At 38.0% G+C, this 72,089-nt stretch overlaps 1 pseudogene; it reads right to left on the bottom strand.

Moving 5' to 3' along the window:
- Window positions 1-24,481: 24,481 nt before the first annotated feature.
- Window positions 24,482-24,864, bottom strand: LOC136320400 (small nuclear ribonucleoprotein G pseudogene; annotated as a pseudogene).
- Window positions 24,865-72,089: the final 47,225 nt, after the last annotated feature.

Raw genomic sequence — 72,089 nt, 5'->3', positions numbered from 1 at the left:
TGGCACAGCCACAGCGGCAAGGCCTGGGACTGGACAACTTCTCACATGCTCTTTCGGCACAGACTAGGCGGGATGGCTTTCCTCACTGACCGTGTTCCTGAAAGCCTGGTGGAACCTCTGAACCCTGCCTGAAGCACCATCTAACCAAGCCTTTGAATGTCCCCTTTGTTCTCTTCTCCAGTGCCACTTCTGTCTCTGTGGTGACAGGTCTTCCCCAGCCACCCATGGGGATTTGAGAAATTCTGGATTCTTTTAATGGAGGATCATAGAGACTTGGGTTCAACTTGCAGGGCCGTCTATCCAGACCCCTTTCTGCCCTTGCAGCTCTCTCTTCTGTACTAGACAGTATGAAGCAAGGAGGTGTGCCAGCTTGAAAATGACAGTTCCCCAGATTTTTTTCCCAACACTGTGTCCCTTCTGTGAACTCCCAGGAGTCACCCGCCTCTCATCTTTTCCACCCATCTCTCTCTCTCCCATACAAAAACAAAAGTTTTCTGACTCCTTCCTGTCAGGTGGGAACTTTTCCTTTTTTCATATTGTCTTTCCTTTTAAAAGTAATATTTATAAAACTCAATGAGCCAAATTTTGTGTTTAAATATATAAAAAGGAGCCTTTCTCTCTTGACATGGCCTATCTATCAAGACTTGGAGATCACTATGAATTGAGGAAATTAAATTTGCAACCAAAGCTGAGCATCACTGTTTCTGTTTTAAGCTATACAGAAAGCAAGAAGTGTCCTTGGGTCAATCAATGGCTGCAGTTCCCAAAATGCAAGGAGACTAAAATAATACAGGAGTTTGATATATAAAAAATGAACAGAATCAGCTAACCATTTAGGATTATAGTTGTAATCTGTCATATAACATTATACATCGCAAGCACATGGAAATTTATAGAGAATTGAAGGGTTGAAATGGTGGGTAAATTTGGTTCCATCTCTATAGATTTTTGGAATCCCCCTTATAGTTTTGATGTTAATAACACCAGTATTGCATATTTTATTTAAATGTAAATCTCTTTCTTTTTCTATTGTATCCCAGCAAATGAATCAGTTTTTGCTTTGCTCTCCAGGTCACATGAAATGGAGATGAAGGAATTAACATTACATTCTGATATTGCCTGACACTGAGCTCTCCCTTTGGTTATGAAAAAACAAAGTTACAGAAGAAAAAGCAGTGTATCTTGCAAGGTATTAAATTAAAACATTTATTTAATTCAATGGGAAAAGTGTTGCTGCATTTAGAAAAAAAAAGCATTCACTTAAAAAATACTTTTCTTTTAGTTCTTTTTATTTTTTATTTAAATTTATTGGAGTAACATTGGTTAATAACATTATATACATTTAAGGTGTGGTGTGCACAAAATCCTCACTTATTTCAAAATTTTGATGTAAAGGCTGGTATGCTTGACAAGAAGTGTGTATTTCTCCTTTTCAAGTTGCCATTCATATGACACACAAACCAGCAGCCCAGGGGAGACAAGACTGGTAATACACGATACCAGATTCTGGAAACATTAGCATTGAGATATTATTCCTCCTCCCTCCTACTTTAAAGTTTTTTCTTGTTGACATTTAATGATTGTGTATATTTACTAGTCCTTCTGTGACTCCAGAATTCAATCAAATTGAATTTAAACACTTAAATTAACATACATCTGAATGAACACAGCTAAATGGGTGGAGGAAGGTCATTTAATTTTGGAAGAATTAAGGTGTCCTAGAGTATTAAACATTATTATTGTAAAGACTCTGGAAGGCTGTCCACTTAATCTTTGTGATTCTGACATAAGCTAGCCAAGGCATCCAATTTCTGAATGCTTGCTGAGAAAGGTGCCATGAAGGGAAAAGTCCTTGTGGCTCAGAGTAGGGCCTCTGACGGCTCAGAAAGGAACAAAGAAAGACATTGGAATCTTCATTTGAGTTGTCTGTTGAGCATGGAGCTGTCCGAGGGCTTAGTTAGCAGTGATAAAAGATATTTTCTCCTGGCATGCTTGCCTAAGGAAAAGATCGCCTACTCTAATTATCCTTTCATTGGCTTATCTAAAAAAAGACATTATTTTCATCTGTGTAACATGATGAAACGAAATAACTTGTCCTCAAATTATTTCTTAAACAAAGGTAGATTTTCAAGATTCAGGAAATCTTACCATTTAAAACCAGTGTTCATAGGAAGGACATAAAATAATAAGAAGGCAAGTTTTAACAGAAGACTTTGATGAGCTGCTATAGTGAGCCACTTAGTATAGAACTATACAGAAGCATTATTGAAATCACGTTCCTAAGATTACCTTGGGATAATAAAGTTATTTTTTCTGCAGGTTAAAACACATATATTTCTAAATATAGGGAACAGTCCATTGCACTGTGGGAGACTAAGAGATGAATGCCAACTCTGAAGCAGTTGGTTGAAGCAATTGTCAAAATTGCTTTACTCAAGCATTACTTTTTCTAGGTCTGTGAGTTAATAAAAATATCAGCAAAATATCAGCACTACATCAGATAACATGGCAATGAGAGTGGATTGGAGAGAGGGTTGGCTGTCTTTCTTCCTTCTTTGCCATGTTTCAGCCATGGCAGCCTCTGTTGGATGATCCACTTCAATAGGCAGGGGTGGCAGCAGCTCACACGATGAAGGATGCCATGATGCCATGATATTCAGCAAGAAAGCAACACTTGAAGTCCACCCAGTTTCACAGATGGGAATGTATTCAGTTGTTGCTGGCTCTCACTTGAATGGTTTTTTCATATGTAGACAGGTATGACAGCCCAATTAATTATGTTTGGATCCTAGTAGTAACTCATCATTTTAAACTAGTTGAAAGGGAGGAAATATTTTCAAATTCCTAAATGCATTAAGCAATTGAGGAACATTGTTATGTTAAACATAGGAATTTTCTAATATATGCATGAACTTTTCAAAATTACTAGTATCTTGGAGTTCTACTACATTCGTGACACCATGTTTCATCCACTTTTAGAAAGTAAAAGTACCCCTTTAAGCACAATGGAAAAAACTGTCCCAGTATGAAGAAAGTAATAGAGATTTAGGGGCCAGGAGAGCAGCAGAGAAGATGATGGGATTGAGAACATGTTTTTTGGACAGTTCTGATTTGCAGGCTTTAGTTGCTAATTAATTAGAAGTCCTGTGGAGATTGAAAACAGTGTCTGATATACTATTAAAGCTAATTTGTTTATGTTAGGGAAATAAAAAATAATTATAGACAAAGCTAATAGAAACAGCCATTATCTGATTAATTAAATGCTTCTTGTGACATTTTGCAATTTATTTTTCAATTGGCTCTGTGGTGATTAGAGTGCCTTGTGTGATCTGTTGACCTTTGCATTGTTCCTTCCTGTTTTTGGAGTTATCATGTTAATACATAATCCTAGTAAAAGATATACTTTATTCTGAAGGAGAAGTCCATGAATTCCCTTCCTTACTAGTTCTCCTTTCTATCTAAATAATCATATAGATGTCATATTCTTCCCCATATTCTCTCAGGTTGGGAAACATCTTTCACTATAGGAGCTGGGTTATTTATCAAATATGTTCACTTGGTCCCCTTTCTCATCATTTTAATACTATAAATACGCTGAGTCAATTAAACTGTGCTAGACCATAATGATCAGAGGCTCTTCAAGTTGTATCCACTAATTACTGTATTCCCCATGTATAAGACGCACCTTAATTTTGGGGCCCGAAATTTGAAAAACAGTGTATTACATAAAGTTATTGAGCTCAAGTTTTATTCATCATAAAATTCATACAACTCCTCAAGCAGGAAATGCAAGTAAAACATAATCTACAACCACTATATAAGATGCACCCAGTTTTTAGACCCCAAATTTTTCGGAAAAAGGTGCGTCTTATACATGGCCTCTGGTTTACTTGTGGTTTCTATTGCTAATGGTTTCTGTGTGCACTGACCTCTATAAATATATATTTGAGATATGCCAACGGTCACCAACTTCTGATTACCTGTAAAGTAGTTTGCACATTCTAAACCCTCAACATATGAGATGTTATTGGGTGAGTTAGATACTTTTGACCCTTTTTGGCAAATCTGTCATGAGAGTTCACTTCCAATGCTACTGATTGCCTGGGGAAAGTCATATGGCTTCTGTTCTCTTCTCTGGCTAAGATGGCTGGGTCACGTGGTCAGTCTGCCTTTTCAGGAGCTTTTTTATTTTCTTTTTTTTTGAGATAGAGTCAGAGAAAGGGAAAAACAGGAAGGGAGAGAGATGAGAAGCATCAGTTCTTTGTGGCAGCACCTTAGTTGTTCATTGATTGCTTTCTCATATGTGCCTTGATGCGGAGCGGGGGGGGGGGGGACTATAGCAGAGCAAGTGACTCCTTGCTCAAGTCGGTGACCATGGGCTTCAAGCTCGTGACCTTTGGGCTCAAGCTGGTGACCAGGGATCAGCTGGGTTGATCCCAGCTCAAGCCAGTGACCCTGCACTCAAGCTGGTGAGTTCCTGCTCAAGCCAGATGAGCAGTGCTCAAGCCGGCAACCTCTGGGTTTTGAACTCAGGTCCTCCATGTCCCAGTCCAATGCTGTATCCACTGTGCCACCGCCTGGTCAGGCAGGAACTTTAAAAATGCACATAAAGCATAACAGACTCTAAATAGACGTTTTCTTGATATGCACAGAAATGTAAAATCCTGAATTATATAAATAACAGTTGACATGATTGAATGCTTGCTATATTTTAGATCCTGAACTGAGTGCATCATCCATCTTGAAACATAAAACAGTTTAGGACAAAGTATTAAAAACAATGAATGCCTGGCTATTTGGCTCCATGGTAGAGCGTTGACCTGGCTTGTGGAAGTCTCGGGTTGAATTCCTGGCCAGGGCACACAGGAGGAGCATCCATCTGCTTCTCCATCCTTCCCTCTTTTTTCCTCTCTGTCTCTCTCTTCCCCTCCTGCAGCCAAGGCTTCATTGGAGCAAAGTTGGCCCAGGCACTGAGGATGGCTCCATGGCCTCTGCCTCAGGTGCTGAAATGGCTCTGGTTGCAATGGAGCAATGACCCAGATGGGCAGAGCATCACCCCCTGGTGGGCTTGCCGGGTGGATCCCAGTCAGGTCCATGCAGGAGTTTGTCTCTCTGCCTCCCTGCTTCTCACTTCAGAAAATTTTTTTTTTTTTTAAAAAAAGGAAGTTTAGCCTCAAAAAAGGTTAAATAATATGCCCAATGGTATAATTCAGCATGTCATAGTCAGGACTTGAACTACATTCTAAGTAATTGTAATATTAATTTCCTTGCATACTGTACTATACTGTACTTGGGGTTATGGGAAGATTGTGCTGTGATCAATGATACTATTCTTTAAAAAAGAACTTGTATAAAAATTGAATGAGAGATTTGCATTAAACTCCTTATACAGTTCTTGGCACAAAAAGACCCTCATTATATTGTTGAGTTGCTAATCTTCTACCTACAGGTAAAATTCCATGATAGATAGATTAGTCACTTTTCAAAGGCAAAACACAAATGTGATCATTCCTATTAAAAGTCTCTTGTTTTCCAACCAAAAAGCCCATCAATAGATGACTGGATAAAGAAGATGTGGCACATATACACTATGGAATACTACTCAGCCATAAGAAATGATGACATCGGATCATTTACAGCAAAATGGTGGGATCTTGATAACATTATACGAAGTGAAATAAGTAAATCAGAAAAAAACAGGAACTGCATTATTCCATACGTAGGTGGGACATAAAAGTGAAACTAAGATATTGATAAGAGTGTGGTGGTTACGGGGGGAGGAGGGAGAGGGAGTGGGAGAGGGAAAGGAGGATGGGAAGGGGCACAAAGAAAACTAGATAGAAGGTGACAGAGGACAATCTGACTTTGGGTGATGGGTATGCAACATAAGTGAATGACAAGATAACCTGGACTTGTTATCTTTGAATATATGTATCCTGGGTGACGTCACGGAAATGGCGCTGTGAGAAGCGCGTCCGACAGCTCTCCCCTAAATCACAACAAATTTATCAACTAGAAACAGAAAAATTTATCCTCGGAGCATTCCGGAGTTCCACACAAACTGAAAGCAAAAGGACTGTTATCACTTGAATCTGAGAGACGAGGGTGTGCAGGAAGCTACCGCAGCGACGCTCATCCAAGCCGCCAGGGAGTGCGCCCGCGGTGAGTCAGCCCATATACTTGGGAACCGCGAGCCGCCGCGAACCCCCGCGAACCGCCACCGCGAGCTGCCGCGAGCCCCCGCGAATCGCCACCGCGAGCGGCCGCCACGAGCCGCCGCGCGCGCCCGGTCCGGTTGAGCACTGCTGACGTTCCCAGCGGCCCGCACACTGCGAGTGGGGGTCGCCGGCCACCAGTGCCCTGAGCGCCCCATTCGCGCGCATGCCTTGGGCATTCCACGCGCCCAGGGCGCCCTACTGGCCCGCACACCCAGGGGGCTCCATTATCCTGCGCCTGGTGCGGTCCAGCCGCCAGTGGCGGGGCGATCGGGAGAGGCTTGGGAGATTCTCTCCGTGGGCGGGGCACCTCACCCAGCCATTCAAGCTAACAATCAAGCGTTGGGGGAGGGGTGCGCGCAGGCAGCCTAAAATACCTTCGGAAACACAGCTGCGACCCAATCACTGAAATTAGCTTAACCCATGAAATCTGCGCACCCTCGGTTCTAATTGATAAGATCTCTCTCAGTTCAGCGATCCAAGACAAGAGGCGTGATATTTTTTAGTGCCTCTCGCTAAAAGGGCGGGGGCAACTTCTGATTGATAGAGCCTCCATATTCAGGGATAAACGCTAACAAGAAGGACTTGGCAGATAATAAGGTCTATACTACACTAGTCGTAAGCAGAGACTAGTGCCTCTTCTTCCCTGCAAAAACAGGCTACAAAGTGTGGAAAGCCTGGGTTGAGAGGTCCAACTAAATGATAGGCGCTGAACAGTCACCTTGACAACAATTGACTCCCACCCCCGCCTGATTACACTGGAGGCCCTGACTGTCAGAGCCTTTCCCAAAGCCTTGCACTGAGTGGGGATAGAGTGGGGATTTCCCAGCTCTTTGAGCCTCTTACTCCCCAGGCAGAAGCAGTTGCAGCCTTATAGCTGGATCACCAGGCTGCTAATTCAGAAAGGGGGGACTAGGAGAGAGAATCCAGGAAAGCAAACTCTCTCATCGTTGGACCCTGCAAACGCCAACAAGCCTTTACTTCCAGCAAGACTAAAGCCAATTATATGACATTGCCATAGAATCCCATCAACTGCAAATCCCTACCTAAGAGTGGCACAGGGGCAGAGCCTGGGGTACAGAGTCACCGACTAGGAAGAGGGAGAGAAAAGAAAAAGGAAGAAGTTAACCTCTCAAAATCAAGAAAAACCCACAGACTTTACAACTTGATCCACTAATTTTTTTTGTTGTTGTTGTTGTTGTTGCTTGTTTCTTCTATCTTTTTGCCTTTATTTCCTCCACCTCGGTCCTTCTATTCTCTGCCCATCTTATGCTTCCCCTTTCTTGAACTACACTACCCATGAGTGTTGCATTTTATTTTTCTTCTTCATCCTCACCCTCCTTTAAGGTTATACTCCAAAACACTTAACTCTCACTCTCTCCTCTTTTGGTTTTTTTTTTTTGTCTTGCTTTATTTTGTTTTTTTCTCCTCCTATTTTATTTCTTCCTTCGTTTTTCTCTTTTTCTTATTTTTTCCTTTCTATTCGTTTTTTCTTTTCTCATTTTACTTTCCTCCCATATAATCCTCAATCACGAAGAAATTAGTTAATTTGGGACTCAAGGCTTTTTTTTGGTTTTATTTCTCTTTTTTGCTTTTGTTTTTATTTTTTTTTTCTCTTGTTTGTTTATTTTTATGGCATTTTGGGTCCTCCCAACCCAAGGTCTCCATTGTATTTAGTCTTCGCTCCACTTAATACAACAGATTTTTACTTATTATTTTTATTTTTTCTTCTTTATTATTCTTTTTTGGTCCTTTTTTCTGATTCCCTCTTATCCCTCTCATTATATCTCTTAGTTGACCATCACTTACAAGCAAATCATCTTATGCTTGTCTAAGATTTTCTTCCTTTTTTTTTTTTTTTTTTTTTTGCATTTAGTAGGTCCCTACTCCCTTTTTTTGCCCCTTGAACTCTTCACCCCAAATCAGGCCCTCCATTATAGGCACGATATTTCCCTGAGGAGGGGAGAGGAGGGAAAGAGAAGAGAGAAAAAAGGGGGAAATAATAAATTATTACTGTTTTTTTTTGTGGGGTGTTTTACCCCTTTTTTTTTTTCTTTTTACTCTTTATTAATTCTAATTAGTGCTATCAATAAGACCACCCTCAGATGCCGATAAGAAAGAGGAAATCGAATATTATGGATACAAAAGAAAGAGAGGTAACACAAATAGATGTGGAAAAATCTATGGAGAAAAGACTTACATATTGGAAGCCTTGGAGCTAAATGACAGAGAATTTAAAATAGAAATCTTAAAAATACTCAGAGATATACAAGAAAACACAGAAAGGCAATATAGGGAGATCAGAAAACAACTCAATGAACACAAAGAATATATTACCAAGGAAATTGAAACTATAAAAACAAATCAAACAGAAATGAAAAACTCAATTCACGAGCTGAAAAACGAGGTAACAAGCTTAGCTAACAGAACAGCCCAGATTGAAGATAGGATTAGTGAAATAGAAGACAAACAACTTGAGGCACAACAGAGAGAAGAAGAAAGAGACTCAAAAATAATAAAAAATGAGAAAGCCCTACAGGAATTGTCTGACTCCATCAGAAAGAATAACATAAGAATAATAGGTATATCAGAGGGAGAAGAGAAAGAAAATGGAATGGAGAATATACTCAAACAAATAATAGACGAGAACTTCCCAAGCCTGTGGAAGGAACTAAAGCCTCAAATTCAAGAAGCAAACAGAACACCAAGTTTTCTTAACCCCAACAAACCCACTCCAAGGCACATCATAATAAAGATGACACAAACCAATGACAAAGAAAAAATTCTCAAGGCAGCCAGGGAAAAGAAGAGTACAACATATAAAGGAAGGCCTATTAGATTATCATCAGATTTCTCAGCAGAAACTCTACAAGCTAGAAGAGAGTGGACCCCAATATTTAAAGCCCTGAAAGAGAGGAACTTTCAGCCAAGAATACTATACCCATCAAAGCTATCCTTCAAGTATGAAGGAGATATAAAAACATTCACAAATACAGAAAAGATGAGAGAATTTATCAACAGAAAGCCCCCACTCCAGGAAATACTAAGGGGGGTTTTCCAACCAGATTCAAAGAACAAAAGAAAACAACACCACAAGTAACAGCTCCACCAAGAACACAATAAAACCAAACTTAAACTGTGACAACAAAGGAAAAAAAGGGGGGAGAGGATGGAGATTAACAGTAGCAAAGGATGATGAAGTGCAGAAATACTTATAAGATAGGGTACTACAATGAATATGGTAGGTACCCTTTTCATTACTTAATGGTAACCACCCTTAAAAAAACCACCACAAAAACACTTGACTTAAAAAAGGTAGCAACAGAGGAAAGAAGTATGGAACACAAACAAACAAAAACAAATGATAGAAAAACAAAAGAGAAGAATCAAACTAGATACAAAACTAACAGAAAGCAATTTATAAAATGGCAGTAGGGAACCCACAAGTGTCAATAATTACACTAAATGTAAATGGATTAAACTTACCAATAAAAAGACACAGAGTAGCAGAATGGATTAAAAAAGAAAATCCAACTGTATGCTGCCTACAAGAAACACATCTAAGCAACAAGGATAAAAACAACTTCAAAGTGAAAGGCTGGAAAACAATACTCCAAGCAAACAACACCCCAAAAAAAGCAGGTGTAGCAATACTCATATCTAATAATGCTGACTACAAGACAGAAAAAGTACTCAGAAACAAAAATGGTCATTTCATAATGATTAAGGGGAAGTTGAATCAAGAAGACATAACAATCCTTAATATATATGCACCAAACCAAGGAGCACCAAAATATATAAGACAGCTACTTATTGACCTTAAAACAAAAACTAACAAAAATACAATCATACTTGGAGACCTCAATACACCGCTGACGGCTCTAGATCGGTCATCCAAACAGAGAATCAATAAAGATATAGTGGCCTTAAACGAAATACTACAACACCTGGATATGATAGACATCTACAGGACACTTCATCCCAAAGCGACAGAGTATACATTTTTCTCTAGTGTACATGGAACATTCTCAAGAATTGACCATATGTTGGGCCACAAAGACAATATCAGCAAATTTAGAAAAATTGAAATTGTACCAAGCATATTTTCTGATCATAAAGCCTTGAAACTAGAATTCAACTGCAAAAAAGAGGGGGAAAAACCCACAAAAATGTGGAAACTAAACAACATACTTCTAAAAAATGAATGGGTCAAAGAAGAAATAAGTGCAGAAATCAAAAGATATATACAGACAAATGAAAATGAAAATACGACATATCAGAATCTCTGGGATGCAGCAAAAGCAGTAATAAGAGGAAAGTTCATATCACTTCAGGCCTATATGAACAAACAAGAGAGAGCCGAAGTAAACCACTTAACTTCCCACCTTAAGGAACTAGAAAAAGAAGAACAAAGACAACCCAAAACCAGCCGAAGAAAGGAGATAATAAAAATCAGAGCAGAAATAAATGAAATAGAGAACAGAAAAACTATAGAAAAAATCAATAAAACAAGGAGCTGGTTCTTTGAAAAGATCAACAAAATTGACAAACCCTTGGCAAGACTTACCAAGGAAAAAAGACACAGGACTCAAATAAAATCCAAAATGAAAGAGGAGAGATCACCACAGACATCATAGAAATACAAAGAATTATTGTAGAATACTATGAAAAATTATATGCCACCAAATACAACAACCTAGAAGAAATGGATAAATTCCTAGAACAATACAACCTTCCTAGACTGAGTCATGAAGAAGCAGAAAGCCTAAACAGACCAATCAGCAGGGAGGAAATAGAAAAAACTATTAAAAACCTCCCCAAAAATAAAAGTCCAGGCCCAGATGGTTATACTAGTGAATTCTATCAAACATTCAAAGAAGACTTGGTTCCTATTCTACTCAAAGTCTTCCAAAAAATTGAAGAAGAAGCAATACTTCCAAACACATTTTATGAGGCCAACATAACCCTCATACCAAAACCTGGCAAGGATGGCACAAAGAAAGAAAACTACAGACCAATATTTCTAATGAATACAGATGCTAAAATACTAAACAAAATACTGGCAAACCGAATACAACAACATATTAAAAAAATAATACATCATGATCAAGTGGGATTCATCCCAGAATCTCAAGGATGGTTCAACATACGCAAAACGGTTAACGTAATACACCATATCAACAAAACAAAGAACAAAAACCACATGATCCTATCAATAGATGCAGAAAAGGCTTTTGATAAAATACAACACAATTTTATGTTTAAGACTCTCAACAAAATGGGTATAGAAGGAAAATATCTCAACATGATAAAGGCCATATATGATAAACCATCAGCCAACATCCTATTAAACGGCATAAAACTGAGGACTTTCTACCTTAAATCAGGAACAAGACAGGGTTGTCCACTCTCTCCACTCTTATTCAACGTGGTGCTAGAAGTTCTGGCCAGAGCAATCAGACAAGACAAAGAAATAAAAGGCATCCATATCGGAAAAGAAGAAGTAAAGCTATCACTTTTTGCTGATGATATGATCCTATACATTGAAAACCCGAAGGACTCCACAAAAAGATTATTAGAAACAATAAACCAATACAGTAAGGTCGCAGGATACAAAATTAACATACAAAAGTCCATAGCCTTTCTATATGCCAACAATGAAATATTAGAAAACGAACTCAAAAAAATAATCCCCTTCACGACTGCAACAAAAAAAATAAAATACCTAGGAATAAACATAACAAAGAACGTAAAGGACCTATATAATGAAAATTACAAAGCATTGTTAAGGCAAATCGAAAAAGATACAATGAGATGGAAAAATATTCCTTGTTCTTGGATAGGAAGAATAAATATAATCAAAATGGCCATATTACCCAAAGCAATATACAAATTTAATGCAATTCCCATCAAAATCCCTATGAGATTTTTTAAAGAAATGGAACAAAAAATCATCAGATTTATATGGAACTATAAAAAACCCCGAATAGCCAAAACAATCCTAAGGAAAAAGAATGAAGCTGGGGGCATTACAATACCTGACTTTAAACTGTATTATAGGGCCACGATAATCAAAACAGCATGGTATTGGCAGAAAAATAGACACTCAGACCAATGGAACAGAATAGAAAGCCCAGAAATAAAACCACATATATATGGTCAAATAATCTTTGATAAAGGGGCCAACAACACACAATGGAGAAAAGAAAGCCTCTTCAACAAATGGTGTTGGGAAAACTGGAAAGCCACATGCAAAAGAATGAAACTCGACTACAGCCTGTCCCCGTGTACTAAAATTAATTCAAAATGGATCAAAGACCTAAATATAAGACCTGAAACAATAAAGTACATAGAAGAAGACATAGGTACTAAAATCATGGACCTGGGTTTTAAAGAACATTTTATGAACTTGACTCCAATGGCAAGAGAAGTGAAGGCAAAGATAAATGAATGGGACTACATCAGAATTAAAAGTTTTTGCTCAGCAAGAGAAACTGATATCAAAATAAACAGACAGCCAACTATATGGGAACTGATATTTTCAAACAACAGCTCAGATAAGGGCCTAATATCCAAAATTTACAAAGAACTCATAAAACTCAACAACAAACAAACAAGCAATCCAATAAAAAAATGGGAAGAGGACATGAACAGACACTTCTCCCAGGAAGAGATACAAATGGCCAACAGATATATGAAAAGATGCTCAGCTTCATTAGTTATTAGAGAAATGCATATCAAAACTACAATGAGATACCACCTCACCCCTGTTAGATTAGCTATTATCAACAAGACGGGTAATAGCAAATGTTGGAGAGGCTGTGGAGAAAAAGGAACCCTCATTCACTGTTGGTGGGACTGTAAAGTAGTACAACCATTATGGAGGAAAGTATGGTGGTTCCTCAAAAAACTGCAAATAGAACTACCTTATGACCCAGCAATCCCTCTACTGGGTATATACCCCAAAACCTCAGAAACATTGATACGTGAAGACACATGTAGCCCCATGTTCATTGCAGCACTGTTCACAGTGGCCAAGACATGGAAACAACCAAAAAGCCCTTCAATAGAAGACTGGATAAAGAAGATGTGGCACATATACACTATGGAATACTACTCAGCCATAAGAAATGATGACATCAGATCATTTACAGCAAAATGGTGGGATCTTGATAACATTATAAGGAGTGAAATAAGCAAATCAGAAAAAAACAAGAACTACATGATTCCATACATTGGTGGAACATAAAAATGAGACTAAGAGACATGGACAAGAGTGTGGTGGTTACCAAGGGTGGGGGGGCAGGGAGGACATGGGAGAGAGTTAGGGGGAGGGGGAGGGGCACAGAGAACTAGATAGAGGGTGACGGAGGACAATCTGACTTTGGGCGAGGGGTTTGCAACATAATTTGATGACAAAATAACCTAGACATGTTTTCTTTGAATATATGTACCCTGATTTATTAATGTCATCCCATTACCATTAATAAAAATTTATTAAAAAAAAAAAAAAAAAGAATATATGTATCCTGATTTATTGATGTCGCCACATTAAAAATAAAATTATAAAAAAAAGTCTCTTGTTTCCAATGGCTTATTATTGTTACTTTATCATTATTTCTCTTAGCTCTTTTCTAGGCAGGTCCTTTAGTTGTTTGGCACTCCCTATAATGGCATATTACTGGGGTACAGAAGAAGGGACTCTATAAGTGCTTGTTGGAATAAATGACTTTTATTTTTAAGAATATCCTCAAATAGAAATGGCAAAACAAGCTGATTTTGTCACATAGAAATAAATCATTAACTTCATTCTTCCAACCAGTGTTGATTAAGATATTTGCCATGAGCTAGATGCTGGAGTCACATTAAGACACATGTGTAATCCATGAAATCATCCTCAGTTTACCTTAAAAAATAAGCTGACTTTCAGGCTATTACTTCTAGCTCATTGTTATTATGCATTGTCCCTACTCAGACTCATCATTAGTGATTAACAAATTGAAAATTCCACAAGCTGTAGTATATACTGTGGGTGATTTGTAGCAGCTTTCCCCATCAGCCACAAGAAAACATTGTGAGTAGTAAATTTGTTCTCATGAAAAAAAGAAAGTATATAATATAAAAAATAAGAGCCATGCACAGCAAATGCTGACTTGGGTATTTTTGCATTTTGAGGACAACATAATTCATATAAATGGTCATGTTTTTATTCTAATTACTTTTGCTTCCAGTTTCAAGAGGTTAGTCTTTTTAAAAAGGGACATAATTAAAGCCTAAGGAACTAGTGAACATATTTATCCAAGCATTATAAGGCTTTAGAATATGTTAAGAATCAGCACATTTCAACTTGAAGGTACTTAAAATATGAACTTTATTATTATTTTTTAATATGCCGAGGGAAACATTTTTTTCTGAAAGCAGTTCTGCTTCTCTGCAAAAGTGCATTTGGGTTTGATATCAAGGTTTGAACAAGTTGTTTTAAAATAGAAAACATTCAAATCTTGATTTGTGTCAAATAATCCCGTATGTTCCATGTAGGTAGGACTGAGACATCATGAGAACACTTTGAAAAGGGTGGTTTTGATTAGACCCTAAGAGGAAAAGCCCTGTAGGGCTGAGTGTGTGTTCATATCTATACTTCAATTTGCACTTGTATTAAAATTCATCAGCTCCCTGTTCTTTCTCCTTAAAATGCAAGAGATTCCATAATCATGGGAGTTCTCTTTTTATGTAGGAATTAGAAGCAGATAGTCAAGGTACAGCCACTTTTAAGTTCAGGCACTCATTTTGGAGCTCTGGACAGGTGAATGGAGAGGGAAAAATAAAATGCCATTATCTCCAGCCACACACAACACTCTGTGTTCTTGGCTCCCACAGAGGACAAAAGGGTAGAGGAATTCCCTGTATAACAGAGATTGTTTCTCCCTTCCCTATCTGTCGAAAAGCCTTATATTTATGCCCAGCAGTTGTGCTCATCAATGAAAGGAGACAGGTTTTTTGTTTGTTTTTTTGCTTAAAGCAATCATCCCTAAATTGTTCAACAAAATAACTACCATACAGAAGATGTTATATAGACAAATGGGCTCTGAACTCATGAAACTTATAGGTTAGCTAAGAAGATGGGTTAGGCTGATATTAATTACAAATAGTATATGCTAATTAATGAATAGTTTGCTTTGGCCAGTGGGTCCTGATTTTAACTGCTGTCAGATGTCAGAGGCATCAGAAAAGGTTCTTCTCCCTCTCTTCTTTCCTTTAGAAAACTTTAAATACAGATTTTTACCTAGATGGTGATTGGATTAAGGGAACCAATCCGTGTTTTGTAAAACCTCACAAGGTGACTTGATAGTCAGCACTAGTCTATGGCAGTGGTCCCCAACCTTTTTTGGGCCATGGACCAGTTTAATGTCAGAAAATATTTTCACGGACCGGCCTTTAGGGTGGGACAGATAAGTGTATCACGTGACCGAGACAAGAGTCAAGAGTGAGTCTTAGATGATGTAACAGGGAATCTGGTCATTTTAAAAAAATAAAACATCATTCAGACTTAAATATAAATAAAATGGAAATAATGTAAGTTATTTATTCTTCTCTGCAGACTGGTACCAAATGGCCCACAGACCGGTATCGGTCTGTGGCCCGGGGGTTGGGGACCACTCGTCTATGGCAATAGGAAGCATAGGAGGACTCACTGTCAAAAGGAGTGGTTAGAAAAGCCATCCTTTGGAAAATAGCACTTGAAATTCCCCATGAAGCATAAATAGATATAGTTAACTAGGCTGCAAGAATGGAGGAAATGTTTTAGGATTGGGAAAAAGAAGAGGGAAAGACAAAAGGTAGGCTGAAGGGATGGGAGTTATACCTGGAACAACTGGACCAATTTAACTGGGGCAGAGAAATCTAAGTACAGCACTAGCTGAATATTAACAAAAAAAGTAGGTAGGGCAAGATCTTAAACAGTTTTGGATACTAGGTTAACAAGTTTGAAACTTCTTTATTAAAATATCTTCCTTTCCTTTTTAACTCTTGTACTATATTGACAATTCACAAAATGTTTTAGGTATTGCCTTATCTGCCTCGTTTTTCCAACTAGTGGCAAAATCTCACTAAAATATTTCACATTAACTACATTGTTAAGATTTTATGAAATCATTTGCCCATTCTTTTTCTTTTTCTTTTTCTTTTTTTTCTGTTTGTCTGGTTTGCTCTGTCTTTCCTTTTGGAAGCTTTTTATTCCCTTTACCCCAAATGTATTGTTCTCTTCCATTGTCCATATTTAAGACACAAAGATTTTTAGAAGTTTTATGAGTTTAGACAGTTTGTCAATTGACAGACTTTATAATAGAGAGTTTAGATGATTAGCTTGGCTTTTGGTAGACAGACTTTTCAAATACAGAATTTCTTTGTGGGTACTTTACTGTTTTTCTAAAAAGCTACCATTTAATTTCCTGTCTGGCCACCAGTGTCCCTGGAACTTGGTGAAGGAAGGTGGCTGGTGGTGGGCAGAGAGGGGCGGCCTCATCATCCATTGGGCAGAGCTTCATACATTCTTTCTCTTTTTTAATAATAATTTTATTTTTTTAATGGGGTGACATCAATAAATCAGGATACATATATTCAAAGATAACAAGTCCAGGTTATCTTGTCGTTCAATTATATTGCATACCCATCACCCAAAGTCAGATTGTCCTCTGTCACCTTCTATCTTGTTTTCTTTGTGCCCCTCCCCCTCCCCCTTTCCCTCTCCCATTCCCCCCTCCCCCCCATAACCACCACACTCTTATCAATGTCTCTTAGTTTCACTTTTATGTCCCACCTACGTATGGAATAATGCAATGGCCAGGACATGGAAACAACCAAAAATCCCATCAATAGATGACTGGATAAAGAAGATGTGGCACATATACACTATGGAATACTACTCAGCCATAAGAAATGATGACATCGGAACATTTACAGCAAAATGGTGGGATCTTGATAACATGATACGAAGCAAAATAAGTAAATCAGAAAAAACCAGGAACTGCATTATTCCATTCTTTCTCTTGTCAGTAGGAAATAGCCTCAACCCTCTACTCACCTGTGTCTGTTGTCTCTGAATCTGGAGCCTCCACAGTCAGCTCTCCACACCCTATCTAATAATTTCTTGGGGGGGGGGAATGATAGTTGATTCTTGCTTTGTAGTGAGTCGGGGGATATTTAATCTAACTAGACTTCCAAGTAATGTCTGGTCCAGTCCTTTGTGTCATCCTCGACTTCTGTATGCTTGTTGATTTTATATCCCGAGCTTCCACGGATTCTATAGGACACATCAGCTTGTTTCTCCTCATGCACAATATGAGCCAGTACAACTTCACCTCAATCCATTATTATTACTTTTATCTGTTTCCCATCTTTTAAAGTTTTGGTGACCTCTCTTGTCTATTATCTACTTTCTCATTCTCTTTTTCCTTTAGGATTTATACTTAGTTCCTCTAATCTCAGTGAAGTTTTGAACTAGGTAGAGATAATAGTTCATAATCCAAATTACCTTTTCTTTTTTTTAAGCAAGAGAGACGGACAGACAGTCAGGGACAGATAGACAGGGAGGGAGAGTGATGAGAAGCATCAACTCGTAGTTATGGCAATTTAGTTGTTCACTGATTGCTTCTCATATGTGCCTTGATTGGAGGCTACAGCGGAACCAGTGACCTCTTGCTCAGGCCAGCGATCTTGGGCTCAAGTTGGCAACCTTGGGGTTTCAAACCTGAATCCTCAGCACCCTAGGCCAATGCTCTATCTACTGTGTCACTACCTGGTCAGTCTATAATCTTTCTTTTTTAACAGAATATCTCTTAATAGTTTTTACCAGTCTTATATGGAAATGTCTACATGGCTTCTAGACAATTAGGTCTAGATTACAGTGTTAAAATCTCATAGTTGTTCTTCCTTTGATAAATATTTTCATTCATTTTCTTGATAGATTTTCAGAGGATGGTTTCCTAAATGTCCCCAAGTTACTCCCATGTATGATCCCTCAATTGGCTGTTGAAACTTACATTCCCATCCTCCACTGTCTTGAATGCCATTCTCATGTCTAAACAGGCCAGTTCCAACCATTCTTGATATAAAATAGGGAAGATGGCTTTGTGTGTTAGAAACAGTTCAATTAAAAGTCACAAAATGGCATAGAAACTGGTTTTCTGGCAAATTAGTATCAGCAGCTGTCCCAGTTTTACAAGGTATCAATGGATCTGGGAAAGACGAAAATAGTTCCTATTCTAGTGACTCATTTTGTGTAAACCTAGACAATGGAAAGAGAAAATAATAAGTTTCTTCAAATTCTGGAAGTGTGGTCCCACAATTAACTTCTCTAAGTTCATTTTTGCTGTCATATATTTATGTGTCCCTTTCTCTAGTCCTAAACAAGCATTTTCTAAGGTCCTAGGGTGTTTTTTAATGTCTTTAAAAATATGTATTATTTATTAATTTTTTCCCTATGTTTCCTAGCAATAGAATAAGTCTACACTGACATGTGAACTAGCCCAAAATGCACATTAAGGTCTTCGTTGGTGTTACATACTCAGCTTCTTGTGTATAAGGAGATCTTGTCTATATTTTACATCTCTTTCTTTTCTTTCAAAGACAGACATCAACCTATATGCAATGCATTTATAGTGAGCTATCGCAAGGTTCATAATTCAAGATAATTATTAAGGTGTTTGGGGGAGCAATGGTTTTTGTTTTAGTGACATGAAAAAACTCCAATTAAAATGAAAGTTATTCTGGAAGATTATTATGAGGGAAAAGAGTAGGCAAGGAGTAAGAATGTTATTATCACAAATAGGCATAGCTCAGATGTTCCTTGAGTTCAAGGGCTATGTCAATTTATCCTTGTGTCCCTCAAAATTTGAACATGCTCAATAAATAATTGTTGAATAAATGAAAGAATAAAATATGAGTGAGGTGGATCCTGCCTGTCAGAACGTCTTCCTGAGCTCAGTCCTACAGGAACTAGGACAAGGCTTAAAGATGACAGGTTTAGATTCTGTCCCAGCAGAGATCATGAGATTATGACTCAGGGCATCTGGTCCACTAGGTGACTACTAGGCCCTTGATGGTGACCTGGAGGACAGTTATTGCTGTGCTGCTATAAGTCATTTTTACTCTTCTGCATATTGCCATGCTCTCATAATTTCTTCAAGTGGCACTTTCTCATTGTCTGTATTAAATGCTCTGCTTGGCCAACATCCATCTCTACTTTAAAACTGCCAGGCAAATGATAGATGAATGAAGACAGACTTAAAATATGCTTTAGTGAATTCATATATTTTAATGATTGCAGCTTGTTTTCTTTGTATTTTACTAATGTGGTTTGATGGTTCTTATACCCTGAGGCTGTTTTAATGAAGGGCACATTTTCAGTAACTCAAGAAAATAAACAGATAAATTGTCTTTGCACTGCTCTACATCAGATTAAATGTCACTGGGAATTCATTCTTGTGGGAAATAAATGAGCTATTCTGATCTCTGCTCATAAAAATCAAGAATGAATATAATTTCTTAACTGAGACTCCCTATATAGGAGGCAAGAGTGTAGGAAATGGCAGTAACTTTTACTGGAAACACCCTCATTCTCTATCCCACTCCAGTCAGCATGTTACCTGGTCAGAGTGTGCTCTCAACTGTTTCATGAGACACAATTTAGTCCGTGTCAGCTCTGAGTGGGTACCTACCCTTGAAACAAGAAGTTAGGACTTTTGCTTTTATCCCAAATCTTCCTTCTACTAACTTCTCTCTTTTTTCCTTTCTCGTTGCTGCTACTATTTTACTATTTAGAGGAAAATATGTTATTTCTATACTAACAAATTTTAATTTCTTTTGATATATTATTCAGAATCTCTTCACCATATTTTCCCTGCATTCTCACACATATAAAATAAGGGTTGGAATATTATCTATTCAAAGTCAAATAGGAATATCAAAGATCCAAAAGTTACCTATCTCCTGTCATTTTTCTACCTAGAAAAATTGTTTGTGTCTCTTTACAAATAGTTGAGCAAATTTAATTTACAGAGCTAAATTAAATGAGTGAGGATGAGTAGGAGAAAAATGGTTGCCTGGGAAAATACCTTAAGGAAACAAAATTTGAAGTGATCTCATGGTAGCAGTCTGTGGACATATCTAGCACCTTTCATTTACTTGGTATTATCGTTCCCATGTGGGCCTCAAGTTGAATACCACATTCACAGCCTTTCACATTTTCTCTATTTTAGGGTTGACTTAGTCACTCTGTGATATTCTGACATTGCAGAACAAAACTTTCCAATGTCTTTACAGTAGTTAACCAAGGAATAAAATGAAGTTGTTTTTTTTTTTTTTTTACCAAAACAGAAAAGAATGTGTATTCATACAGACAGATGGACTACATGTGTATTTGTGTAGAAACCAATTAAGGTAAGTGAGAAGTTTGGAATCTTTTTCTAATTCTTCAAAGTTTATCTTAGAGCTCTAATTCCTCTTATTGTGGCTCTTGTTAGCTTTCCTTATTTTGAACTGTGCCTTTCAGGCAGATCTAATTCCTATGTATAATATAACCCTGCAGTTCCACTTTATTGTTAAAGGGTAGCTTTTGCTATAAAGGGATGGCTATTATCTCTTTTGAAATTGTATAACTTTCCAAATTGGGATGAATTCTTGAAATAATTTGTGGACTTATAAAAGGATATGTTTTGTATGTCACATGCTAATGGATAGTGCAAAGTGCTGACACATCGGCCAGAGCAGGGGACTTGCCCTGACCTCACTGACATCAGGAGAGAAGGCAAAGGACATTGTAGCACAACTTTGATCTCAGCAGCTTGATTGTAACTCCAAGCAATCATGTTTCATTATCACTGTGTCTTCCACGAACTGTAAAAAGACAAGAGCACAGTGAGGTCTCTTTTTAAATGTTGAGTAACAGCTCATCTTTTTCACTATGGCTTTTTGAAAAGTGTGATTTGTGTTTTTCCATAAGGCAGGAAGTGTCCTCTCTTTGTTGCCTTGCTACAAGGTATTCCTTGTCTCATTACTTGGAGTGGAAGTATTTATGTTACCAGGCACGCACAGTGCTTGAGAAGCCATTTTAGAAATACAGGTTGATCAAGTTAGTCATGAAAACTGGAGTCTCTGACCTTATAGCATGATCCATTTCTTTTCTTTTTATTTTTTTAAAAGTTTTATTTTCAAATACAGCCACATCCTCAGGTCCTGGAGCTTTAATTAAGGGTTAAGTAAAGGTAGTTGTTAGGTCACTACCCACCTCTTTCTTTGTTCCCCTGGTTTCTGTGATAGAGAATCTTTCCGAATGAAGAGCATAGCTTAGGTTTCTTTCAGCATTTCCCCCCATTTAGATAAGGAGAGTAAGAGGAAAATATAACAGGACCGGCCTTGTTAGAGAGAATTCTTCCTCTTTTGTAATTTTACCATTTTTAATATTTATGCCTGGTCTAGACAGCACATATGTTGTACATCTTACCCTTACTTACAACATAACATTGTGTGTGGCACATTCTCAGTAAATATTTGCTGAATGATGAAGAAAATGGCATGATGATCACAGAGATATTACCTGTAAACACCAATCTATGTTAAAAATTTCATTCTAATCTTTAGATTTTCTTCCTTCCACAACATTTTAGCTAAAACCACCAGCTTAGTCCCCCTCATACATATTTTGTCTTTCCTTCTTTTGTCTTTTATTTTTCTTATAATGTTCTTGCTTTCAGGCTCTATAAACCCCACTTTTCTTTAAAATCCAGATCAGAAATTCCCTCTTTCCATCAAGGTTTGTGGCCAGACCACTTTAATCTTCCTCCTTTTTGCTGCTCAGAGAAGCCAAAGTGAAAGGAGTCATTTTGGTTGGGAAGTTCTTGATGGTGTGGTGAGGGTTATCTGTGGCTCTCACTTGGGGCGGTACTGCAGGGACCCAGTGACTAGAATGTGAAAATAATTCTTCCTCAGGTAGGATCTCCATCAGTATTTATTATTATTTTTTAAAGATTTTATTTATTCATTTGAGGGGGAAGAGAGAGAAAGAAAAAAAGAGAGAGGAAGGAGGGAGGAGCAGGAAGCATCAACTCCCATATGTGCCTTGACCTTGACCAGGCAAGCCCAGGGTTTTGAACCAGTGATGTCAATGTTCCAGGTCGGCGCTTTATTCTACTGCGCACCACAGGTCAGGCTTCCATCAGGATTTAAAGAAATACTTTATTGAATATAATTTATATATCATAGATTTCACCCACTTAAAAGTACAACTTAATAAGTTTTAGTAATTTGTAGAGTTGAAACACTGCCAGTACAATCCAGTTGTAGAACATTTCTATCACTACAAAGATCCCTCATGTCCACTTATAGTTAAGCCCCATTCCCCTCTACAAATCCAGGGAACCATTGAGCTTTCTGTTGGAAAAGATTTGCTTTTGCAGCCTTGGCTAGTTGGCTCAGTGGTAGAGCATCGACCCAGTGTGTGGACATCCCAAGTTTGATTCCCAGTCAGGGCACACAGGAAAACTGACCATCTGCTTCTCCTCCACTAACCCTCCCTGTTCTCTCTCTCCCTCTTCTCCTCTCACAGCCATGGCTCAATTGGTTTGAGTTCATCGGCCTCAAGTGCTGAGAATGGCTCTGTGGAGCCTTTGCCTCAGGTGATAAAAATAGCTCCATTGTGAGCATTGGCCTCAAATGAGCAGAGCATTGGACCCTGGGGGTTGCCAGGTGGATCCCAATTGGGGCGCATGTGGGAATCTATCTCCCCTACTCTCACTTAAAAAATGATTTGCTTTTAATGACTATTTTACATAAAGAGAATCAAATTATATGTAGTCTGTATACGGCTTCTTTCAGTTAGCATACTGTTTTTGAAGTTCATTCACGTTACAGAACAGTTCATTTTAATTGTTGAATAATATTCTATAGAATGGAAATACTACATTTTGTTTATGCATTTCTAAGTTGATGAATAATGGGTTATTTTCAAATTTGGGCTATTATAAATAATACTGCTATAAATATTTGCACATATGCATTTGATGGACATATGTTTTCATTTTTCTTGGGAATATACCTGGATTAGAATTGCTAGGTTGTATGGTAAGTTTATATTTACCTTTTAAAGAAACTGCCTGTATTTGTTAATTTTTGCTATATAACAACCAATTACAAACGTAGTGGCTTATAATGACAAACACTTATTTTCTCATAGTTTTGTGGATAAGGAGTCTGGGAATGGTTGAGCTGGATTCTCTGGCTCAGGGACTTAAATAAGTCAAGGTGCAGTCAAGATCCTGGATATGGTCTTATCTAATGTCTCAGCTGGGGAAGAATCTGCAACGGAATCCCTGTGGTTGTTAACAGAATTTACTTCCTTGTAGGCTGCTGGGCTGATAGCCGCAGTTTCTTGCTGTCTGTTGGCCAGAGGTTACTTTTAATTCCTTGTCATGTGGGCCACCTTGTAGAACAGATCACAACATAGCAGCTTACCTCATCAAAGTCACAATGAGTTTATATCTGGATAGTAGAAAATAGAAGTTATAATCTTATCAAATGTAATCATGCAAGTAACTTTCCTTTGCCATACTCTATTGGTTAGAAGCAAGTCACATGTCATATGTAGACTCAAAGGGAGGTGATTACAAAAGGCATGGCTACAAGGAGGTGGTAATTATTTGGGACCATTTTAGAGTCTGTCTGCCATACTGCCAAACTGTTTTCTAAACTGTTTGTAACATTACCACCAATAAAGTATGAGGTTCCTGGTTTCTCCTCAGCCTCACTAATACCTGTTATAATCTTTTTTTTTTTTTTTTTTGACCGATACAAAAGTTTATTTAACAAAAGTTCAATACCGGTTGGCTCAGCGGTAGAGCGTCGGCCTGGCATGCAGGGTACCCGGGTTCGATTCCCGGCCAGGGCACATAGGAGAGGCGCCCATTTGCTTATCCACCCCCCCCTTCCTCTCTGTCTCTCTCTTCCCCTCCCGCAGCCAAGGCTCCATTGGAGCAAAGATGGCCCCGGGCGCTGGGGATGGCTCCTTGGCCTCTGCCCCAGGCTCTAGAGTGGCTCTGGTCGCGGCAGAGCGACGCCCCAGAGGGGCAGAGCATCGCCCCCTGGTGGGCAGAGCATCGCCCCTGGTGGGCGTGCTGGGTGGATCCTGGTTGGGCACATGCGGGAGTCTGTCTGACTGTCTCTCCCCGTTTCTGGCTTCAGAAAAATAAAAAAAAAAACAAAAAACATGACTTGCTTTTTATAGTGTGGTAGTAAACAGGTGCTGTGGAGAGGGGACACGTAGAAGCAGTTAATTTCTCTGGTAAACAGCTATTCCTTATACTCGTTCCAGGGCTTCTAACATGATGATACTATTTCCTTGTATCACCACCATCTCAATATTGTCCTGTTGCCCACTAGTTGCCATCTCCACACATTCATCTATCACAAGATTCGTAAAGGGATCAAACCCCTGCAGTATTCCTTGGACATGTCTGTCACCATTTAATTTCAATGATAACATCTTGTCCATAAATTTTTTTAACTCGGGAGGGTGAGCTTTGCTCATGGTGCCTAATCAGCGAGCTCAAAAATAACCTCAAACGGAACTCGTGCTTACGGCTCCCATGGCATGGCTGGCGGTTTTTGCGTATGACCATAATCTTTTTTATTATAGTCATTCAAGTAGGTGTGAAGTGGTATCTAGGTGTCCTTTAATGTGCAATTCCATAATAAACAATACTGTTGACTATCTGTACATGGTGCTGATTTGCCATTATTATATTTTCTTTGGTGAAATGCCAGTCACATCTCCCATTTTTAAATTGGGTTGTTTGTTTTAATTACAAACTTAGTTATAAAAGTTCTTTATATATTCTGATTACAATTTCTTGACCAGATATGTGATTTGCAAGTATATTCTCCTAGTCCTTGATGTATTTTTTATTCCATGTATTAATGATGTATTTCAATTTTGATGAAATTAATTTATTAGTAGTCTTTTATGGGTCATGCTTTAGTGCCATTATCTAAGAGCTCTTTGCCTAATACAAATTCTTAAAATTTTTCCTGTGTTTTCTTCTAATCATTTTATAGTTTTAGCTCTTGCATTTAGGTGTAGAACCCATCTTGGGAGAGTGTTTGTCTGCAGTGCAATTTAAGTGTCTAAATTTATTTCTGATATTGCTAATTTATCTTCTTTTTTTCCCCTGTATCTAAAATGTGTTAATTTTATTTATGTCTTCAAAGAAAATTGGTTTTATTGATTTTTCTTTACTGTTTTCTTCTATTTAATCTCTTTGGTCACTAATCTCATTGCTTCTTTTCTATGTTTACTTTTTTTTTTTTTTTTTTTTTTTTTTTTTTTGTAGTTTCTTAAGGTGGAATCTTAGGTTATTGACTTGTTATTGCTCTACTTTCCAAACCTCCTGGGATGTGTGGGTGCTTGTCAGGCTCCCCACATGTATTCCATCCGTTAGACCTCACTGTTAAATATCTGGCTGTCCTGCCATTCCATTGCTTGCCCCAACCAAGGCTGCACTGTTTTGGCTAAAGCTCTAGTAGTTTTTCTTAATTGCTTCTCTATTTTTTCAAAGGCTTTGGTTGATTTCCAGAGTTTTGAAATAGTTGTGATAATTTTGTCCACTGATGTTGCTTCTGGAGAAAGGATTTTGCCACACTTCTTTTTTGTTTGTTTGTTTTCCTTTTTTCCTGTGCTAATCACAAATGGTTTTCATAGTCTTGCAGAGAATGGCTATACAAAAAGTTATTTACTTCTGGTCCCAACTTGTAGTAGTATAGAGAATAGCCAGAGGTTTGACATTCCATTCTTTCTTCCCTGCTCCACTAGTCTCTAGAAATGGAAGGAGGGTAGCAGAGATAAGGCACCCCAGACTTATTTATCAGTATCTTTTCTACTACTCTGCAATTTCCACCCTCTTCACCAGGATTTTGTGGTTTATTTTGAAATGAATACATAGAATATAATTTTCATTGGATACATCCTCTTTTCAGATATAAGTAGTAAACAAGTTTCAGAGCTTAGTGTGTTTGAGAGTCAACTATTTACAAAAGCATTCATGAGGTAGCTGAGGCACAATGGGCTTAAAGGAAGCTCAGAAAAGGAATTAGGTTATGCAGCAATAAACACTTTACTGGCTGGTTGGCTCAGCAGCAGAGAGACCACCTGGTGTGTGGATGTCCTGGATTTGATTCCTGGGCAAGGCACGCAGGAGAAGAGACCATCTGCTTCTCTACCCCTACCTCCCTCTATTCTCCTCCCACAGCTAGGACTCAAACAGTTTGAGCAAGTTGGTCCTGGGCACTGAGGAAGGTTTGGTGGCCTTGCCTCAGGTGCTAAAATAGGTTGGTTGCTGAGCAACAGAGCAGCAGCCCCAGATGGACAAAGCATTGCCGGGTAGATCCCAGTCGGGGTGCATGCAGGAGTCTGTCTCTGCCTCCCTTCTTCTCACTTGGTTAAAAAAGAAAAAGCCCTTTTACTGGCTGGATAATTTCTTTATTTCCTGTCTCTTGCCAACTTTTAACATTCTGTCTCATCTGGCTGTTATCTGTGATCTAAGATTTTGAGTTTCTTGAGGAGCTATATGTTATTGCCCCTGGATTACTAGAATAGCTCCTTAAATATAAAAGATGCTCAATGAACATCTCTCTACTGATTCCTTGGAAATCTTTAAAAAAAAAAGTGTTAGAACTTAAGTATTTTATCTGTCAGGAGTTCATTTCTGTCACTTTCTCTGATCTCCATCATCTGTAATCTTAGCAAGTAGTGTGATACTTTAACAACACAATCTAATTTCAATTATTAAGGAAATACACTTATTTTATTAATGTAGTTACTATTAAAAGATAGCATAGATATTTATTAAAATGCCCATTATCCAAAGAAACTGAACCTATCCTGTTTATATTTGTCAATATCATGTTAAGAAAATATGAATCTTTATTTTTCTTAAAAATGATGAAATAAGCTAAGCACAAACTTACAAGGATGATATTAATACAATGTCAAAGGCTCTTAGCTATTATTTTCTCAATTTTATTTTTATATCAATGTATAATTTACTATACAATTTAAAAATTAATTGAATATGGAAGTTTTATAAAGGATTATACAAAACATAAGGCACATATTTGAGAAGTTTCATGACACATGTAGGTTGAACGTACAAATTAAAAAAAAAAAAATCTTTGAGACCCTGGCTGGTAGCTCAGTTGTTTAGAGCGACATGCCGAAATACCGAGGTTACAGGTTCCATTCCCGGCCGGGGCACATACTAGAATCAACCAATGAGTGCATAAATAAGTGGAATAACAAATTAATGTTTCTTCTCTTTCTCTCATCCTTCCTCTCTCTCAAGTCAATAAAAAACATTTTTTAATCTTTGAGCCTGCTTTTTTTACAACATGATAAAATGTTAATAACCAATTCCAGCACCAGTGCCTTCTGTTACTCTTATAGAAAAAATAAGAATGATTGGAAAGTTTTGGAGGAATTATATAACAAGATACTAGTTGTCTATATTATTTTTCAATGCAAAGTAGATTGAGGATAAAATCATAGCCATGTTTTCCCATTTTTTAATACGGGTTTTAGATCAGACCCACGGAATTAAGTTGACAAAACTATTATTATAAACTATGAAGATCTATTTTCTTAGAAAACTTGTTTTGTAGCATATGAGATTGTTCTGAAACTGTAGTATCTGAAATTTATGATGTAGGAACTTTTAAAAAGATGTTTTTGCCTGACCACATGGTGGTACATTGGATACAACATCAGCCTGAGATGGTATGGACCCAGGTTGAACACCCCAAGGTTGCCAGCTTGAGCGCAGGCTCACAGCTTGAGCGTGGGGTCTCCAGCTTGAGTGTGGGATTATAGACATGACCCCATGACCACTAGCTTGAGCCCAAGATTGCTGGCTTGGTTGGAGCCCCCAGGACAAGGCACATATGAGAAAGCAATCAATGAACAACTAAAGTGCCACAACAATGAGTTGATGCTTCTCATCTTTCTCCCTTCCCGTCTATCTGTCTGTATCCCTCTCTTTCTCTTAAAAATAAAAATAAGTTGTCTTTTAATTGCTGGCAACTTTATTTTCCATGTGAACTGAGAATAATACAACATTTGGACCATGCTTCCTCTCTTAGAAGGCAGGGATCCTGGGGTCACTCCAGTAAATTGAGTAACTTGAGTTTGGGGGGGTCTTCTCCAAATTTTTCTCCTCTGGGCACTAGGTTTATATTTCTCCATCTATTGTAAACAACATCATCTTCAACATCCACTGTTCTTTTAGACTAATACTGGTAAGTGAACATTAAGTACAATAACTTTTTATGTTTTTAAAAGAGCTGTAGAAGAAAATACTTTTCCTTGAATCTTGTATGGGCCTGAAAATTAAACTGACAAAAAGATTCACAGGAGAAAAGCAGGCATGTTTGTTTAATATCATTTTGTGTGGCAGGGGAAACTTCTTAAGGAAACAAAGTCTTGAAGAGATGGTACCTTGAAAACTTGAGTATTTTCATGCTAGGTTGGATGATGAGTATAATCATGGAGAAATATAAGAGGGCCAAGAGTAGGGGAGGTAAGTGGGGTCAACGGGGGAATTTAGCACGGCCTGTTAGGATTCTTCTCAGCACCACTCTGTCTTCAGAGGCGAGGCTGCTCCTTTCCGCAGGGTCCAGGGACGGCACTCTGCACAGGGCGATTCAATGACCTGGTTCTTCAGAGAGGATCAGATTCACTTGCATGTTTCTGCCACTTTCTCAAACCCCTTCTGCTTAAAATATTCAGCCAAAGTGTCCTATTTTGAGGTAGCATGTCTTGAACCCCATCAGAATATTTGACAAACCCCAAAGCCTTATTCATTTTTCCTTGTGCTAATTATACCTGGTTTCCATGGTCTTGCAAAACATGGTTATAAAGAGAACATTTTACTTGGGGGGTCTCAACTTTTAGCAGCACAGAGAACAGATAGAAGCTTTGGAATTCCACCTTTCCATTTCCTGGCTCCACTAGTCTCTAGAAATGGAAGGAGGGCCCTACAGACACAAGGTCGCCTATCCTTAGGCGTTAGCTTCCCACCCACCCCAATCACATACACATCCAAAACAGGTTCTGCCCTTTTATAACACTTTTACATGCTAAGTGGAAAAATATCTTAAAACTATGTAGAGTGAATAATTCCAATACATGTCTATTGGAATTTTTTTCTTAATTTTATTCACTTAGATCTAATTAGATTACAAACATTATCTAATAAAATGAATAGTTTTCAAATGGCACATGAGTTTTCTTTTACAGTATACCAGAGCAGCCTCAAACTTAGTGGCTTTAAGGGTATAACTATTGGCCCTAGATGGTTGGCTTAGTGGTAGAGCATCCGCCCGGGTGTGTGAATGTCCCGGGTTCAATTCCTGGTCAGGGCACACAGAAGAAGCGACCATCAGCTTCTCCACCCCTCCCTTCTGTCTCTCTCTTTCTCTGTCTTTCTCTCTCCTCTCTCCTCCTGCAGCCATGGCTCAATTGGAGTGAGTTGGTCCCAGGTGCTGAAGATGGCTTCATGGTGCCATCTGCCTCAGGTGCTAAGAAGAACTTGATTGTTAAGCAATGGAACAACACCCCAGATAGGCAGAGCATTACGCCCTAGTGGGTTTTCCAGGTTGGGGCACATGTGGGAGTCTGTCTCCGCCTCCCCTCCTCTCACTAAAAAAAAAAAAAAGAAAGAGTATAACCACTTAATTTTTGTTTACAAGTGAAAGTTCGCTGGATGGACCTGTTGACCTGGGCTCCAATCAGCTGGTTTTGGCTGGGCTTGCTTGTGTATTTGTCTTTTGCTGGCAAGATGGCTTGTTGGTCTAGCCTGGCCTCACTCATGTTTCTGATGGGTTGCTGTTGGCTCACCCAGGGTGACCCATGTGATAGATGCTCACATTGCTCATCATCCAGGATACTAGCCTGGGTTTTTCAAATAGCAGCCACAGTTTCAAGAGGGCTTAGAAGAGCACTTATAGTTTTAAGACAAAGGGTAAGGACTGCAATATATCAGTTGTGCCACATTCAATTAACTAAGGCCCATCACAAAGCCACCTAAGTGCGAGGGGTAGGAAAATTAACATCTCCAGAGTATCTGCAAAATTGCATTGCAAGAGGTGTGGGTACAAGTCGGGGAATAATTGCATTCATATTTTTCAAACAATATCACAAATGGTAATGAGAATCCAATAGTAAGAGAATAAGATACATTTTCTATTTCTTAATTAAGGATGAAACAATATCTGGATTACCACTGATCTTTTTTTTTTTTCGTGGCTAGTTTTTGCCAAGTAGGTTTCTTCTTTGTGTCTGAGGTCTGAAACTAACATATTAACTTGAATTCAGAAATTGCTGAGTCTCTTGAATTTTTAGAGAAAACGAAGTGTAAGATACCAGAAATTCAACCAGCAGAGTGTGTTCCTTCCAGAACAAAGAGACTCCCAGAAGCCTCTGGCCTTTGGATTATTGACACTTCGCTGTAGCTTCTGTATACCACCTGGGAAATGGCTCATAACATGCTTTATTATTATTATTATCTCTCCTTTGGGTAGTTCATTAAAACTTATGCAGGACCTAAGGATACTAGTTGGCACACCAAGTTACCTTGGCCTGAAAGTAACAAAACAACACCTAGCAGTGGCTGAATTGCAGCTAAGTGTCCTGTGGTTGGGACACATTGAATCTTGAAGAAGAATTATAAAAACATTGAAATTTTTGTTCTTGGCATTTTGCTACTGTCATTGATCTTTGTTATTATGTATAAGATGAATACGTTTGAATTGGACCAGCTACTTCTCTCCTCCAGTGAAATTTTAAATTTACAAAGCAAAATAATTGTATTTCTACAAATACCCTAAGTAAAAGTGTCTTGAGACATAAGCCCTATCTCTGTGAAATAGTGGAGTTTTTGCTGTATATTATTTACTTTGTAGCAAATAAATTAAGTGCCCCTAAAACATAATATTACCCAAAAGCTCGCAGAAGATTTTTGTCTGTGGCATCACATTTGCCACCATCCCTCACTCATTAGCAATTTAATATTCTCTACTTGTGCTTTGTGATTCTTTCAGCTTTTTTTTCACCCTTCAAACAATGATTTTTAAATCAAAAATAGCCTCAAAAGCATAAAAAAGCCCATTTTTATTTTTAAAGCAGAGAGAAAAATAATCACTGACATGAGCTACGTTTTTTTTCTAAAAAATAGACAACATAAAATTGAGCTTAAAAGTTCTCATTTCAAAAATAAATGTTCCCAATCATTAAGTATGTATAAATGCCACTTCTTTAAGTTAAAAAAAATATCAGTGAAGATTTGAAAAATGTAAAAAAGAAAGCAAATTGTGTCTACCAATTCAGAAGCTTCCCGCTGTCCAAATTACATAGCCATTTCAATCATTTTCTTATCATTCCTGTATAGCCATTCCAATTCTCTTATCATTTCCATATCAAAGGAAATAATTTACCCTTTTAGCTTTTCTAAAGACTTATGCTTTAGTAAAATGGAAGAAGAGAGAAGTAACTTGAAGGTGGAATTATTAAGCAAAAAGGAACGAGAAGTTAAAGATTTGAAAAATGCTCAGCCTATTCATATGACAAAAAATGAGAAAGTCTTGTATAAGGATAGACATGAAAGAGATGCTCTCTGTTTCCATCATATGGGGACATAATGAGAAGATGCTTTTCTGATAACCAGGAAGAGTTCTCACCAGGAACCAAATTGGCCAGACCTGGATCTTGAACTTCCTAGGATCCAGAGCTGTGAGAAAAATATGGTGGTTATTTAAGCCACACAGCCTGTGGTATTCTGTTATAACAGCCCAACTGAGATGCTTCTCATTTGTGAGATAAAAGATTGAACTGAGTATTCTCTATGCTCTGGATCCATAGTCTGAAGTTTTCTGTTTGAGATCATGCAATCCAAGTAAAGAACTTGTTCCTAACTGAAATCTGAGTGATTCACATGGAGCAGGGAACGGATGGAAGTAAACACATATTTTCAGTAATGTAGCTGCCAGTCTGCACAGAATCTTATGCAGCCCAGAAGACATTGCCCACCAAACCTGGTACACACGAAGTGACAAGTGAGGTGGGCTTTGTACCAGGAGAAGGAGAGGGGTAAGGGCACTTCCAATAGCTGTAACAGTATTGAAAATGAACTGAGACAGAAAAGCATGGCAGAGGTGGGGTGGAACGTGGCATATCTGTAGATTTGTGAGTGAAACAGAAACTCTTAGTGTCCTGGTTAAGTCCCCTCAGTTTATTTTATTTACTTTCATACTGGTGGCTTTTTATGGCCAGCATTGAAGCTCTGCCTGAGGGCCTTCTCTGACCACAGCTGGATGTGTCAGGGAGTTAAAGCCCTCGGGAGCTGCCTTCAAAATAGGACAGATGGAATTTAAAGGACAAATACCTCAGTGCCCATGTCCTTTGGATGAGATGATATTCAGCTGTGTTCTACATGGTCATCTGAGTCTCTGAAGGAATTGTGCACATCTGAGCCTCAACTTAATCACTTATTAGCATAGATGATTGACTTTCTCATTTTCATACCTCCTTACTGGTGCTTTCTGACTCCATCTTCCAGATAAATGACATCATCATGAGAGTGTAGCTCAGAGACTTGCCAGATGTTGAAGGGTTCTGTTTGACATTCTGATGACTTTGGACTTTGTCTTGTAAGCAATGAGAAGCTCTCAAAGGCTTGTAAGGAAGAATTTACATGATCATTTTGGTGTTATAAAAGATAGTTTGCAGGAGTGATTCCTTCTATCTTAACTATTCTACCCCTAACTATTGTAATAATTTCAGAGGAAATAAATGCCTAAACAAGGTATGCAATGAGACAGACTTAAGAATCACTGCAAAGAGAGAAATGGCAAAATGTGGTGACCAAGCTGGATTTGGGCAAAGGTGGCTGGAGGGTAATACGTAAAAGAAATGATATTTGGGTAGGTAATACTATTATTCAGTACAAGGAACAGAGGTAGGCTGAATTTACTATTGCTTCTGTGTGAGAGTGGCAACTTAATGTTAACTTGCAAAGAAGAAAGAACTGATCAGCTTCTGAGGAGCTGATTTTCTGCCCAGTATCCCAGAATATAAAACTCTGCTGACTGTAAAATCAGTATACTTCCTATTTTTGTTATTAGCAGATGTTGGGTGAAGGGAGGGAGTACACAAGTGTGACAATAGAAGAGGCTATAGAAGGAGTCCTTTTTGTTATTAAGAGAATCACTGGAATGACTGCGTGCTTGGGCATAGAATCCACCTTTCTCACCTATCCTCAGAGTCTCCCTGTGGGGAAGAGGAAGATAAAAATGATGGCCAGTTTCAGAAGAATAGGTGTTATCACATGCATTGTACAGGTGAAGAAACCAGAGCATGGAGGTGACATGTAGGTTTCCTTAGGCCTCAAGGTGAGTGAATGGTTATCATTATGATCCCACTTTTTGAGTATTAGCTCAGTTTGTTACACATAGTAAGTGAAGTAAGTAAGAGAAGATACTTGTTTCTTTAAAAGAATAAGAACAGATGGCTTGAAATTGGTTGGAATATTAGAATAGTGAGAAGAAATAAGGGGCTTGTTCTTTCGAAACACTTCCACACTCATTCAACTCTTGATAGACTTAGAAGACTGTGACAGGCTACAGGCAAAGAATGTCATCAAATGGCTTCAAAGCTCCCCTGATAAATAGTTATTATTTAAAAACTAAGTCTTGTCCATTGGGTAAATAGAAATCAATAGTGGGCTGAGAGAAAAATTCAGACAGACAGATCAATGCACATCTCTCTTTTGCAAACAGATATAGACAGAGGGATGGAAATCTTATTATCTCAGAGGCTAGAGATTTTATGCAAGTTCTATTACTTTGCGTAATCTGCTAGACTATGGTATGTGCAGTATTTGCTAAGTGGGTTACAGAGCTGAAGTCCTACATTTTTATCTATGCTAAATTGGAACCTGGCACAAGGATATTTGCAACAAGGTACGCTGATAAGTCTGGTGATAGATACTTAGGGTGAAAGGCCTATTTTATGCATTCATCTAGAAATACCATTTGAGAAACTGAATGCCACATATAAAATTTTCTGTGTAAAACCAAGGGTATGAATATTGGCTCAGACTAAAAACACAAACTGCCTACAGCAAAAAGTATTTATGCAGTAAGCATCTATTGAGTGCTTAATGATTATAAAACATCACATATGCTACTTCAATAAATGCCAAAAATTCTTCCTGACTCTGGAATTTCTAACCAAATTGTGTTTTTTTGTTTATTTATTTATTTTTTGAGAGAGAGAGAGAAAGGGGAGGGCAAAGAGACAGACAGGAAGGGAGAGAGAGAAGGTAGAGAGAGATGAGAAATAGCAACTTATAATTGTATCACTTTAGTTGTTTATTGATTATTTCTTCTACATGCCTTGACCAGGGGGCTCAAGCCAATCCAGAAACTTTGGGCTTCAAGACAGTGACCATGGAATCATGTCGATGATCCTGCACTCAAGCCGGATGAGCCCACACTCAAGCCAGCAACCTCTGGTTTCAAACCTGGGACCTTGGCGTCCCAGGTTGATGCTCTATCCATTGCACCATCATTGGTCAGGCACCTAATTGGTTCTTAACTGTACAGCCTGTGACTCAAAATAACAATGAATATAAACGCTTTAAATTTCCTCATCTGAAAGATCAATTATAGGGTATTTATTTCGCTTCAAACTTTTTTCCTTACAAAGTAGTAACTAAGTTAGTTTTGCCATATAAGTTTAGTTTTGCCACATCATCCTATTTTGTGCTTTATATCTTTTTCATAAAAATAATACCCATCTTTATATTCCAGTTATGAAAATAATCCCCCTTACCACCAGTTATAAACCCCATTACTTTGCACACGCTTTTCTCTTTATAATATTATATTCTCCATTTTATTCAGCCTCTGTTGCATAAGTTAGAGCTTAGTTTGCTTACTTTTCTTGTAATTTATAAAGGATAAAATCCTGCTCAATAGTATGTGCCAGTTCTAAACCCAGGGGTTTAAACTTCCATAGTAGTTCTTCTCATCAGGGAAAGCCCTCTAAAAGCCTTAGTAATCCCAACCACTTCTTTCTGGATAATGACTCTGAAGAGCCCGAGTGTGTTCTTGGATTGTGAAGTCCAATATTACTCATAGAGCAGAACCAGCCTTTTGTAATTGTAGTTTATATCCATGTCATTTCAATAGAAAACCTCTTCCTAGCTCCATGAGAAAACTAGGGATCAGGGAAAAGTCAGTCTGTGCTGACAGCCAGGACTGACCTGCAGCTGTTTTACTGGATGGTGGCTTAACACCTTTGCTCCACCTTGCAGTGGGACACTCAACTCAGCAGTAAAATTTGTGAAGGATTTCTTTCTCATTATTGGTTACTTTTAGTGGCATGTAAAACTGATGATTTTGTGTGTGTGTGGGGGGGGGAGCCCTTCTATATTTATTAATCCAGATTTGTATTTTAAAACTTTGATTTTTCAAACAAAGCCATCCTACTTTATTCAATTTATAAACGTGAAATTCTTAGGTTAGGATTGCTCACAAAAGAGCAGCATAAATTACTGAAGGCTTGGAAATTTATAGATTAATTCATACATAGAGAAAGGTTTGTGGTACTGTGTAAATGTAATCTTCAGTAAATTACTTAAACAAATATATCCTCTGTTTCTTCAACTAAAAATAAGGAGAACAATTATAACACCTACTTTACGGGGATTTATGAGGAGCACATAAAGTAAATTAAAGTATTAAACACAGGGCCAAGCACATAATAGTCTTTCAATGATGGTCAGTTATTAGCATCACTATTTTGGTTTTATTATGATATTAGCATGCAAATAAGTTAGTAGTCAGTTTGCACTTCTACGATTGCTAAAAAAGTCTTTATGGAGAAAAGTTTAGAGTCATTTACACCTATTTCTGGAGTACAGGTTTCTGAAACTTGATCAATGTAATATGTATAATCTCAATCAATTACATTCTCTGCCTTTCACTAGAAAATTCCTTGTGTTTGTTCCACTATAGGTGGAGTGCAGAGTGCATTCCTAGCGGCTGTGGCTGATGCAACGCTGTGAGAACACTCCAGCACCTGAAACCCTCCTAGGCACAGCCAGGAGGGAGCTCACCCGCTGTGGGGAGGTGGCTCAGTGCCAACCAGTCAGCTCCCTGATCTCTTCAGCCATTGGCTGTAAAGGACATGCTGTAACACCCTATAGGCTGAACCTGTGTATATAAGCTAGTTTACTTCCTGAATAAAGCAGATCTGCGTCACTGAACCTGGTCTCTGGAGTCGGGTCTTTGCGTCTCCTTCGTCCTCACCGCCCCCCCCCCCCCCGCAGGCCTTGTCCACATTCCACCATTATGATTGTACAATTGTGGTGCAGATTGTGGATGCTATAAAATTGGGAGAGAATGTGCCTGAATTTAGGAGCTTTCAGTCTACTGTAAGAATATCGTACTATTAGGAGCAACCATAAGGCAAAGCAGAGCATGATCCATGAGGTTAGAGTGGTGCAAAGTGCTTTGGCAGTTCAGAGAAGTGCTATATCACATCAACTGGGAAAATGAGAAACTATTTTAGAAGTGAGGTGGTATGTGGGTGTATCTTGTAAGAGCAGTTTAGATTTCATCTAGAGGAGTTAGAGCTGATTGGACACTTTGGGGAGAGAAGAGAACATGAGAAAAGTAAACAGTGGGAAGATGCCTGAAAGTTAGTGGTCCGATATTGGCTTGGAGGGAGGGAGTGGGAGTGTGAGTGTGAGGATAAAAAGGTAGAGAGTGGAACTGGGAAATCCTTAAATGCTCAGAAACCTGAACTTGATCCAGCAACAATAAGGAGTACTGAAAGAGTAAGGGAAATCCATGAAGAAATGATGTGGTAACACCAAACTACCAGGGAGATTGCTTAGGAAGTGATTGGGTGCATCTATGTGGAATGCCCTATAGTGCTGAGAAAAAGTACTGCCAAGAAGGATGTAAAACCCTGGCCTGTTGGCTCAGTGGTAGCATTGGTCCAGAGTATGGATGTCCCTGGTTCAATTCCCAGTGAGGGCACACAGGAAAAGCCGCCATCTGCTTCTCCACCACTTTCTCTCCCCCTTCTCTCTCTTTCTTTCTTCTCCTCCCGTAGCCATGATTCAATTGATTCAAGCTCATCAGCCAGGGCACTGAGGATGACTCCATGGAACCTCTGTCTCAGGTGCAAAAAATAGCTCAATTGCAGTCATGGCCCCAAATGGGCAGAGAACATCAGCCCCAGACAGAGGTTGCTGGGTGGATCCTGGTCAGGGTGCATGTGAGAATCTGTTTCTCTATCTCTCCTCCTCTCACTTGGAAAAGAAAAAGAGGAAAAAAGGTGTAATAATGAACATGAGTCAGGAAGGACCAGGCAAAGTCACTATATAAAGAGGGCAAAGAAGTAAGGACCAAAGATTTGATCCTGCAGAATTGGGAGAAAAGCAAATGATCAGAACAAGGGAGATCTCAAAACATTCCTCCTTAGGCTACTTGCACTAACTCTGCTTTGCCTGTAATCTTCTTCCTCCAAATATTCAAATGGCTCACTCCTTTGAATCTTTTTTTTTTTTTTTTTACTGTCACCCTTTCAAGGATGTCTAACCTAAGCACTCTAACACTGCAGCCTGTGCTATCCCCTACCCCACCTCTAACCCCTACTCCTGCCCAGCATTCCTGATGGTCCCTAATCAGTTCTTTCCTTTTTCTCATAGAATCGGTCACCTTCTAAAAACCAAATAATGTATTCATTCTTTGTTATTCCCATTTCTGCCCCGCAATGTTTTATTCATGGGCATATCCTGGGCACCAGAAGAGAACACAGTAATTGCTTAATAAATATTTACTGAATGAACAAATTACTGTTCATAAGAGTTTCTTAGAAATACATTTTAACAAAAAGCTATTTTTATTTTAAAACTGTTTATACTTGAACATATGTTGTAGGTGTTTTGATGATTCTTGAATGCCACTTGTTAATGAAAGCATTGTTTTTTCTTGCAAACTCTACATACTATTTCAAAAATAAAGGTAAAATTTGCTTAGAAAATATAACATTTTGGTTCAAATGTTTATAGTCCTCATTAACTACAAATTAATGGTTTATTAAAAATATCAGATTTTGAGATATAATTTATATAAAATTAATATTATTTGGTTAACATGTTCCAATCAGTACATTTTAACAAATATATATAGTCTTGTAATCACTACTACCAAAAACATTTCAGTCACGTCAAAAATGTCCTCCCCCCCCCCTTTTGTATCAAATACCTTATCTCCAACACCAGCCCTTGGCTGCCTCTCATGTGTTTTCTGTCCCTATAGTTTTGCATTGTTTGGCATTTACATACAGGATATAAACTAGTGTATAGTCTTACTTGTCTAGCTTCTTTTACTTAGCTTAGTACCTTAGAAATTCATTCATGTTATTACATGTATTAGTAGTTTATTTCTTACAATAGCCATTTAATGTCCTTGTCTAATTTAATCATGCATGTAATTCCTTAGGTCTCATTTATTGTTTACTTCATTCCTTATGGAAAATACATCACATATTCCTTTTTTTGAATGTCATGTAAGTTTTATTAGATCCCAGAAATTGTGAAGTTTATGTTACTGATTCCTAGAGGATTGATGTATTCATTTAGAGACTATTAGCCTTTTCACTGGAGGGAAATTACAGTCCTAGAATAGCAATTTCATTCTATCAAGGCCTGTCCTGAAGCCTTCTTAAGATCATGCATATTGTACTCCTTATGTGGAAATAATTTAAGATTTGAAATTAAGGTGCTGATTTTGAGGATCTCTACTTAAAGCTCCATGTAATCAACAAGGTCTCTTCCTTCCAGCCTGTGTTGTCTTGGATGGTCCTCAACCTTTTGTAAATTCCTGGCTAAAAGTTGTTTGGCTTAAAGTGTCCCGGAATTTTTTTTTCTCTGGGAATTGTTCTTTACTTGGCTTGTTTCACTGTATATATAGCTTCACATTTGACCAAAGACTCAAGGGGTCCACAATTTATGGAAGAATCTCCCTGTGTACCTCCTTCCTCTTTATTCTCTGCTTCTTAGGTTTGGAGCACATTGGCATCTGTTTCATCTTCTCACTGAGAGACCACCGGGTGGTTTTAGTCCACTCCATGAGCCATGGTTTAAAAATTGCTTAGAGGCAGAAATATGAGATTATCAGAGGGCTAGTTGTCCTAGCACCATTTCTTTCTATTATATTTTATTGAATTTATTGGGGTGACATTGGTTAATAAAATCATACAGGTTTCAGATGTACAATTCTATAACACGCCATCTGTATATTGCTCTGTGTGTTTACCACCCCACCATTTCTTGAATAGCCAACTTTTAACTTGCCTTTCAAAAAACTGTTCTGTATATAACCATTTCAATTTTCTGTAGCCTTTTCATACCGAAGGCAATTGTTTGTGGCTTCTTCATATTCTTCTTCTTCATTGCTCATGATGGCTTGTTTTCTCATTTCTTTTGTGTATTTTTAAAAAAATATAAGCTCATGATTTTATCAGTGTTGTTCACAGCAATTCTTTGAGTTGTATGTTGGATCTAAAATTACTTAAATATTTTGCCTTACTACCAAGGACATTTAAATTTTGAATTTGGGTTTAAATTATAACTCCAAATCCACATGAATGTATGTTTAAGGTGAGAGTAATTCTGAGGTGAGGCCTTATTTCCACCACCCTTCTCTGTAGCCATAGACAAGCCTGAGACAGGCAAATATTCCTCTTTAGCACTTTTCTTCTAATGTATCACTCTTCTGTGGTCTTACATTTATGTAGGTATCTTTAATCTGGCATCTGACCATTCTTGGGCCCCAGGTTCTGTCTGCTGTTGATCCACCAGGTGAGTACTTTAAAATCCTTGTATTTCTGTATCCACAGATGCCCCCACAGAAATTTCTAATACTGCAAAATGATGGATTTTGGTCATGTATGACTCTTACTTTTTTCCCCCTCTTACTTAATTAAAACTGCTTTTTAAAATATATTTTATATATCTTTTTAATTTTTATTGCATTATGATAGATTTCCTTCTAAATCAAGTGCACCCTATTATCAAATATATTCATTTTAGTGCAGTCAAATTGATTTTAATAAATTTCAGATAGAAATTATATTTGAATAGAAATTAGTGGGCATATATTTGAGCAGGCAATGTTGTATACTGTGTGCTTTCATGGAGAGATAATTTAAAACAGCAATCTTTGAATCAGTTTTGGCAAGTAAATGGAGCATGTTAAATAAAATATACGCACTGCGTATTTAGGTATCATCAATAAATTTGAAGGGTCGGTAAAAGTAATCCAGATTTAAAACACAGGCATTGACCAAAAAATGAGCTAAAAAATGCCCAGTTATCTATTTGCAGATTATAAGTATGTGTTTGGAATACAGGAGAAGAGAAAGTTATGCCAAATTCTATAAATAGGTGTTGGCTAGAAATACTTTATCGTGCTTTTAAATTTGATATGAAGACTAGGTCAAATCTTCACCCTACTTGTAGTCTGGTACTTTTTGCCTGAGTTCTTAGAACGGAGTGTGTGACTGCACAGCCAGTAAGTCATGCAGAATACAAAGTGCGGCAAACTACTTTTCAAGATCACAGAAGTGGTTTGAAATTTCATCACAGTAATTATCTTCATCGATACAAAACAATAAAGAGAAAGATAATGATCTCTGCCAAAAGCAACCTACAGCAACTAAATCACGTTTTCCTCAGCTTTCTCGCAAGTATATTCAAAGCCAGGTGACAATAAATCAATAGCAATAGAATTCTGAGAAAAACTGGGACCCAAGAATATTATGCCTCATCTAGATTCAATTTTGATACTAGAGCAACAGACATACATTTCTAACTCAGAAAGAACTCAAGAATAAAGCCTCCATATATGCTTCCTAGGGATAAAAAAAAAACAACCCAAAAACCATGTGCTGATAAAATTCAGCCAAATTAAGAAATGAATCTAAATAGAAGTCAGGAATTAAAGACCTCGTGGCAGGTGTAGAACTCACTGAAATATAAAAAATATTAAACAACTGTGCTTATTATGGTACAAAATAGGGAAGGTCAGAAAAATTGTAATAACACTGTCTTTATTTTTTATTGTGGCAAGTCAATCTATTGTATTAAATGTAAACACGGTTAAAGTAATTATGTAAAAATTATTTTCTTAGCCTTATTTTGGGGAAAACCTTTTTTATTTACTTGAAAGGCAGCTTCAGGTTCCTTTTCTTTCTTGTTTTTATATTTTTTAAAATTTGGAAATTACAGTTAATAAGGTGACATTGATCAATAAAAGTATAGAGGCCCTGGCCGGTTGGCTCAGTGGTACAGCATCAGCCTGGCTTGTGGAAATCCTAGGTTTGATTCCCAGCCAGGGCACACAGGAGAAGCATCCATCTGCTTCTCCAAACTTCCCCCTCTCCTTTCTCTCTCTCTCTCTCTTCCCCTCCCGCAGCCAAGGCTTCACTGGAACAAAGTTGGCCCGGGCACTGGGATGGCTCCATGGCCTCTGCCTCAGGCGCTAGAATGGCTCCAGTTGCAACACAGCAACACCCCAGATGGGCAGAGCATTGCCCCCTGGTGGGCATGCCGGGTGGATCCTAGTTGGGTGCTTGTGAGAGTCTATCTGCTCCGGGCTTCTCATTTCAGAAAAATACAAAAAAAAAAAAAAAACCTCAAAAAACAAAAAAAGGGAGTATAGAGTATAGAGGCTTCAGGTGAACTTTGCCATAGCCTTTTGAACTATTGATTGCGTTGTGTTCCCATCAGGTTTCTTTTCTATGTAAAATTGGAATTAACCAAAGTAAATACTTGTTATTAAAGAAGGAACATAAAACGGGATTCAGGAGACAAGTAACAAAATATTTGAAATTTTATTTATATTTATTTTGTAATCTATAAATAAGGAAATTGATTTTCATTTATCATACAGTTTGACATTTTGTTTCTTTGGTTAGTCAATCTGGTAAATTAATGACACAAATAACCCCAGTTCTCCACTCCTTCCTGTAAGCAGGCCCTTTACAATATATCTTGCCATTTGTCCTATTTGAAAGCAGGGTCTATTTTTCCACCCCAATCAGCTGGCTTTATGCCGTGCTCTGGCTAATAAACTACTGATAGAAGCAATAGCCAGTTCTGAACCACACGAGGGTTGTCTCCTTCATTCTTCCTTGGGCTCCTGTGACTGCTGTGTTAACAGGCATGAGTTTCTGAACCTTTAAATCACCTTCCAACCGCCCTTCTCATGCCCACTCCCCTACTTGTCTTCCTACTACACACCCTAATTGCTAAGTTTTCTTTTTCATTTCCTCTATTTTCCCTTTGTCCTTCTCTCTCTAAATCAAAAGTTTGCAACTGTGGGTTTTTCCTAAATTGAGAAAAAATATATATATGTATGAAAGGAAAAAAAAAGCTTATCTATATGACATCAGTACATTCAAAGTGAAAGTTTTGGTTGCAATTGAAGTACATTTGAGAATAAGAGTGTTTTCACATGCATTCTTGGAAATGTGCTTGTGTTTTACCTGGAGATGAGTATTCAGAATGTTGAGAAGAATTTTCTTTTTAATCAAAGTATGATTGCATTGTCTGGTTTGGACACAGCTAGGACTAACCCTGTATGATGAACACTTTATTTTATCCTTGACATTTTGCATTTGACATTTGAGTGACTCTGCTTATGCTAATGACAAATAGTCCCTTTACATAGTTCATCACTCCAAATTCCAACCTAATTCTCTAAGTTGTCCATGTTCATACTTTATATAACTCTAGCATGAACCATGCTATTTCATTATTTATAAATTAAATATTCACAGATCATTAGACCTGAGTGTAGGAGGCAAAGAAGTAAAAGGAATTAAATTCATTTTTGTTCTTATTATATTTGGAATAAAAACAACATTCCTTTATAATAATTATGTACTCTTTACTAACTATATAATATTATTTTTTCTTAAAGAATTTCCTTTATAAGACTTTATTTACTTTTTGGAAAGGAGAGGAGAGGAGAGAGAGAGAGAATGGGGGAGCAGGAAGCATCAACTCCCATATGTGCCTTGACCAGGCAAGCCCAGGGTTTTGAACCTGTGACCTCAGCATTCCAGGTCGACGCCCCACCCACTGAACCACCACAGGTCAGGCAAAAATTATAAAAACTCTGACTTTATTGGTTGAAGTATTTTTTCACATCTTGAAATGAACACATTCTCCAGTCACTTCATACAAAACAAGGCATTGTGCACAGACAGTTGACATGGTCTATTCAGACTATAGATAAGTAAATTTCATTCACCATGACACATAGCTTTTTTCATGATAATTTTTTCTGGGGTTTTTTCCATTAGAAAAAAAGCAGCAAAGTATATTTTTGAAAAAATTTATTTTAGGGTCACAGTAACTTTGTTTTTATTTGAAACTTTTGAAAAAAATCTTTGAGTTTTCTGTAGAAGACATTGGACAATGAAAGACAATCTTTATATGTGGTCCAAATTGCTTTAACTTTTTCATCATCTTGAAGTGGTTTTCACTTCACATCTTCATGGACTTATTTCCACCAAGTCATAAAGGTGGAGAGCAGGTGCTGTGGGCTGTCTGAATAAGGTCACATATTGGGTAATTCCAAACAACCTCTGCTAGTTTCTAAATCACTTACAGAGAAACGGGTAATCATTTCTTTCAAGAGAGTCATATTTTCTGATAGAAAAAAGAGGGTTGACAAGAGTCTTTAATTTTTTTTTAAAGGAGATATTTAGTACTATTTAAGGTGTGACTCATGACTTAGCAAAATGCAACCGTTTTAGAATCTGTTTCATATGTTGACTAAAATTAACCCATGAATATAAGTTAGTTGGTAAAGCTTGTGAAATACTTTTTAGAATGTCAGGAAGTAGTACACGCAACTCTATTAACGTGTGTGTGTGTGTGTGTGTGTGTGTGTGTGTGTGTTCTGACATCAAATGATACTGCTTAATGATTGTCTTCTTGTTATTTGACTTCCTAAAACTGTTTGTTTTCTGGTCCAACATCTTTCAGGAACCTATTTAATTTTATCTTTTAAAAATTTATTTTATTGGGGGTGACATTGCTTTGCAAAACCATACAGATGTCAACTCAATATAATACCATCTGCACACGCCTTGTGTGCCCAGTGCCCTAAGCAAAGTCCCTGTCCACCACCCCACTCTGGCCTGCCCCTTTGCCCCCTCAGGCTAGCACCACACTGTCCTCTGTATCCGTGTGGTATGAATGTATGTTTGTCGGCTAATCCCTTCACCTTCTTTCTTGTTGAAAATGAGAAGACCTTTTCTGTGTAAAAATATATGACTTGAAAAAATTATAAAGTATATATTTAAAAAATATTGTTAAATAAGCAATTTGAGGGCATGGAAATAAAGCATAATTTAGTTTATAAAAGTTAATTTTTGGCAACGTGTAAGAGAAAAAGAGGAGAGCTAATTCAAATTTTCATGGTGGCATTTTATTCCTGTTATGAGTTGGCTCGCTTTGAAATATTGATATTACACTGGTAAGTAGAACTTGCTATTCCAGCTCTGCTTTTTAATCCAAATGTATAGAAGTCATTCATAGATGAGTGACAGCAATAATGGAAAGGTGAATGAACCTCTTATTTCATTTTTTAAAATGAAAGATTTATGACTGGTAACATTTTGGTGTCTGTCATATAATCAGCAGTATCCTTGAATACCTGGGTATAAAAATCTAGGTCCAAAATAACTTTATTTCAATACTATAAACTTCATGATCTAGAATTTGTAACTGAAAGTTTGATGCCAATGGAATTCTTGTACCATGTGTGTAACTTCTTATTTTCCCCTCTGGAAAGATTAAATTTTCTTTATCCACTTAGTATCTTAAATTTCACTTCAGTATATATAGGATAAGTATGCTTTCTTTTTTATCCTGCTCTGTATGTAGTGAGCCTTTGCATTCTAAACATAAGGATTTTTCTGTCTCTAAAATATCATCCTAGTATTTATTTACTTTAATATAATATATTCGATTCTCTCCTATGACTTTCAAAACAAGACAATACTGTCCCTGTCCAGCTGGCTCAGTGGTAGAGCATTGGCTGGTGTGTGGATGTCCCAGGTTCGATTCTTAATCAGGGCACACAGGAGAAGCAACCATCTGCTCCTTTAACCCTCCTCTTCCCCTTCACTCTCACTCTCCCTCACACTCTCTCTTCTCCCACAGCCATGACTCAATTGGTTCCAGTGAGTTGGCACTGGGCACTGAGGATGGCTCTGGTAGCCTCCACCTCAGGTGCTAAAAATAGCTCAGTTGCCAAGCAACAGTAATGGCCCAGGTGGGCAGAGCACTGCTCCATAGGGGGATTGCTGGGTGGATCCTGGTGGGGGCACATGTGGGAGTCTGTCTCTTTGCCTCACCTCCTCTCACTTAATAAAATAAAAAAAATGGACGATGCTACATTTGTTGCTTGTTTGTTCTTTTAGGCTTTATCACATTTTTTAAAAATGTTTTTGCATTTGGGGAGAAATTACTGGCTTGAACTTCCAGTTAATGAATTTGTTTTTCATTTTTATCATTCTAATATTCAACCCAACTATTGATTTTTATGTCAATATTAAAGCATCTGAGATATGTTTCTTTTCTATAACAACTTGTTATGGATAGTTTCACAGAGGATATCAATTACAATTATTTCTAAACCTCCTTCTGCTTTTGTTACCTCTACTTTCTCAGGGACTAATTTTTTCATTTTCACAGTTTAGGTCTTATCATGTAAAATACTACTTTTTCTTTAATGTTTGGTGGCTCTTGATTATCTAAACATTTTTGCTTTTGAATTCTTCTTTACCTTTAGATTTTTCTTGGCTGACAGGTGGTGATTGTCATGAGCTAATGGTGACTTAGAGGAAAGAAGTATGTGGGCTAACAGGATGAGGCTACTGGTAGCTGTCTTTTGATTGTGGAGACTCCTTGTCTTCCTGGCTCTCTTAGATGTTTACAAACTTGTATTTCCTCTTTAGTCCCAGATGTCATCTTTTTTGGTGTATATCCTAGTAAGATTCAACAGAAGCTCTGCATATTTAGACATTACTTAGTATTTTTTCCCCAAGCTTTCTTTGGAAGAGGATATTATATATATGAAGTAGTATATGTAAAAATACATGGCTATGAATCTATATAAATTATATATATAATTATATGGAATAATAATATATATATAATTTATATAAATATATCATTATTTTTTACCAAAAACCACCTATGTATTTCCCCGTTTAGCTTACATTATCAGTAACTTTGAAGTTTCCCATGAAGGAAAGCAGCCACTTGTCTGTGTATGAAAACTGCCACCAGTTGCAGGCAACAGGTGAATTCAGAATAACACCAGACCTAAGTGAATGGTTCAGGCTCATAGCCTCAGGGAATACACATGGCTATTTATGTCTCAAGAAAGGTGATATCTTTTGGGACCTAAGGAAGTATGGGCATTCCTGGGAGCATCAACAAAACATGGGCATCTAAGAGCCTCAGCTGGATATGAGTTTTAGACATCACCATGTGGTGTGGTTAAGATAACATTTCCTAGAAGATGTCCCACAGAACACGTGTTCAAGAGACATATTGTTGGCAAAGGGTGGCATGGCCAAACATGTTTGAAACATGTCTCATTTCAAGAACCACAATGCAGGTTAGTTTTGAAAAAAGAAGTACTACACTAACTAAACCTGGTTAAGCCCCATTTAACCTAGTGTATCTCAGATGCATTTGACTTCAGAATCTCTGTTTTTCTTGTAATACATATTTCACAAAATATACTTAAGATAGAGTTGCCTTAAAGAGCACTTGATGACATGGGAAAATGTGCATGCTATTTGTTAAGTCAAAAAGGCAGAGTATAAAAGATTATTATCCTACTACTTGAAAACATGTCCACCTACAATATAAACATATCCAAGTATATATATAAAAATGTTAGCTGACTACTCCCCAAACAGTAGACCATCACATTTGAAATTTTATATTAGTTCTTGATATATACTAATTTTTCTAATAAAAAAATATATTTTAAGAGAGTAAAATTTTAAGACAAATTAAAGTATACTTTTCAGAATTTTACAAAATATTAAAGTGAACATGTATTCTTTATATTGGGGGAGGGATGGAGGAGAGTATGGATTTGTTAAAGTTCTGAGACTGCCTGAAGGTGAAGGAAAATTATTATTATTTTTTTTAATTTTAATAATTTTATTTTTTTAATGGGGTGACATCAATAAATCAGGATACATATATTCAAAGATAACATGTCCAGGTTATCTTGTCATTCAATTGTGTTGCATACCCATCACCCAAAGTCAGATTGTCCTCTGTCACCTTCTATCTAGTTTTCTTTGTGCCCCTCCCCCTCCCTCTTTCCCTCTCCCTCTCCCCCCTCCCCCCGCAACCACCACACTCTTATCAATGTCTCTTAGTCTCACTTTTATGTCCCACCTACGTATGGAATAATGAAGTTCCTGGTTTTTTCTGATTTACTTATTTCACTTCATATAATGTTATCAAGATCCCACCATTTTGCTGTAAATGATCTGATGTCATCATTTCTTATGGCTGAGTAGTATTCCATAGTGTATATGTGCCACATCTTCTTTATCCAGTCATCTATTGATGGGCTTTTTGGTTGTTTCCATGTCCTGGCCACTGTGAACAATGCTGCAATGAACATGGGGCTGCATGTGTCTTTACATATCAATGTTTCTGAGTTTTGGGGGTATATACCCAGTAGAGGGATTGCTGGGTCATAAGGTAGTTCTATTTTCAGTTTTTTGAGGAACCACCATACTTTCTTCCATAATGGTTGTACTACTTTACATTCCCACCAACAGTGGATGAGGGTTTCTTTTTCTCCATAGCCTCTCCAACATTTGCTATTATCTGTCTTGTTAATAAAAGCTAATCTAACAGGTGTGAGGTGGTATCTCATTGTCGTTTTGATTTGCATTTCTCTAATAACTAAAGAAGATGAGCATCTTTTCATATATCTGTTGGCCATTTGTAGGGAAATTATTTTAAAAAAACTGAAAATGATAAAGTGGATGTTTGCTGTTCAGATTAGCAGGCACAGTTTAATTGTAATAGTGAAACTCAGTGATTTTAAAAAATCCTGACAGCAACTGACATTATCTTAATAAAAAGGTAAGTCTCTGTTTATCTTTTTATTAACTTCTATTAAGTTTTGGTAATTTTTAAAATGGCACCTTGACATATAGATATCTAGATTTCTTCTTCTTTTTTTTTTTTGAGTGCAGCACTAAGAATGAAACATGTAAAGCCAATTTGAAGAAAGGATTGTTGAACGTTTAATTCCTTCTTGCAAAAATAGCAATAGTAACATGACAATTACTTGCAAACAGCAGGAAGGTCCATGGAACTTGCACCTGAGAAAAATGCAGAGGCCCCATATTTTTACCACAGCAATTTAATTCACAAGAAAGGCCTATACTTTACTGCTCAGGGACATTGGCAGAAGTCTCACAGCTCTGAATATTTGCACGTTTTAGTGATGAAAAATTAAATTTCTTAAGTACACATTTTCCACTGGGAAACATTTTTTGAATTCTTACCCATTGTTTTAAATTTAAATATGATAGTATTTATTTATTTATTTATTTTTAAAATATTTTATTCATTTTAGAAAGGAGAGAGAGAAGAGGGGAGGAGCAGGAAGCATCAGCTCCCATATGTGCCTTGACTGGGCAAGCACAGGGTTTTGAACTGGCGACCTCAGCATTTGGTCAATGCTTTATCCACTGCGCCAACACAGGTCAGGCGACTAAATATGATAGCTATTTAAGCAGTAACTTTCTGTATATGAACCAGAATTTTTCTGTAAAACTCTGGTACTTCTGCAGTATTTCTTAGAGACACAGAGAATGATGATGATGATGATGATGATGAAATATTATTGATAAAACATGAATCGAGGTTTTCCACATACTGTATACTCTTTCAGTGGCTTTATATGCATTAGCTTTACTGAATATTTACAAACTCTTTATGAAGAAGGAGCTATTATGATATGAACTTTAGTGAGAAGAGCATCGACATCTGTAAAGAATAACTTGCCCAAAGTAACCCAACTAGGAAGTGGCAGAGCCCAAGCCTGAACTCTTAACCAGAGTTTCATATAACAAAGAAGACCTGATGCCCGATCTACCTATCTGAATATCATGAAACTATAGAGCTGACTTTAATACAAAAGCAAACTTTTCATTTAGAATTTTAAAATAAGAGAAATAGAAATGAATAAAATACAAGTAATTTTAGCTGGATATTTATACTCAGAGTTTGGTCTTGGGGGTAATATATTATTGGAAAGGTATATGAAAACACATACACACATAACATATATACTATATGTAACCATAATTAACTCATAGTAATTAAAGTCAATAGTAAAATAAGAATTTATCACTAACATGAAAATTATGTGCTATAAACACATAGTTAATAGATATGTTCTTGACCTGATCTGTGTTGGTGCAGTGGATAATGTGTTGACCTGGAACACTGAGGTTGCTAGTTCGAAACCATGGCCTGGCTCTGGTCGCAACAGAGCGACGCCCCGGAGGGGCAGAGCATCGCCCCCTGGTGGGCAGAACGTCGTCCCCTGGTGGGCGTGCAGGGTAGATCCCGGTTGGGCGCATGCGGGAGTCTGTCTGACTGTCTCTCCCCGTTTCCAGCTTCAGAAAGAAAAAAAATAAAAATAAATAAATAAATGCTTCTGGCCCTCTTTCATCTCTTAGTAGACTTTAAATATATATGTTTGTTTTTGTTTTTTTCCAAAGTCAGAAGCGGGGAGGCAGAGAGACAGACTCCCGAATGCGCCCGACTGGAATCCACCTGGTATACCCACCGGGGGCGATGCTATGCCCATCTGGGGCGTTGCTCCATTGCAACGGAGGCACTCTAGTGCCTGAGGTGGAGGTCATGGAGCCATCCTCAGCGCCTGGTTCAATTTGCTCCAATGGAACCTTGGCTGCAGGAGGGGAAGAGAGAGAGAGAGAGAGAAAGTAGAGAAGGAAGGGTGGAGAAGCAAATGGGTGCTTTTCCTGTGTGCCCTGACCAGGAATCAAACCTGGAACTTCCACACACCAGGCCAATGCTCTACTGCTGAGCTAGCTGGCCAGGGCCTTTAAATATATTTTTAGCATAGTACTCTCATGTTTAAATTATTTCTAATATTGACATTCATTGTTACACGTCTTCTCTCACAACTGTCCACTTGTTTATTCTCTCTGTTGTAGGTTCAAAACCAGGCACTCTAATTTACTAACTAGGTAGTTTTAGACAATTTACTTATTCCATCTAACCTTCAATTTTTTCATTCCTACATTAGGGATACTAATTGTGTCAGCTTCAAAAGTTTATTGGAAGGATTAAACTCCAAGGAAAAAAAACCCACAAAAAACAAACAAACATGAAAAGCACTTAGTATAGAGATTGTCACATAGTAAATAGTCACTATTTGTGGAAAGAATGGATAGATAAATGATCTGAGACAGAATTTCTAATTTAACTTATTGTGTTTTCTCATACAAGTCTCGCTATCTAGAAGTTCCTATTCTCTTATTTCATGTCCAACAGTTTCAAGATTTGGCTATAATTTATTCCTCTGACTTCAACTTCAGTTTTTTATTGCTTTATTTTGTATCCTATTCTCATCTAAGCCATCTGATAGAAGGTGTTGCATTCACATAAATAAATAACACACCAAAATTAATTACAAGTTTATGTCCCCATAGCAGATTTTTTTTTAAAGTTTTATTTTTTGGATTCGGGATAAGATGACTCTTAAATCCTGCATTAATATGTATATTTGATTTTCCACCCCTTGTTCCTTGGTGTGATTATTTGTAGCCTGATAATTACATGTTTCATGAAAAAAAAAAAGATTAGGTAACACAACCTGCTTATTGTCCTTCTCAAAGGGTATGAATAAGATAAGGCTAGTAAATATATATATATGACAAGCTCCTTAATAGAATTTTTGGATAACATTCATTTTGCTCTATCTCCACAATTGTGGGGATATAATTTTTGCTTAGAAAACCCCCCCTTTTTTTTCTTGCTACCAATAATGTAATGCACTTTGGACAAATAAATTATATCAAGGTCTTTGCCTAGCAATAGAAAATTCCTTACTTCAACCATCTTCTTTAGCTACTTGGTTTGTTCACTGGATAGCGTTGAAAGATTTATAAAAAAATACTTGGTTGAAGATTCTGCTCACTTGAAGTGAAACGAAGGGCACCAAGGCGAGTCCAGTTAGGCTGTTGCTCTTCTGTAGGCAGTGACCACTGCAGGAGCGTCCTGTTGTTTCTGCATTCCAGCCCAGCCTGGCAGTGGCTTTTGGGTCGGTGAGCTCAGTAGCACTGTGTTAAGTAATGGTGGTTGGTGGTCATGGGAGGAAGAGGAAATGGGGCCAGGACATAGAAAGTTCTCAATTCTTGAAATGGGACTAAAAATGTTAAATGACATACTCTATGGGAAAATGCTCTGAAGATATCATACAAATTCCCATTCCTCTGTTTCTGGAGAGCAAAAATGAAAGGCTTTCGAGTAGAAACTGAGCCTGAAAACTCCCAGCACTGAAGGAATATTGAAGGAAGCAAGGGGTTCGGGTGAAACCCTATTGCCAATGTGATCAACTCGCTCAGGCCCTTTGCCCTTTTTGTTCTTCCTTTGGAAATTCTCCGTCAGCCTTGGCTGGTCTGAGGGTTTTCCTCCTTGGGTTTTATTTCATATATTTTGTTCAGTTATATGTTGTGATAGACTTCTAAGATGGTCCTGACATTCCCTACCCCTGATGTACACATGCAGTGTAATTTCTTACCCTTAAATGTGGGTGGAACCATTTACTATGATTAAGTTACACTATATGGGAAAGGTGATGGTATAGTTGTTCAAGTGATTATATTAAATTATATAAGACTTGCTGGGAGGGGGTAGGGGAGGGGCACAAAGAAAACTAGATAGAAGGTGACGGAGGACAATCTGACTTTGGGTGATGGGTATGCAACAGAATTGAATGACAAGATAACCTGGACATGTTTTCTTTGAATATATGTACCCTGATTTATTGATGTCACCTCATTAAAATAAAAATTTATTTATTAAAAAAAGACTTGCTCTTAGCAGATTGGAAAGGGATTCTCCTGCTGGCTCTGAAGAATAAGCTTCCATGTTGTGAGATGTCATATAGCTAGGACCTAAGGGAAGGTTCTAGGAGCTGAGGACAATCCCCTCCCCTGCCCACAGCCAATGGAAAATGGGGACCTCAGTCTCTTAACCACAGGAATTGATTCTGCCAACATCCCAAATGAGCTTGAAAGAGGATCTTCAGCTCTAAGAGGAGAAGGCAGTCCAGCCAGCAGCTTGGTTTCTGCCTTGTGAATCCCTGATACACTGTTTCCAAATCCTTCACTCACAAAGACCGCTGAGATATATATATTTCTGGTGTTTTAAGCTAAATTTGTGGTAATTTGTTATGCAGCATTAGAAAGCGAATATACATTTCAGATTTTAAATTAGAATTAAGCCTTATCTGTAATTTCTTTGTACATTTCTGAGGACCCAGTTAGTACCTGTACATAGCAAGTGTGCCATTAGATTTGCTGATTTTTTTTTTCTTATGGAGACAGAGAGAGGGACAGATAGGAACAGGCAGGAAGGGAGAAAGATGAGAAGCATCAATTCTTTGTTGGGGCTCCTTAGTCTCCGTAGTTATACATTGATTGCTTTCTCATATGTGCCTTGATCAGGGGTGGCAGCAGAGCAATTGACCCCTTGCTCAAGCCAGTGACCTTGGGCTTCAAGCCACCAACCTTTGGGCTCAAGCCAGCGACCATGGGATCATGTCTATGATCCCACACTCAAGCCAGTGACATGGTGCTCAAACTAGTGAACTCGCGATCAAGCCAGTGACCTCGGGTTTTGAACCTGGGTCCTCCAAGTCCAGTCCGATGCTCTATCCACTGCACCACCAACTGGTCAGGCACTGACATTTTTTTGATTAATATAAATATCCTGAAAATTTCCTTCAAATTTGACCTCTTTCTCTGTAACTAGAAAAAATCTTTAAACATTTTTTTCCTGAGTATTTAAAATATATCTTTTAAAAAACTTTTTCTCTCATTATCCTGCCAAGTATATTCATGTTGATTCAGACCAAATAAATAATTGATGTAGGTCAAAAGATACTTTGAGTAGAAGGACCTTAATTGGGGAGATTTGAGCTGGGTAGCCACAAAGTCTAATCTACTTAAATTTATTATATTATGGAATATTGACATGAGAAGTTTGATATAAACAAATCAGAAGTTTAAATGTTATCCCTGATAATTCTCAATTATGTCATGTAGTTGTAGTAACATTAATAGCAATAGCTTACCTTTATTTATCACCTAGTATGTATCTAGAAATTTTTAATACTTTTTATCTATTAACATGTTTCAGCCTTAAAATGATCTATAAGTGGATTACTATTATTATCTCCATATTACATATAAGGAAAACAAGGCACAGAGAGGTTAAATAACTTGTTTGGGGTCAGTTGCATAATAATAATAATAATAATAAGCCCTGTATAGCTCTTGTATTTTATGTATATTAAATAATTTAATTCTTACAATAATCCTATGAATTGAATACTATCATTGACTTCATTTTAATTTTTAATTTTTATTTATTTATTTATTTTTTACAGAGACAGAGAGTGAGTCAGAGAGAGGGATAGACAGGGACGGAGAGAGATGAGAAGCATCAATCATTAGTTTTTCATTGCGCGTTGCAACACCTTAGTTGTTCATTGATTGCTTTCTCATATGTGCCTTGACCGTGGGCCTTCAGCAGACCGAGTAACCCCTTGCTGGAGCCAGAGACCTTGGGTTCAAGCTGGTGGGCTTTTTCCTCAAACCAGATGAGCCCGCACTCAAGCTGGCGACCTCGGGGTCTCGAACCCGGGTTCTCTGCATCCCAGTCTGACGTTCCATCCACTGCGCCACTGCCTGGTCAGGCTCATTGACTTCATTTTAGTGAAAAATACTCAAGATATCATTTTAGAATATTTTTCATTTCTACTTTACTCTTATAAGTTAATTAACCAAGTTTTAAGAGTTTGACTTACGTAAGAGATCTTATCTAACTTTTTTTTTCAAAATTTCAAAATCAGTTTACACTTGAATCAGTTTACAGGTTAACTTTCCCTGAGGAACATTCTGAGTATCTTATTAGTCTTCTAAGGAAACTTCAAGGCTCCACTTTGGTAACTGACCAAATTTCAATAGCTTCTTGTGGTTATTCAGAGACTTCTATGACTTCACTCCAATGTGTATTTCTCATTACATTTTCTTCTGTAACTCAACACGTACTCTGGGTTTGGTAAAATCAGCATAGGTAATGTTCGCTACCACCAGGATTGAGTGGCTCTCTGGTTTTCTGATTTACTTCTGGCCACCTACAAGGCCCTCCTCAGTCTCTACTTGTCAAAATAACATTTCTTTTGTCAACTTCTCTACCAAGACATTTTTTTTAATTTCACAACCAGACATGTTTCCTCCTTTACTTTGCAGATGTCTTGCAGAACATATCAACATTTGTTTATATGATAGTCTTCTTTCTATCTCTTTTTTGCAGTCTATATATTTCTTAAGAATGAAAAAAAAAAGCTCACATAGAAATTGACTTGAGGACCTGATATTATTTATGTTAAAGGAATTAAATCTGTATAAATTTTCTTCTGAAAGATATTGAAGTTTTTTTTTTTAGTAATAGTTTGATGAAAGGCAAATAAATGAAGATGTTATTTTTCAGATTAGATGATTTTTTTCTTCATAGTCCTGAAAGGTTCTCTCACAGTTTCCCTTAGTTGTTCATGTGAAAGCCTGGGAAGAACAGTGATCTATACAATAATGAAACAACTAAAAAGGTGAAAAGAGAAAGGTAGCTTTTTAAGTGATTAAGAATAAATTGTTATTGAGTCATACTATGAGCCAGAAGAGTTCCTTGCCCCCAACAACGAATAAACATAAGTAATAATAAATGCACAACAAACATAATAAGATATATCAATATATTAGGGCTATGATAAGTGCTATGAAAACATAGATCAAGGTAAAAAAAAAATGGTTGTGGCTGGTGAGGAAAGGTAGGTCTCAACTAAGCAAAAGAACTGGCCAAGGAGCTTTCTTCCTCACTTGCATGAGGAGCAAACATTTTGAAGGGAGAAGTATTGCTTCTCTGTTGATAAAAGAAAAAAGGAAGTTATCAGTTTTGGTTCAATTAAGTGTAAAGATAGCTTATTGGAAACTGACATTTCTTGTCATTCAAATTATGTAGAATTTGAGTAATCAGATTTTGAATATAGACTTTTTTTAACCATTTTTTTCTTTATTTATTGGGTGACATTGGTTAATAAAAGTATATAGATTTCAGATGTACAATTCTATGATACATCATCTGTATATTGTATTACATGTTCATCACCCAAAGTCAACTCTTTCTACCACATTTATCCCCGCATACCCTAATCTACCTCTCCTACCCCCCTTTTCTTCTGGTAGCCACCATACTGTTGTACAGTTTGTTTGTTTAATCCATTCACCTTTTTCACCCTGCCCTGCAACTTCCTTCCCCTGTGACAGCTGTCAGCCTGCTCTCTATAAGTTGGTCTCTATTTTGCTTGTTAGTTTATTTTGGTCATTAGATTCCACATATAAATGAAATCATATAGTATTTGTCTTTCTCTGACTGGCTTATTTCACTTAGCCTAATACCTTCCAGGTCCATTCATGCTGTAACAAATTATAAGATTTTCTTTTTCTTTTCTTTTATGGCTGAATAGTATTCCACTGTGTAGATGTATCATAGCTTTTTTTTTTTTTATCCACTCATCTACTGATGGACACTTGGGCTGCTTTCAGATCTTGGCTATTGTAAATAATGTTGCAATGAACATAGGGGTGCATATCTTCTTTTGAATTAGCATTCAGGTTTCTTTGGATATATTCCCAGAAGTGAAATCACTGGGTCATAAGGCAGTTCCATTTTTAATGTTTGAGATAACTTCATACTACTTTCCATAGTGGCTGCAACAGTCTGCATTCCCACCAGCAGTGTATGAGGGCTCTCTTTTTCTACAAATTCTCACCAACACTTATTGTTTGTTGACTTATTGATGAGTGCCATTCTGACAGTTGTGAGGTGGTATCTCATTGTGGTTATGATTTGCATTTCTGAGATGATTAATGACAAACTTTTTTTTTTTTTTTTTTTTTTTTAACAGAGGCAGAGATAGACAGGGACAGACAGATAGGAACGGAGAGAGATGAGAAGCATCAATCATCAGTTTCTTGTTGCACGTTGCGACTTCTTAGTTGTTCATTGATTGCTTTCTCACATGTGCCTTGACCGTGGGCCTTCAGCAGACCGAGTAACCCCCTGCTGGAGCCAGCGACCTTGGGTCCAAGCTGGTGAGCTCTTTGCTCAAGCCAGATGAGCCCGCGCTCAAGCTGGAGACCTCGGGGTCTCGAACCTGGGTCCTTCTGCATCCCAGTTTGACGCTCTATCCACTGCGCCACCACCTGGTCAGGCAATGACAAACTCTTTTAAAGGCTAAATCAGTGCATGTTTTTGTGGACTGAATTGTGTCTCTCCTCTGTCTCCCAATTCATATATTGAAGGCCAACACCCCCTCCACATATTTCACAATATGACTATATTTCAATATAAAACTTTTTAAAGGAGTAATTAAGGTAAAATTAATGAACTCTGATCCCATGGGACAAACGAGGAGATTAGAACAAAAACAACACACAGTGAGGGGTGCCCAGATGAGGACACAGCAGGAAGGTGGCCATCTGCCAGCCAAACCTACCATCATCTTAGTGTTGGACTTCTAGTCTTCACAAATGTGAGAAAATAAATTTCTGTTGTCTGTGGAAATGTGTTATGGCAGTCCTAGTGAAAGAGTACACATGATTATATACTAGTTCAGCGGTTCTCAACCTGTGGGTTGCGACCCCGGCGGGGGTCGAACAACCAAAACACAGGGGTCGCCTAAAGCCATTGGAAAATACTTCCGCCGGGGTCGCGACCCACAGGTTGAGAACCTCTGTACTAGTTGAAAAAGAGACCATAAAATCCTTAAAGATTTTTGAAATGGGCAGTTCAGATTACAAAATTAAGCTTGTGTTTTGCTCCAACAGCCACTTTGTGGAAAGATATTGCCTTAGATGTTGAGAATAATCATGTCAAGTTTGGTAGCCAGTCTCTAAGAGGGCCCTCAATGATGCTTGCCTTTTGGTGTTCATTCTATGTAGTTGTTAATCATTGCTTTCCTGTGTGAGAAATAGGATACTACAGAAGTAACCATGTATCAGTCCATGGCTAGGTCTTATCAGATACTATGGCTTCTGCTTTGCTCTCTCTTGGATCACTGGCTCTGAGGGAAGAGAGCCACCATATTACACTGAAGCAGTCTTCTTAAATTTGTTGAGATTTACCTTTGGCCTACAATGCGATCTATCCTGGGGAATATTTCATGTGCACTGGAAAAGAGTGTACATTCTGCTGCAGTGGATGAAATATTCTGTACATATCTATTAAGTACATATAGTCTATTAGTTTAAGACTAATGTTTTCTTATTGGTTTGTGTCTGGAGGATCTATGCATTGATATAACTGGGATATTAAAATCCCCTACTATTGCCCTGGACAGTTGGCTCAGTGGTAGAGCGTCGGCCTGGCGTGCAGGAGTCCCGGGTTCGATTCCCGGCCAGGGCACACAGGAGAAGCACCCATCTGCTTCTCCACCCCTTCCCCTCTCCTTCCTCTCTGTCTCTCTCTTCCCCTCCCGCAGCCAAGGCTCCATTGGAGCAAAGTTGGCCCGGGCACAGAGGATGGCTCTGTGGCCTCTGCCTCAGGCACTAGAGTGGTTCTGGTCACAACAGAGCGATGCCCCGATGGGCAGAGCATTGCCCCCTGGTGGGCATGCTGGGTGGATCCCAGTCGGGCGCATGCGGGAGTCTGTCTGACTGCCTCCCCATTTCTGGCTTCGGAAAAATATAAAGTAAAATCCCCTACTATTATTGGATTGATGTCTATTTCTCCTTTCAGATGTGTTTGTATTTACTTTATATTATATATCTAGATGCTTCTATGTTGGGTGCATATTTACATATGTTGCATCTTTCTGTTGGATTGACCTGTTTTTCTTTATGTAATGCCCTTCTTTGCCTGTAACTAGTAACTTATTTCCAGTAGAATTCCTAGATTTACACTTTTACTACTCCTTCCCTTAATGTTTTAGGTGATTGATATTATAACTTACATATTTTTATATTGTATAACTAATAAACAGATTATTCTAGTTATGGTTATGTTTTTTAACTTTTAAACTACAGTTGTAAGTGAATTATACACCTCATTGTTCTATTACAGAGTCACACTCTGACTATATATTTACCATTACCAGTAAGTTTTATACTGCCTTCTTATATTTTTATGATCTTAATTAGTATCTTTTTATTTCCATGTAGAGAATTCCCTTTGGCATTACTTTTAGGTAGATTTAGTGATAATGAATTCCCTCAGCTTTTCTTAGAAAGTCTTTATCCCTCCTTCATTTCTGAAAGACAGTTTCATCAAATACAGTATTTTTGGTTGAAAGGGTTTTTTCTTCTTATAATATTTTGAATATGTCATTTTATCTTTTCTGGCCTGAAAAGTTTCTGTTGAGAATACCACTAGTATTTTTATGAGGGTTCCCTTGTTTTATAACTTTTCTCTTTTCTCTTGTTGGTAAGGCAATCGTTTAAGCTGAGGTCTGGTGTGTGTGGGGTGTAGGGGTGATGCGTGCCACTGGCTGTGACTAGCTGGACAGGCCTGTAGCTCGGTTTCCTAAGCAGGGTTGTTAGAAGGGCTTAGTGGTTGACTGGATTCCCTGCATCAGCAAAGCATCAGATGTGACCTAGGGCCTGCAGGACTCATTTGGGGACTCAAGTCAGGTAAGAGTATGCATTGAGTGTCCTGGTCAGGTGAGGCCACCATTTTTGCTCTGCACACAGGAAAAGACCATGGCTCTGCTAAGTTCCTCTGTGATCAGGGCTCTTGGGTGGGCTACACTGCTTCTCGTGTGCTAAGGTTTCCTGATTCAGTTGCTCAGCCACATGTGGGTTTACTCATTAGTTTTTCTGCTTAAGCACAGTGGGAGAGGCAGCTCTAAGGCCACTGATGCTGTTTGGGGTCTTTTCTCACACTGTCCTATGCCCCAAGTTCCTTGGACAAACAAGGCCACTAGCTCTGCTTTGGGGGAGATCAGTTCTTTTTGCTTGCTGCCTGGGTCAAGTATTGCTGGGTTATGCAGCTTCTGAATGGTCTCACCAATTCCTCCTGTAGATGGGGCTAGAGGCCACTTTCTGCAGTGGGTCGGGCTATCACTCAGCCTCCTGCTTGGGCATGAGCAGATGTCAGGGCCAGAAGATATCCTTCTTTTGGGACCAAAATCAGGCACACCTGCCTGCACCCAGGTCAGTTCCCAGATCAGACTGCACTCGGACTAGGTTCTACAGGTGAGCATAGCTACTGATTCGGCCTACTACTTAGGCTCTGAAAGTAGGAGTGTGTGTGGTCTGCCAAGATCTGAGTGCTGGTTGTTGGAATCCCCTCACCCTTTCTCTGTCACAATCAGATTATCAGTGCTTGAATTTTGTAGATTCGCCTGTAATCTCTGTAGAGTGAAACCAGAGTAGGGGCTCTCACTAAGTGACCCACAATGCTGGAGATGCTGGATACCATCCTGGGGTTTTCTTCCCCATTGGAGGAAGTGTCGGCTCAGGGGAGAGCCCTCCATCTGGTGCTGGGCTGGCCTGGGGAGGGGCAGTGCAGTAGGTATGTAGCCATTTCTCTTAGCCTTTTAATCTAGTGTCTTGGTCTCAGCCTCACTAATGAGTTCTAGGGTTCTCTCAGCAGTGTCTTGTCCATGAAAGCAGTAGTCCCCCATAATCCACAGGGGACATGTTTCAAGTACCCTAGTGGATGACTGAAACCACAGATAGTCACATGTTTTTTCCTATGCATACCTTTTTACTTAAAGGAAACAATTTTGCAGCTTCTATTTGGCACAAATTGCCAGCATTATTATTTTTGCACTTTGGGGCCATTACTAAATAAAATAAAGTTACTGGAAAACAATCACTGCAATATCAAAGCAGTTGTTCTGATCACTGAGGTGGCTCCTAAGTGATTAATGGGTGAGTAGTGTGTCATGTGTGGCTATGCTAGATGACGGGTGATTCACAGCCCATTCAGAATGGAGTGAAATTTCACCATGCTACTCGGAATGGCTCATGATTTTAAACTTATGAATTGTTGATTTCTGGAATTTTCCATCGAATATTTTTGTTTCGTGGCTTACTGCGGTAACTGAAACCATGGAAATCACAACCGGGGCTAGGTGAGGACTACTACAGTTGTTAGTGGTTCTTGTAAATGGGAGCAGAGTCAGGAACAAGCTACATTGATTGCCATCCTGGTGACCACACTTTCTCTCACCGAGTTAAGTCAAACAGTGTAGATGCTGCTGTGAAGGGATTTTACAGATATAATTAAAGTTTCTAATCAGTTGACTAAGAAAATGCAAAGTGAAATTATCCTAGATGGGCCCAATTTAGTTGGAAAATCTTTAACACAGGTCTTGAATCATCCCTGAAAAATGGGAGACTCAGTTTGTAGACACAGAAGTTTGAGCTGTGCCCTTGGAATTCCAGCCTGCTTACTATGCCCTTGTCTTTCCGCTGCCTGCTTTCTGGACTTCCGATTTGCTTAGCCAGGATCCCACATATGAGAAGACAAGTTGCTTTCAATGAATTCCTTCATATAGGTCTAGTCTATCTATATTAATATATAGCTAGAACTATGTAATCTCTCTTAATGGTTTTGTTCCATTGGTTGAATCCTGAATGATATACTTAGTTTGAGGGGTTTTATTTTCCTGTTAATTCCATATACACTGTCATCTGATTAAGTAATCCAATCATGTCTTAGCAATCAATTTTAAGCAATTTCCAAACAGTGAATTTGTTATGCATACATTTATCCAGAAATTTTATAAAATAAACTCTGGTGAATTACAAACTTCTCCCATGATGAACGCTCTGAGAGGCAAAGATACTGCAACTATATTATCCATCTTCTTAAGAAGGAATGAGTTTCAAGACAAAGCATAGCATGTGTCTTCTGGGAAAATACTTTAAGTAAATATTTATTCTTCTCTCATGAGCAAGTTCAGATCCCTCCAAACTTAAAACAACAAAAAATATCAATCAGTCTTACTTTCACCTTATATTTTATATATTGCCCTCATTCCTCTTCTACAATCTCTCAGAAGAGAGGTCTGTGTTCATAGTCTCCATTTCTTTCACTTTTCCTTTATTTCTCAGTCATTAAGATTTTGTTTTCATCCTTAAAACTCTACAAAACTGGGCCTGACTTCTTTGCCATTAAATGTAACAGCTGTATTTCATTTAACCTCTTAGCATCTTAACCTCTTAGCATCTTTCAATAATATTTGATCTCTCTTTCCTTCTGAGGTACCTCTTTTCATGGGCCTCCATGACATGACAGCCTTTTGGTTTGCTTACTGTTTCCAGATTACTCTTTCTCTGATCTTTTTACTGGCCTATCAACCTCTGGCTATCCTTCAGCAACTCAAGGTTCAGTCCTAGTTTTCCTTATATATTTTTTCCATATTCTCTCTATAGGAACATTTTCCCAAATGCATGGCTTCAATAATCAACCAGATGCAGGTAACTTTAATGTATATGAGCATTACAGATCCTTGTATCCAACTGCTTCCATAGCAGCTCTACTCAGGTGTCTCAAAAGCACCTTGAAGGCAATGGGTGAGAAGTTAACTATTGATTTTATCCTTAAACCTTCCTCAGTTTAGTAATGAACATTATTATCCATTAAACAAGTTAAAAATCTGAGAATACTCTTCATGTATCCTTTGTTTTACTTCCTCCTTCCCAACCCCTCTGTCATATTTATCACTATGTCCTGCTAATTTTTCCATCTAGAACAGCTTCTCTTCTGTCTATTTGCCACTCTAATCCAATTTCAAGCCACCTTCATCTCAAAACTAGACTGTTCCCTAATGAGGAACAGTCTAGTCAAAACAGCTCCCTAATGAGTTTCTATACAACCACTCTTGCTCAGTACCCTACAGTTCATTTTTTATACTACTTGGGAAAACAAAACAAAACAAAACAACTTTTCAAGCCCCAAGTCTTACCCTGTTTCTTGTATCTTAAAAACCTTCAGTGGCTTCTTAGTCACCTATATCTTGGTCATTTCTTGTCATATTTCTCTAAATTTATCCATCCCAACAATATTCATCTTCTTTCATTTCCCACTTCAAAGACTACACACACTCCCCACACCTGCCACACTGTCTCCAGCCAGCATCCTCACTTACTCAATGTTGACTCATTATGTGGATTTAAGCTTAAAGGATGATTCTCAGGGAAAAATTTCTTTATGTTTATGATCAGATTCTCCTATTATAACCTCTCAAGCATCTACATTGTTCCTTAATAATACTCATATCTGTGTGCTCCATGAGAAATAGAGGTGTGCCTGTTTTACATTATTGTATTTTCGAGTGGTAGGCTAGGCATAATAATGGCAGACACTCAGAGGATTTGAAGAACAACTAAATACATGAATGACTGAATGAAGCCCCATTACAACATCCTAGATACCTGCTGCAATGTATTAGTGTTGAAATGTGACGAGAATCTGAGGAAAATGACTTTGTGGATTTCCATTTATTTTTTCTTAATTGCATATACTTTGCATTTGCATAGTTTCTAAATCACAGGCTGATTTTTTTTTAACTAGAGTTGAAAATTCATCCTGTGATGTGAAAATCAAGCTGTGCTCTCCCTATTTAGCATCATCACCAAACCACAAATTCTGCAATTAAAAGTACAACTTTGTAGGTAATACATGAGGATATTCAGCTTGTTTATGCAGAGCTTTATTGCCTCTATAGATCTTTTCAAAGTAAAAACATTCCTTGCATTTATAATATAAGTAACAGACGCAGAAACACATAGCAAGCAGAAAGAGGATAAAAGTTCCATCTTTGTATGACTCATGGCTACATCTACAGTTTATATAACTGTCAGGCAGGGTTTTTAATTACCTATTCCAAATTTATATTTTTTCCTCTTGCATATCTGGTAAACATCAGTCAATAATTGCTAACCAACTTACCTTCTAAAAAATAAATTTCATGTTATGAACTCTTCAGTGTTCTGGAGTTTTAGGACAGTTGAACTGAGAAGCAAAAGATAAAGACTGAAAATAATTTGCTTACACATAAGAGGAGCTTACACATTTGAACCAATAAAATTCTAAATACAATGAAAAGACTCTTGATCTTATTCTTCCTTTCCAGGTTCTTGGCATTTCAGTCATCAAATAGTTAGGTCATAGGATATTTTTTATTGGATGAAATTAATAGAATTATTCAAAGAACTAGATGGGTCTTCAGAAATTCCAGGTGTTTCAGTGACATAAAAGTCCAGCATTGTCAAAATCTGACAAATATGGAGTATCCTAGGGCTGACCTTTGACATAATTTTCCTACCATTGTGATCCCAAGCACAAAGAACTTAAGAATTTTCTCTTTATCTTCTTCTGCTTGGCCCACCAAGACTGGTTTCATTCAACAAGATGCAGGCAATTGAAAAACTGGGTTTCAAGTAGCCTGATGGCATCTTTGGCTTCATATTGGAGTTTGATTTCTCAAACTTTTTGGAACTATTTTATATAGTTTTATATGGCTTTATACAGAAGTATTTCAGGGAGTATAATTATTTTATAGGACCAAATAATATTCTATTGGTGGGATTGTGTGTGTTTGACAGAGCAGTCCCTAAGCCTGAGGGCTAAGTGTCACAGAGAGGTTAGCTAGCTGTGTCACACCCTGTTTGGGGCTTACATAGTGGAGTCAGAAAGGGAAATAGGGCCCCCCGTGCAAAAATCTAAACCTGGCAATAGGGGTTCAGGGCAACCCTATGTTAGGGCTGAGGGCATAACCTGGTGTTCAGTTCTGCCAGCCTATCAACAGAAGCCCTTGCATCTCTCTTAAGATATACTGGGTTTTTAACAACAGGAAGCACACAGCTCTGCTATTGTCCTGACAAGCAACAGACTTGACTTTGTAAAAACAGGTGTAGTCAGGCAATTAAAGACACAAACTCCTTTCTGGGATTGAACTAGGAAGAGGCAAATAGTCAAGGCAGGTGTTGAAGCTTAAAGTTAACTCATAGATTTAGGACCCACAAGGGCTTCACTGGAATGTTTAGCTTCCTTTGATGGAACGCCCATCACCTCAGGATAACTATAGAGCAATAAGTAGGCACTGTCTCAGAGATTTTCGGTTTGTCTAAAGAATTTTCAAATAAATTTGTAAAATATCCTAGGGTTATTCATAAATGACTATATTAATCAATATTTACCCATGGTCATAATCAAATGTTGAGCTTTTATTTCTCTTTCCAAGGTAAATAGTAAACTGTGAACATTATCCTTCAGAGCTAAGAACACATTATCTTGATTTCTTAGCATGAAGAATGATGTTTTAAAGATAATAGGCACTACTATATATTACCAATTCAAAGAGAGAATAATAAAAAAGGCACTAGTATTATGCATTTTTGGTGGTTGTATTGAATCAGTGTTGTCTACATACTAAAAACATTTAACCAATAAAAATGAAACAAATATGCAGAACTTGTCAAACAACTACTTATGATATTAAATGATGAGTTTGATTAAACACTTTATTTGTCATCAGCTATATTAATGTTGACATAGCTTAAATCAACTGAAGTTCAAATTCTGACCACTAGCTATGGGGTTACATCAAAACCACAGTACATTTGAAGTTTACTAGTTACACAGTTGGGATTAACCTATTCTTAGATGCATAATAACGATAGTATATCACTTACTTAAAAATCCATAAAATGAAATGTTCATAAAGATGAGGATGTGTGTGTGATTCACCTTTTATGAAATATGAGCCTCTTGTGGTTCATACTTGGGGACTCTGGCTAGTAGTCAGCCACAAAGGTAAAGTCTGACCCACTAACTTAATGGCAGGTCAGACCGGATTTTGGTATCCTGGTTACCTTTTGAAGGTAGATTTTACTTTACACTTCTCAGTTTATTCAGTGTACTACAGTGTTCTTTCTTGCTTTGTGCCAATTTTGTCTTTATGGAGTTGGGATATGATCATGATTTCCTTAGGGACTCTGGAATCAGAATGCTTAGGAAGGATGATGGGACTGAATGCAGGCGGGCAGAGATGGAGCACGGAGCATCCTCAGAAAGAGAAAGAGCCGTGTCTTGGCTAGAGGAGTGGATTGCATATCCCAGTGAGTCCCTGTCTTCTGAAGGTCTTTCAAAAGCTCGGGGCAGCTTTCTTTTTATTTTATTTGGTGAAATGATCTTTGAGATTGTATTTAACTGAAGTGTCAGATAAGCCTGGCATTAAGCAAGATCCTGAGTATTTAATCATATATGTTCATGTGCAAATCCATTTGTTACAAAATGATTTGACGTAAATGAACTACAATTGCCCTCAATGTTTGTTCAGAATACAAGATAGGGTCAGCATCTACTATTTTTTTTCACAGGTATTCTAGGCAGAAGGAATGCTAGTGTCATTGAGATGCTAATTGGCTTAGGACCAATTTGTTCATAACTATTACATCAGTGTCAATTAGCTTTACTACCCTGGGCTGACAACTGCAGGGACTCCTGACCTGTAACAGAAAAGTCTAGTAGGTAAGTCTTGCCCACAAATAGCTATAAAGCAATTCAAGGATGTTAAGTACTGGAAGAAGAGTTGGATAAAGTGCTAAATTAATTCCATGGTGAGATTTTTTTTAATCCTGTTTGGTTTGACAAGCCATGTCACCCCAGTAAATTAAAAATAAATAAATTTTTACAATTCCAACTAATACATGTTAGAAACAAGTCTCAGTTTGATCTTACATATAAATAATAGGTTCACTCTAAAGCTATTATTCTGTACAATATTTCTCTAGAATGTTTTTAGGTGTGTTAACAAAAAAAAATTGTGTTTAGTTACTTTGGAAAATGCTAAATTGTGTATAAGGGGTCCACTGAATCTCCCATTCTCATGTTTTTATCAGACAATATACGTATGGGAAGGAATATTTGAACAGAATATCTACCCCCTCCCATTTCCCACTCACTGTCTCTCTCCCTGCTTCTACCTCTCTGGTACTTATGCTCTTCTCCCTCTCTTTGCTTTTTCCTATAAACCTGGCATTTATTGAACTAGGTTTGTCGGGTGACCCGTGGACTACATCAAAGGACAAATAGGCACTGCTGACTTTGTGAAGCTGCTTTCAGGTTTTAGGATGTTTTTGAATCCATTGAAAAGCTGAGCACTGGTTTTTGTGAGTTAATGGACACCCATTAATAAATTGACACTTAGATCCTCATCTGACTACTGTGCCTCTGCATTATAAGAACAGTGATTTTCAACGTTTGTCATCTTATGGCACACATAAACTAATTACTATAATTCTGCAGCACACCAAAAAATACAGTTTTTGCCAATCTGACCAAAAAAAATAGGTATAATTTTGATTCATTCACACTGGAAGGCTATTGTGTTGGTTGTTGTTATTTTTTGTATCTGACAATCTAAAGGAAAAGTGGTCAGTGCCCCTGACTAAATAACCAGGTATTGCATTTTCAAAAATTCTTGCAGTACATTGGTTGAAAATTGCTGTTACAATACAGAGAAGAGCGGGAGTGATTGACACTTCAGATCTCAAATAGGTTCATTAAGTTAGACAGCTTTCTTTGTTGCAGGATTCTTTAGGGCTAATGCTATAATAATGTATTTTGAGAATATTTAAGTAAGAAATGTATTAATGCAGTACTTTCCAAATCAATCTGGAGTGACTAGTAAGATATACCAGAGCTACAGTAATAGCTAACATTTACTAAAAATATACCAAATGCAGGAATTATTAAATTTTTGCTGCATAATCTCATTTGATTCTTATGATAGTCCAGCAAGACAAGCATTACAATAAAATAATTTTTCAAATAATGAGTTAGTCTGAAAACCTATGAAATTGGATTAAAGTTCCAAAACAAGTAAGTGCCAGAGTGATAATTCAAACACAGCTCTTTCATACTGCAAAGATTCTGCTCTGAACCAATGAATTATAACAGGTGAGGGTGAGGGAAACTAGGTTTATAGTTGTGAGTATGCAAAACAAAGTTTACTCTTGTGTTATTGTTATTGATTATTGTATTATTTTCCACATGAGTAACTGTAAACCAACTTTTGTCCCACAATGTATTTGAGAAAAATTTGCACAATACACATGTCTTCTCTAGGTTATCTTTCAATTATATGAAATTTTTGTAGTCATGTTAAAATTGTAGAAAAGGCTGAGAGTTGGACTGTGTTCTTGATTTAGGTTTCATATGTACTGGGCACAAATCAAGCTTCCACCTGAAAAATATAACAGGAATCTAGTGGGCAGGAGAAAGATACCCATTCCTTCTCATCATTATGGGTAGCAGTGTTACCTATTCAACTCTACAGGCAAGAAAAAATGTGGAGGAGAATGTTTTCACATTTATTTCCATGCTCCAGTTAAGACTTACAGATATCCACCAAAAGTGTTTTAAGAGATTGCCTGGGAAGAGATGAATGATAATTTAGAATGAGTAACCATGGAAACAGCACAAAATACAAAACTGTTATTCTGTACCCTGGCATTCTAGGTCTGTTTCTGCAATTGACTTTTGAAAATTACTGAATCTTTCAGTCCATGTTCCAATACTTATAAAATGATGCATGATTCTAAGCCTTGCAAATACCCCAGATGCAGCACTGGACTACCCATGGCTATTCAGAAGAAAACAAATGCTTTGTTCCACTTCACTGATTGACCACTGTATTGTACCTGGCAGTGGGCTTACTCTTTACACAGGGTCTTAGAGAGATTCTTCAGTGTACTGGAGATCCGAACTTGGAATAGTGTTGGAAGGACCATTAAAGAGAAAAGATTATCACACAATAGGTCAGACTAAGGTGCCAGATAAAAATACCTGCTTCCCTAAATTGCTTTGTAGTCATGGCAACTACATCACATAGCTTTGGTGAACTGGGCATAAACTAAGGGCTATAGAAAAGATTTTGACTGTCTTTTTTTATATAAATAAATTTTTATTAATTTTAATGGAGTGACATCAATAAATCAGGGTACATATATTCAAAGAAAACATGTCCAGATTATCCTGTCATTCAATTATGTTGCATACCCATCACCCAAAGTCAGATTGTCCTCCGTCACCTTCTATCTAGTTCTCTCCATGTCCCTCCCCCTCCCTCTCTTCCTCCCCCCCCCCATAACCACCATACTCTTGGATGTCTCTTAGTCTCGATTTTATGTCCCACCAATGTATGGAATCCTGCAGTTCTTGTTTTTTTCTGATTTACTTATTTCACTCCGTATAATGTTATTAAGATCCCACCATTTTGTTGTAAATGATCCGATGTCATCACCTCTTATGGCTGAACCATGGTGTATATGTGCTACATCTTCTTTATCCAGTCCTCCATTTTTTTTTTACAGTGATTAAAGCCTTTAAGCAAACTCTTGGCCAATATAGCAAGAATCCATAAAAGAGTAGTGTCCTTAACATGTTCACCAAGTCCAAGTTGGCACCATCACCATTCCAAATTCCTGAAAATGCAACGCAACCCCAGTTCAGTCTGTTAGGGGCTGTCACAAGGAGCAGGAGTCCAGGAAAAGTCCACATCCGGGAAAAGTTCGCATGGCACTGGAATTGTTGTCACAATTCTATACTTTGTAGCTCACATCCAAGTCCCAATGACTGCTACTTCTAGCTGGTAATGACAGGTAGACTGGAAAAGCCCTCTGCAGCATGTGTAGAGATGGAGCTTCTGTTCTCCTCTGCCTGGAGAGATGAGACCAGGTTGCTTTTCCCTGGAGCTCTGTGACTGTGCCGTGGTACAGAGAACCTTGAGATACACTAAGCTGGGTGGCAAAGGTAGATTCAAAATAGAAGTTGTCAAAAGGGGGAAAGAGAGCTCTAAATTAGGCGTAGGTCCCAGCCTGAAATATGAGTGGGGCATTGAGGTTGGAGAAATAAAGGAAACACTATATATTAAACAAAGCAGCAGAAAATAGGACTATCAACACCCACAACAGAGATCTTTGAGGGAAGAATAAAAAACCTGACTATTCAGGCAAGACATAGTTAAGTGACCCTTGGCAAATGAGATCAGTTTACCTGCTTCTTGGAAGAAATACCCTAGGCTCGTCCATAGTATCGTAGATGGGGCTGATGGCCCTGGGCACCTTCAGCCTTCAGTGGCAAACCCCAGCTTTCTGGGCAAGGTTAGGTCATAGGTGGCTGGAGCAGGGCTGGAAGAGACTGAACCCTCCCTTAGAGGAGCGAGGGGAAGGCCTACCTTCCAGTGTCCCTTTTTCCTCACAGCAAAGGCATGTAAGTCTGGTAGGCTTTAGCTCAATGACCTTCCTTTACACTATTGGAGCAGGACCCAGATGGCATTCTATGAGACCCCTTTGGGGCATTGGAGCCTTTAAGGACATATCCTAAAAGCTGGTAGTTCCCCTGATCTCTATTGGGCTTTTTCTGCCTCTTGGTATCTTAAAAACCATGCTCAGAAGATCTCGCTGAGGGGTTTGAGGATCCCCATCGCCTATATAAATCTTTTCCATATATCTGGAGCTATTTGGAAAAGACAAAACAGTATTATTAGCTGGATCAAATAAAAGAAGATAGAAGTTTGCAGGAGAAAAAGATTTGGCGTCTCCTGTTCATCAGCATTCAAAAGAAATTTAAAAATTTTTAAGTAAAAAGCATGATATGATAGACCCAAAGGAGTTCCAAGATATGACTCCCCCCTTTTAAATTTTTTTTAAATTGACCTTAAAATATTTGCTGGGTACACTTTAATAATACCTTGACTTTAAAGATTGTAAGAAATACACATAATTCGAAAGGTTTGACAAAATACAGTAAATGCTTTTGCTCCATATGCAGGAGCATTGTCAGTTTAACCAGTTTAGGAAATCCAATAATAGAACAATGCATACAGACCATGAGCTATAACATGCTTAGCAGTCTCCCCTGTTCTGACAGAGGTTACTATAGATCCAGAATAGGTATCCACTGTAACATGGACATAGGACTGTTTGCCAAATGAAGGTATATGAGTAACATCCATTTGCCAAAGTTGTCCTGGTAGGGGTCCTTGAGGGTTAACTCCAAATGAAGGGACAGATTGTAGTATAGGACTTCTTGGACAGGATTTCCCAATCTGCCGTGCTGCTTCCCGAGAAAGTTGAAACTTTACACAGGGCTGCAGCATTCTGGTGATGAATAGTATGAGACTGAATTGCTCGATCTGTGATGGTTGCTCCAAATAATTTTCTTTTGGGTAGCTTGATCAACAAGGGCATTCCCTTGTGTTGAAGCTCCAGGGAGCATGGAGTGAGCTTGAGTATGTCCTATAAAACATGGAGCTCTATGTTGACATACAAGTCTTTGAAGAAGGAGGAACTGCTGAAATAGTTCATCAGCATTTGTCCCTAAGACAGCAGTCTTTATAGTGGAAACACCATAAGTAAATATTTGCTGTCTGTATATAGATTAAAGGAGGAATATGGCAAATGCCGAAAAGCCATGATAATGGCATATAATTTTAGTCTTTGAGCTGATTTTAAGTTGACAGTTTCAGTATAAAGTTGTCTATTGATTTGCAAGAGCGATTTGCTCTTTAGTGGAAGTTTCCCAGAGCCATTATTGTTGATCCTTTGGATTTTGACTGTCTTGATTCAGGAACTATCCCTTCCATTTTCTTCCTGTCTTGAATGTGGACATGATGTGTGTGTAACTGCCATGTTCTCACCATGTTTGGGCAGCATGTTTGTGGATAAAAATCCAAGGAAATATAAGGGCTGGCTTGGTTCTTGATGCTGTTTCTGAACCACCAAACCAGCCCTTCAGCACTTGCCCCAGATGTTGTTTTTTGCATGAGCAATGAGGCATACAGTCACTATCTGGTGTAAACGTCATTAGCAAAGTTTTCTGTTATGTGTGACCAAATGGATTTCTAACTTGTGTATACTAGGTCTTCATAGGTCTCTCTCACTCCTGTGTGCCTTGCAGGCAGAGGCACTGACAGCTTTATTCCAGACTATCTTTTCTCGGGTGGGTGTATAACAGCCTTGGAAGATACACATAGTACACCTCCCCCCACATCCACCTACCCCACTCCCAGAGCAAAGGGCAGTTTGTCTACTATTCACTATAGCAAAAATAACGCTTTCTTCTGAAGCAAACTATTATAAAAGATTCAGGTTTTCTAAGCTTGAGGTTTCTTTCTTATAACAAAATCCACTATGTGTGCACGCATTACCTGATGTCTTAGTTTGAGCTGCTATAACAGAATACTAGGCCTGGGTGGCTTGAGCAAGAGATATTTATTTCTCACAGTTCTGAGGGCTGAGAGCTCCAGGACCAAGGTGCTGGCAGATGTGATGTCTGTGGAGGGCCCTCTTTT

The sequence above is a fragment of the Saccopteryx bilineata genome, chromosome 1 (genome assembly GCF_036850765.1).
Source record: "Saccopteryx bilineata isolate mSacBil1 chromosome 1, mSacBil1_pri_phased_curated, whole genome shotgun sequence".
NCBI lineage: Eukaryota > Metazoa > Chordata > Mammalia > Chiroptera > Emballonuridae > Saccopteryx > Saccopteryx bilineata.
The sequence above is the reverse complement of the archived record's forward strand: the minus strand, read 5'-3'. Positions and strand labels throughout refer to the sequence as shown.